General features: G+C 37.9%; 3 protein-coding genes across 3 annotated transcripts in view; all 3 read right to left on the bottom strand.

Moving 5' to 3' along the window:
* LOC144664842 (uncharacterized) overlaps window positions 1–17,437 on the bottom strand; it is a 20,114-nt gene extending 2,677 nt beyond the window's left edge. Inside the window, exons 1-16 of the mRNA XM_078526061.1 lie at window positions 17,351–17,437; window positions 8,940–9,079; window positions 8,316–8,567; window positions 8,057–8,221; window positions 7,418–7,531; window positions 6,935–7,060; window positions 6,750–6,846; window positions 6,369–6,587; window positions 5,170–5,546; window positions 4,880–5,047; window positions 4,258–4,368; window positions 3,039–3,158; window positions 2,583–2,673; window positions 1,763–2,137; window positions 478–603; window positions 1–147 (exon numbers count right to left, since the gene is read on the bottom strand). The exon at window positions 1–147 is cut by the window's left edge and continues 93 nt beyond it. Coding sequence (XP_078382187.1) covers window positions 1–147; window positions 478–603; window positions 1,763–2,137; window positions 2,583–2,673; window positions 3,039–3,158; window positions 4,258–4,368; window positions 4,880–5,047; window positions 5,170–5,546; window positions 6,369–6,587; window positions 6,750–6,846; window positions 6,935–7,060; window positions 7,418–7,531; window positions 8,057–8,221; window positions 8,316–8,567; window positions 8,940–9,079; window positions 17,351–17,426 — 2,704 coding nt within the window. The 5' untranslated portion in view covers window positions 17,427–17,437. The remainder of the gene's footprint in view (window positions 148–477; window positions 604–1,762; window positions 2,138–2,582; window positions 2,674–3,038; window positions 3,159–4,257; window positions 4,369–4,879; window positions 5,048–5,169; window positions 5,547–6,368; window positions 6,588–6,749; window positions 6,847–6,934; window positions 7,061–7,417; window positions 7,532–8,056; window positions 8,222–8,315; window positions 8,568–8,939; window positions 9,080–17,350) is intronic.
* A 4,031-nt stretch (window positions 17,438–21,468) lies between these two features.
* Window positions 21,469–35,546, bottom strand: LOC144665096 (uncharacterized). Its single transcript, XM_078526272.1, has 17 exons — window positions 35,474–35,546; window positions 34,669–34,814; window positions 33,981–34,232; window positions 32,166–32,330; window positions 31,677–31,790; window positions 30,504–30,629; window positions 29,713–29,809; window positions 29,013–29,231; window positions 28,173–28,549; window positions 27,632–27,799; window positions 27,178–27,288; window positions 26,668–26,787; window positions 25,957–26,047; window positions 25,226–25,600; window positions 24,290–24,421; window positions 22,948–23,181; window positions 21,469–22,267 (listed from the first exon to the last, which is right to left on the bottom strand). Exons 1-17 carry the CDS (start codon window positions 35,544–35,546, stop codon window positions 21,936–21,938), a joined length of 3,132 nt encoding a protein of 1,043 aa, XP_078382398.1. The 3' UTR covers window positions 21,469–21,935.
* Window positions 35,547–41,860: 6,314 nt separating this feature from the next.
* Window positions 41,861–50,854, bottom strand: LOC144664812 (uncharacterized). Its single transcript, XM_078526035.1, has 3 exons — window positions 50,784–50,854; window positions 47,123–47,380; window positions 41,861–42,207 (listed from the first exon to the last, which is right to left on the bottom strand). Exons 1-3 carry the CDS (start codon window positions 50,839–50,841, stop codon window positions 41,861–41,863), a joined length of 663 nt encoding a protein of 220 aa, XP_078382161.1. The 5' UTR covers window positions 50,842–50,854.
* Between the last annotated feature and the right edge of the window lie 21,235 nt (window positions 50,855–72,089).

Here is a 72,089-nt window from a genome sequence, read left to right as displayed (position 1 = left end):
AAGTTGTTAAAGCCCAGCCATCCACCGACGCTCGCCAACACCTCTCCCACTGAGACGATATGCTTTGGGCGACAGGTTTTAACCAGTCGCTTAACAAAGTCAGATATCTGTTGCTATTTCCTACAATGGCTGAGTCTGATAATCTCCCTGAAGAAGAATTTTTAAAAAGGTCATTGACAAATACTAAAATAATGACTATTTTCTGTTAATCTAGACTGGACGTTTTACATTGCAAAAAATACATAACTGCAATTTTTTCCCCTTGGATAGTTTTTAAAATAGAAACGATAATATGAAATCATACCTACTATTTAAAAGTCAATGTATTAAGAACTATTATGCTACTTGCAGACACTGTATAATTATAGACAAACAAATCTAATTTGTGAACCTGTTAAAAATACCTTTGTTAGAGACGTTTATAAACATAACCAATTTACATGTTATGTAATGTTGCATAGATGAAATCTGACTGACCTGAATAACACTCAAATCCATTTCCAAGGTATCCATGGTTACAGATGCACGCGAATGAACCACGCGAATTCACACATGTGGCAAACTGATGACAGGAATACATCTCTCTGTCGCACTCATTTAGGTCTGTTGAGTAAACAAAATAACGACAAAAATAGAAACACCGTTTTGTGGTAGATATACACAATTTTTTAATCAATTCTCAATGAAAGTTTGTACACAAAAAAAACTTTAACCCTATCCCGACCGGGGGGCGGTAAGTGCCCGCGCCGATTTTGAACGCTAATAACTTTGTCAATATTCAACTAAACGCTACCAAACTTTGCAACTTTATCTAAAACTTATCTGAGAATAATTTGTTAGGATAGGTTGCTGTGTCAGGAACTTGACGTCACGATGGCAACAGCATTTTGACAGGCATGTTTTCCCAAATTTCTAATTTTCGTGTTTCTATTTATGAAAAATAACTTTAATGCAATTATTTTCACTTTTTTTATGGATTTTAAGCACAGTTTAATTGATCTTGACTTCTTTCCCGTAATTTTGGGCGGTTTTCTGGCGTTTTGGAAAAATCTAGAAATTCAAGATGGTGGCTATTTTGACATTATGATGTAATTGTCACGTGATGTGACGTCATCATTCCACGTGACATATACCAAAAGTTAGATTTTCGGACATACTATATATCCTGTAAGTTTCATTTTGATTGCTTATAATATATTCTGGAAGTAAAGTACGAGGGGGGAATCCGTCCCCCACCCCCCCCCCCCCCGTCTGAAAAGATCCAAAAAAGCCCGGTCTGAATAGGGTTAAGCAAAGGAAAAACATTAAAACACATATGGATCGGTAAAAACTCTTTATCCCTGATCATTTATTTTGAATCGATCGCAGACTGAGCCTTAATAAATAAGCAGAGTAAGAAGCGATGTTGTAAAAAGAAGATTGAGTCCCTTGCTTGTTCGCTTATCACTGTTCACTCGTTCAACTATTCTGACTCTCTCTTTCTTTCATTCCAACTTTTGCTTTATCACTTTTTCTTTTTCATCTCTGATTAGAAGTTTATTTATTTATCTTTTACCTTATGTTTTTTGCTGTTCGAACAAATTAAAAAAAAAAAAAACAGAAAGGCTGACCGTACGGTGGAGGGATTAAACTTGTATAATTTCTTCCAATATTTCGTCACCCCGTGCCTGATCCGGTCCTTTGTGTTGTCCGTTGGCCCTTTCTGACTTTCTCAAGTAAAAAGTGTTTATGTTTTTTGTTCATTTATTTGTTTATTCCTTACCTTTCTTACAAGTATACTGATGGCAGTCGCTACACTTCACGTCATTCCACTCGTAGTTCAACTTCAAACCAAGGGCGTGAACACAATCTTCTTCTCTAAAATTATTAGGCTGATTTCTGGCCCAAGTTGTAAAGTTCGCCTGTCCAAGGTCCGCCCAAGTAAAGTCGCCCTCTGTTGATCTGTCGTTCAATCCCAGCCATGATTTCTCGCCATTATGTCTGTGTTGGATGAACACATTTTCTTCATTGCTGTTCACATCAACAAGAACGGAGTTTTCTTGTCGACATTTTGATAGTGCATTTGTCCAGTTTGTACAGGTTTCACTCGTGAAATAACAGTAGCCGCTAAAATAACTCCATCCAGGTTTACAAATATCTGCGCAAATAGCAAATGTATGTTAGTACTCAGTTTGTTCCGAATGAGAGTACTTAAGTAGGGCTGCCTAAATTCTTTCGTTGTATTACGAAAGTTGATATTTGCACTTTTGGGCTATCAGTATATTAACAGACGGCACGAAAAATTCTTAAAGGCTTATTTTTATTATTATTTGAGTTATTTCCTTATAACAGTTCGCAACGGTAAAGTGCGCAACAAACTATTAATACAATCTGAGCATATTTCAGGTTTTTCCATTTTGTGTTTTTTGTATCTCACTTGAAATACACTCATCCTATATAAATCACTGATCTTCATTTACGTCTGCTAGAATGAATTTTCCACCCTACATGTACTTTGATTTCTTTTGATTTGGTCTTGAAAAACATGTCCCCGAAAGTAACCAATATTTAAAATCACCACGTGTTATGTAGTGTTTACTAACCTGTAAGGACCGCATAACTCACTGACACAGGGTCATATCTGGTCTCGTACAACTCTTTAATGCAGGCTCTAAATCCAGAGGCGTTCATGTTCTACAAATCAAATGCCATACTATATTAACAATAAAATCATTATTTCCGCACCTGCGGAAATAGCAATAAACAAATTAGTTCTAAGCCTACAAAGCGTAGTTTCCAAAATCCAGACACTATTTGGGAGTTTGGAAAAGTAGTTCTTACATTGTAATTCTCTAAGATCTGATCGCTTATGTTTCCATATATTCCACTAAAACATGACTTTTTATGGATAACTTAAAGACAATGTTATTCTCTTAATTTATATTGTCGATATTAAACGGCCGTTTTTCTAAGCCAGGTATATAACAGAAAAGTTACATTACGTTTCCCAGTAGAATATTTTAGAGTGATGTCGATTATCTTCAATGTGACAAACTTACCTCGATCCACGTAGCAATACCGTTGTGAACTGGTGCCGAGTTTCCGCTGGCCGTTGTGCTGTGATTGGCTGATATCAGGACTGATGGTGTTATGTTATAACTTCTTGTAAACGGGACAAACTGTAGATAAGAACAAAATTCCATTAATACTCTTTGTCTTCACCCACTTCTTTTACCCCCCCCCCCCCCAATCCCCCACCCATCCTCTCTTTAGCCCAACCCCCTCTACGCACCACCTTCTCTTATAACCCCTTCCCTATTCCATCTAAACTCTCAGAGCCCCCCCCCCCCCCCCCCCCCCTCCTGGAAAGGTAAGCCCAAACAGCCTATTCAACAAAAAAAGAATTGTTTTGAGGCCCCGGAGAAAAACTGTTTGGCAGAAATAATTCCGGAGAAGTTTGAGAATTTTCGATTCAGCGTTTAGTTATAGTTCAGTCGTCTGAACCGTTATCCTCATTGTACCAAATCGTTTTTAAAACGATTGTACAAAGTTAATCAATTTTTAAGGTAATAATTCGAATATAGATGTTTGTGTATCTAAAAGTCTCTTGAAATTATGAATACAGTCAACTCTCTCTTAGACGGGCACCTTCGGGACCGGCCGCAACTGTCCGTCTTAGGGAGGTGTTCTTCTCGTAGTGAGTCGAGGAAACATGACACCAGTAATTTTGAGATAATAAAGCTAAACCTATGCACAATGAATACACGTCTGTTTTGAGTCTGTTAAAAAACCCTTTTTTAACAAAATCTACAAACTGGGACAACAATAATATCACAAAATTGACTCGTTCGTTCATTACAATCGATAATTCTCCACTTCACGTGAGCAGAGAAGCTTCATTGTTTTTGGTTAGTAAGATTGGTATACGCGTATCACTTGGGTGCTGACTAACTTTGCTTTAGCGATATGAAGTTTGGAAGTATTTTCACTAATAAAACATGATAAAAACACTTCTTAAGTGTCCGTTGATGTTTTCAAAGTGTCTGTTGTCCGTCTTAGAGAGGTGTCCGTCTTATAGGGAGTTTGGTTACAGTAAAATGACTGAAAAACGGCAAGGACCATCGCCAGAGAGAGTTGACTGTATATGAAATCATATATTTGAGCTGCAGATGAAAATGAAAATAAAGAGATGACCCCGCAGTTATAAACACAACTTTTAAGTAAAAGCAGTTGCGAAAAGGAAGTCTCTTCTAACTTATAGAACATTTGTTATTTTACCTCACAGTAAGCGTTGTTGTTTTCATCTGTTGGTGGGTTTGTGTTTGGAAAATTGACAGAGCCATGTTCAGTGAAGAGTGGCTTGTGTAGTTTGGAAAACGCCAACCAGTTCTGCAGATGAAATGTGGAAATTGTACGGATAGAGCACATTTCACTTGATTGAAATTCCCGCGTCACTTTCTCAACCAATTAGCAGTAAACCAAACCTGATTGCGACTTCATAACACTCTTTTCCCGCGCTTCGTGCTGGCTACACGTATTTGCTTTGAGTTCACATTGGCTCACTGGATTATTCTGCCCTTTGTGATTGTCTAGGCTATAAGACACTCGAATGAAAAGAACTTTATGATTTAATTACTTTATAACCTTCAACCTTCATAAATTAACTGATTTAAATTAACGATAAATAGAAAGAGGAGAAAGCTTCACAACGTTTATCCTCTCCTGGCTGAATATAATTAATGTCACCACAGGATACCCAGACTTCTAAAAGTACTGCGCAACTGAAATATAATAGGGCTAACAAGCCAAAGCAAGTGTTTTATTAATTTTCAAGGAGAGGCTATTTGTTTATTTCATGCGTTCCAAAACGTTTCGAAAAATAAATGATTTGGTCACATACCACATTAATATCCTCATGTTTTCCATCGAAGTTTTGCAATTCGCGGAGACAGACTTTAAATGAGTCCTTGGTTACATCCTCTGTCCAGATCAGCGAGGCATCATACTCTTTACCAGTTCTAAGGTGCTCTGACGTCACCAGAACTACAGGCACCTCCTTAAACTTGTCCTGCAATGAAAAACAGAGAAATTAATCATAAGAGTACTGCTGATAAGATAATAAAACCACATTGCATGCAGTTAACTGTAAAAGTGTGTTGCGATTCTAAAAAAGATGTATTTCAAGCAAACCTTTGGAAACGTCATATCTTCGCAATTTGTTCCAGACCACCATTTTTTAATGCTGATTATTCCCGTCATTACTTCTTGCGTTGCTCCTTGATACGCCATCCAATCCAGAGTCGCCAATGGATTAAAGTTGTTTCCATTCCTCCCAGATTGCATGGCGCAGACTGTAAAATTTCGTGTATTCACATTTTCCGTCCACGAGGTGATAGCGTGGTGAACTGTTACCGAGTCATTCAAGTTCATGTGATTCAGTGTTATTTGTACGTGAACTTGTTTATCCGGGTAGAACCGGTATGGAGGGAATGCCACTGTCTTGCAGCTTGAGTCAGACCATTTGGGAATTCGAAGAAGCTTTACACGGCCATGGGCAATTGGAAAGCCTGTTGTTAAATGAAAAAAAAATTAATTAAGCTACAAACCTTATCACATCCGCCCACTACACCATTTTAGCAGCTGAATTGTATTGCATTTATGCCTCGGTCCTACAACAATCATAAATAAGAAGATAAGAGAATTTGATCACTGACAAGACTTTTAATGCAATTGACACTCACGTGAAAATTCTACCGTTGATATAAGTTTAAAGTATTCTTCTTTAACCTTATTCAAACCGGGCTTTTTTGGATTGTTTCATACAGCGAACTTCCAGAATATTTAAGCAATCACAACGAAACTTAGATGATACATAGTATGTACAAAAATCTATCTTTTGGTACACGTCACGAGGGATGATGACATCACAACACGTAACAATGACATCATAATGTCATAAGAGCCGCGATCTGGGATCCACCATCTTGGATTTCAAAATTTTTCCAAAACGTCAAAACCAGCCCAAAATTACTGCAAAGTACTCAAAATCAATAAAACTGTGCTTAAAATCCCTAAAAAGGTGAAAATAATTGCATCAAAGCTATTTTTCATGAAACGAAAGACGAAAATTACAATTTTGGGGGAATATGCCTGTCAAAATGCCGTTGCCATGGTGACGTCAAGTTCCTGAGCCAACAGCCTATTCTACCAAATTAATCCTACATTAATATTAGATAAAGTCGCAAAGTTTGGCAGCGTTTGGTTAAATATTGAAAAGGTTATAAGCGTTAAAAGTCGGCGCGGGCACTTTCCGCCGTCCTCCCCCCCCGGTCTGGATAGGGTTAAGAGTTTAGACCTCGTAAGCTTTATCAGGATAACTGTTCACTTACCCTCACAGCTTCCTGGGTGATAAATGGTATTATTGTCATGTCCCTTACAGAAGCTAAGCTCGTAAAGACATTTGTTGTCGTATGTTGTACCATTCGCGGTACACACTGGATCCTGATAGGAAGGGCAGTCTTCGTTACACACACAGCGAGCTTCATGTGCACTGTAGGTTTTACAGACACCAAACGATTCACAGACTACGCCCAAACATGGATTCAAGTCTGTAAATAGAAAATTAAGGGATATTCATTTAGACTTTGCTTAAAATCAATAAATGGAAATTCAAATAGTCACCTTTTCCATACAACGGAAACTCCATCTCTCCTTATTCGACATTGGAAACATTTCAAATGAAAGATATCATAATTTAATTTATTGCCAACCTCCAATCACAACATAGCTGACAGTCAGGGGGTCGTGTTGACTTCCTGAACCGGTCAGGTCCTTCACACAAATTCTCATGGATGTCCGATGAACTTCCTATAAAATAAAGGACAACTTTACTCAATAAAGTATTTTCTATCAAGCGTCATGTAAGCTGTTGAACTTAAAACCTCGGAAACCTTACCTCAACCCAGGCTGTTATCATGTTATTCTCCGGCGGAACATGACTTTTCACTTGTCGATCATATTGATGACCAACAGAGACTAGCACAGCCGGTGACTTATAAAAAGTTGTGTTATACTGAACTTCCTGAAAAAAAAAAGGAAAAACCGTTGAATTCCTGAAATAACTCCTTCCCGAAAATCCCCTACTCCTCCCCATGCCCCACTCCCCATCTTCCAAATCTCGTCCCTTAAAACCATTTCTGAAATAAGCCCTTCCGAATATAAGCAGATTGGCTTACTTTTAGATTCAATTTTTTTTCAAATTTCACGTTGTTAGAGAATGTTGTGTTAGAATTTTACTGCGGTAAAAAAACACATGATTTGGGTGAATCTATTTTAACTTAGTTTGAAAAAAGGTTAAAGCGTCTTTAGTGGGTAATAACCTAATGGCCTCCATTTCAGTTTTGGGATGATGTTGTTGAAGATTATCAAAGCCACTTACATGACAGAAGCCATAATTATTGTCCGCTGTAGGACTGCCGCTGTTTGGGAAGTAGACTTCCCCTGTCCTTGTAAAATTTAACTCGGACCCATTGCCGGTGAATGCGAACCAGTCCTAGGAAGAAAGAAATAGTCAAGAAGAAATTAAAAAGTATACTTCAATTAGCCTAAGGTGCATTATTTCAATTTTCAACTGACTTTTACTGTTTTTTAAGTGTTCGCAAAATATGACAAGATTAAGAAACTGTTGCGAAGAAATATAAACTCATGTAGTGCCTGATGAACGTAGCTGTGCGCTATGGTATATTGCAATTCCTGAATGGTTCACAGGCCATGGTATACGGGCTCATATACCATGGACTGCAAATATGGTAGGAGTATACGAGTCAACGGAAGTAGCTGGGGTGCTCAAATACTGCCATTATTTGAGCGTTTTAAATAAGTCAATTATTTCACTCGCGCTTGTTGGATATGACATAGTTATAGCTATCTACCGCATTATATCCAACACGCGCTCATGGAATAGTTGTTAATTATTCGAAGCTATTATTCCGTATATAAAACATTCAACCAATATCTTTAAAAAAAGTTAAAACATTTTAACTTGAGTGATCGAATATTTTACAAGTCGTGTACCCACCACAACAGTATCTTGGTGTTTGCCGTCAAACGCCAAGAACTCTCGGAGGCACACTTCGAAACTTCCGGGTTTTACATTCTCCAGCCAGACGTACATTGCGTCATCAGGCTTTGTGTCACGTGTGTACTTAGCTGAGACAAACACAGAAGGTCTTCCACCAAAGCTCTGCAATAGTTTACGTTCATAGAAATAAAATGAGTGATAATTAGTTAAGAGGCATTTTCGTAATAAATATCTATAACAAATCAAGCCATCTTACCTGAGAGAATGTAACTTTCTCGCATTTAGTTTCTGTTGTCCAAATTCCATTAAAACTAACGCTTCCACGTGTCATTTGTGGTTGATCTTGGAAAGCCAGCCAGTTGAGGATTCCAGTTCCATTTGTTCCAATGCCTGACTCACGTGCACACACCTTGAATCCACGTGTACTGACTGATTCAACCCACACAGCAGCAGGTGAGTGAACACGTGAAAATTGCTCACCATGACTCAATGTTACATGTACTTGAACCTTGAAAGAGTAAGATAAAAAAATTATGAGTTCTCTCTCTCAATTAACATGTTGGAGTTTTTAACCCATTGGTTTGGATTTCATTCGGTTTCTGCATTGGAAGTGTTAGAGCTGGAGAAATCTACTCGATGTTTCCGAGAAGTTGGATGAAAGCTTTACAATGTGTTTCATTTCCCTGATCTAGAAAAACAAACCACCAGGCCTAGGGAGGAATAGAGACCTCAAAAGAACTGTTATTTTCACAAAATAAAACGACCAGGGAGGTCACATTTTCACCAGGGAAGCCACGCAAAATTCACAAACCAATCTGTGGGATTTCACAGCCGACTTTAAGGGCCCTTTTAATATATTCATTAAAATATATATACGTACCGTTCCTGATCCACTGAATGTAAATGGAAATACAACGTTTCCACAACGTGGCAGGCGACAATGGTGAGAGCAGCCACTGCTACAGCCCCCGTCCTGCAGGGACTGTGACATATTAAGTTTGCCAATCTGAAGGGAAGTGCCTTTAACGAGAATAACAACAAATCGCAATGATTGTGTTAGAAGTCCTAGCGGTTTTGTCGATATTTTCCATAAATCACTTTGGAAAAAATGGGAAATCGGGAACAAAAGCGCTTTTTACAGAACAGGGAACATCAAAATCGAAGAAATACTTTAAGGGAAGGCAGAAATACAAGAAGAACTTTGTTGGAAGCAAGGGAACATGGACCCTCCTGCTCCCCCGCCCCCCCCCCCCCTGTCGCTCCCTCTCCCGGAAGGCCCTCGGCATTATGTCCATGTTCTCATGTCGTTATGTCGTCAGTGTGAATCAGGCCTAAGTATAAATGAAGAAGAAGAAAGTATAACCGTATTTTCCTCATTAAAAAGGGTTAAATGGACTGAACTATTTTAAAGTACAAAACTTCATTCGCCAGCAAACTTAAGGCGACAAAGTTGAGTCATGACATTTTGCTTAATTTACTGTGAGAAACAAACGGATTGTACTTGACCTTAATCGTGACGTGCACGTAAAGATCTCGAAACAATTGCTAATCCAGCCAAAAAGAAACAATAAAAAAACCGGCGCAAGCTTAAATTTGGGTATTTTAGACATATTTCACTACACTTTCCGCAATCTGTAGCCAAGCATTTTTACCCACACATAAAATAAGATTCAAATGATTTTCTACTCGGTGGAAGCAATTCTGCGCAATAGGCGATATTATTTTTCTCTATCGACGTCATGTTAAAAGGGGGCGTGCACGTGTCGACAAGGTCAAGTGCAATAAATTAGGAGAATATATATATGATATGATATATGATATATATATATAATATATGGCTATAGCAGAAATATAAAAGTTGAGCTTCCATAAAATTGATCGAAGAGCAATCTTACATCCAGTATAAATTTGACCAGCATTACGATCGAAAAGCTGTAACCTTTATATTTTAGTACACACCCCCTTTGTATCTTTTGTGTGAGCTGTCGATCTATGTGATCGGGACGCCAATTTGCTGAGTTATTATATGGTGAGTGTGATAAGATGACTGAGTAGTTTTCCTCTTTAACTATATCAATCAATCAATCAATCAATCAACAGAAAACGTGTGCACTCAACAAATGCTGTAGATTTGCAGGTCAGGTGAAGTGTTTTGTACGTGTATCACAGAATGAATAAGGATTCTTATGCAAACGACATTCACCAACGAGCTTTAGTTAATCTCCGTTAAAAAAAAACCGCCTGAATGGGACGTCACAAGAAAGTTAAATTAGGCTACAGACATGAGTCACAACATTTTGCTTAATGTACCGTGACAAATTCAACTTATAGGACCTGGAATTTCTTTCTTTAACAGACATACTTGACCTTATAATTCGTGACGTGAAGATCACGACACAATTGCTAATCCAGCCAAAAAAAAAAACAATACCAAAACATGCGCAACCTCTAAAATGGGTATTTTAGGCATATTTCACGATATTTTCCGCAATCTGTAGCCAAGCATTTTCATTTACACAAAGAAGCTTGAAATGATTTACTACTTGACGTCATGACAAAAGGGGGCGTGCACGTGTCGACAAGATTCCGGTACGATAAATAAGGAGAATATATTAGTTGCGACGCAATACTTAATACATTTTCGGCTGTAGCAAAAATATCAAAAGTAAAGGCTCCATAAAATCAATCGAACAGCTATTTTACATTCAGAGTATAAATTTGCCAGCATCACACGATCGAAAAGCTGTAACCTTTAACATCTTAATACACACCCCTTAAAAAAGGGGGCGGGTGAATAGACTTATGTTCTTTGTGTGAGCTGTCCATCGATGTGATTGAAACCGCCAATTTGGTGAGTTATCATATCATGAGTGTGATAAGATGACTGAGTAGTTTTCATCTTTAACTGTGTCAGTCAATCAAACAATCAAACAGTCAATCGATCGATCGATTGATCGATCAACCATCAAATCAATCAATTAATCATAAGAAATCAACGTGCTCACATAACAAATGCTGTAAATTTTCAGATCAGGTGAAGACCTTTTGAAAACAATCAAGGGTTTCGTAACTGTACAGCAGAATGAAGATGGTTTCTTATGCAAACAATTCTTAATTCCTTTTCCGAGCTCAGAACTTAAGTTACTTGTGCAGATAGCAAGCCTGAACCTGTTGTCGAAGCTGAAAACTGTATTTTCCAGCGGATTTACAGTCAGGTTAAACTCATTTGTAAGACAAGTCAGTGCAGAAAACTTCAGCGTTTTTTATAAAGAAAACAAAACAAGGACTTAAAGATATAAATAGTGCCACCGTACCAAAAATATAAAATCGATACATATACTTTAGCTGTGCATCGAAAAAAATCGATGTATTTTTGACTCTGTATGTATACACGTATACAATGTTTTTAGGTCCAAACAATTATATGTTTGAGAGGCTTGTTTTACGAAGATGTGGTAATCAAAACTGTAACAAGGTCACTTCTGTAGAAGCGTGTTTCTAAACTAAACAACCTTTATCGCGAAAACAGCGGATTGTATCTTATACAAGCATACATTGCGCCAAATTTACCAAAGAATAGCAAACGAGCTTCGGCATGAAAGTGTAATGTATATTTCCTCTTGCTTCACGGTCACGGATATAGAAAAATTCAGTTATAAAAAACAATATTTCCGTCTCGGTACATATACTTGTCCAGCAGCGGTGTATTGCGCCAGTTTGATTTCAAGACATTCTTTCAGTGTTTTTAAAGACTTGAGTGCTGTGACTTAGATAATTTTACTTCGCGTTCGAATACTGTGTGCTTTGTTTTCTTTGATTTCCTCATGGCCGTTACACGGCCGAAAACGAGGTAAAAATTAACGACACAGATAGAAGGGGTTGCAGGTGCTATGAATAAGGAGTATATCTCAGTTGAAATAAAATTATGAACAATTTTCAGATGTATCTAGAGTGAAAACATTTACGCCGCCATACAACAACACGAAGACAAAGTTTTGAGTCCAGCAAAGAGTTTTAAAACTCTAGATCTTAAAAAAGGTTAACCTTACGTTTCTCATAGAAAGAGGGAGGATGGAATGTACTAACCAATCATTGTCCCTATAAAAACGTTAGGTGACTAACGTGAAAAACGACATTTTGCTTAATTTGCCGTGACAAAGTCAACTTATTGGACCTTGAATTCCTTTCTACAGCTTGACCTTAATTTTGATGTGAACGTAAGGATCAAGCAAACAATGCATATTCAGGCAAAGGAAACAACAAAACTAACCCAGGCTTAAAGCTGGATATTTCCGGCATGTTTCGTGAAACTTTTCTAAATATTTGGCCAATCATTCTCACTTACACGAGAAACCTTCAAGTGATTTACTTTTCGGTGAAAGGAATCCTACGCAAGAGGCGTTATTTTCTCTATCGACATCCATGACAAAGGGGGCGTTCACGCGTCGACAAGATCCGGGTGCAATAAATAAAAAATATTTATTAGTTGCAACAGAATCATTGAGAACTCATTGGCTGTAGAAAACACTGTATAAAAAACACTTAGTTTACATAAAATTGATCGAATAGTAATCTTACATCGAGTATACATTTAACGAGCATCACTATCAAAAAGCTGTAACCTTTAATTCTTGATACACTACCCGTGACTTGTGTCTTTGTGTGTGATCGCCAATTTGGTGAGTTATCATATGATGAGTGTGATTAGATGACTGAGTATTTTTTTCTCTTTTACTGTAATAATCAATCAATCGATCAATCAACCGACAGAAAACGTAGCTTGTGCACTCAACAAATGCCGTAGGTTTGCAGGACAGGTTAAGTCACTTTGAAGACAATCAAGCGTTTCGTTCGTATGTCAAAGAATGAATAAGGAATCTTACGAAAACGACTTTCACCAGCGAACTTAGTTTTTCACAAAAGTTAATCCCCGTTAAAAAAAAAAAACAGAATAGGACGTCACGAGAAAGTTAAGTGACAAAGTTGAGAAAGTCACGAAATTTTGCTTAATGTACCGTGACAAGTCCAACTTACAGGACCTTTTCTCTATCAATGTCATGACAAAAGCGGCGTGCACATGTCGACAAGGTTAGGTGCAATAAATACGGAGTATATATCAGTTGCAACGGAATGATTAAGTATTTTTAGCTGTAGCTGGAAAATAAAAGTTTAAAGTCCATAATATTAATCGATGAATACTCTTTGCAGTATAAAAATTTTTTCCAGCATCACGATCGAAAAGCTGTAACCTTTAATATCTTAATACACACCCCATGAAAAGGGGGTGGATGCATGGACTTGTGTCTTTTGTGTGAGCTATCTGTCAACGTGATTGGGACCACCAACTTGGTGAATTATCATATGATGAGTGTGATACGGTGACTGAGTAGTTTTCCTCTTTAACTGTGTCAGTCAATCAAACAATCGATCGATCGATCGATCAATCAACCAACAAATCAATCAAATAATCAAAAGAAATTAACGTGTTTACTCAAGAAATGCGTAGATTTTCAGGTCAAGGGAAGTCCCTTTGAAAACAATCATGGGTTTCGTAACTGCATCACAGAATGAATAAGCATTCTTATCCGAGCTCAAAACTTAAAGTTATTTGTGCAGAGGAATTCAGCGATTTTTTTATGATCAAAACAATGAAAAAAATTTCGCGATCATACGATTTACAAATGTAAATCGTGCCACCAAAAAAGATAAAATCGATGCAAATACCTGCGCGTAGAAAAAAAATAGATTTATTTGTGGCTGTGTATGACTTTGTGTATGCAATGTTTTTAGGCCTATATGTTTGAGACCGCTGTTTTACGGAGATATTGTGACAAGTCACTTTTTTAAAAGTGTGTTTCTAACCTAAACAACCTTTATCGCGTAAATAGAGGATTAGATCTTATATAAACATTGATCATATCAGCCCGATTAACCATCGAATAACAAACGAGCTATGACATGCGTCATTTTCGCGTCTGCTTCGCGGTCACGGAGATAGAAAATATTATACCGTAGAATTCCGGTTATAAGCCCTGGGCTTATACAACTTCGTAAGGGGTTTTGGGTGGGCTTATAAGCGGAGGGGCTTATATCCGGGAGGGCTTATAACCGGAATGAAAAAAACGTTTCAAAACGAGCCACGGGAGTGTTGATGGAAATACGTTTTTAAGTGAAAAACACATAATAAAGCAACATTTAGGTCTATTCAGTACTGTCATCTGGTAGAGGGGGGCTTATATCCGGGGGGGCTTATAACCGGATGTATTTTTTTGTTTCCAGGATGATGGGCTTATAACCGGGGGGGCTTATAAGCGGGGGGGCTTATAACCGGAATTCTACGGTATCTTATGTTTACGATCGTCGCGGTACAGCTGCTTGTCCAGCAACATGGTTCCAGTGATTTTAGAAGCTTGAGTATTGTGACGTAGATAACGGTACCTCACGTTCGAACGCTGTGTGTTTTGCCTTATCCGATTTCTTCATCGTCGTCACACAGCTGATCATGGTAGAAATGGCAATATAATTCATTCGCCATTGATGGCACAGTTATATGGGGGGGGGGGGGGGGGGCAAGTTTTTGGTGGTGGAAATAAGGAGTACATTTCAATTAAAATAAAATGATGAATAACTTCTCCTTTCTATCTGGAGAGTATATATTTAGGCCCCATATATTTTAACGAAGATTCATCTTAGATTTCAGTAAAGAAAACTCTCTCAAAAAGTTTAACATCACATTTCTTATTGAAAGGAGGAGGATAGACTAACCAAGCATTGTTTATTTTGTTTGACGACAAACTTCTCAAGACATATTCAGCTTAATTTACCGTGACAATTTCAACTAGTTGGACCTTAAATTGCTTTTTACAACTTGATCTTAATCGTGACGTGAACGTAAAGATCACGCAAAAAATGTTAATTCAGGCACAAATAACCACAAAACAAACCCAAGCTCAAAGTTGGGCACCTCAAGAATATTTCGCCACATTTTCCTAATTCTGTAGTCAAGAATTTTCACTCACACAAAAAAGATTTGAAATGATTAACTTCTCGGTGGAACAATCCTACTCAACAGGCGTTATTTTCTTTATCGACGTCATGAAAAAAGGGGGCGTACACGTGTCGAGAAGATCAGGTGCGATAAATAAGAAACATTTATCAGTTGCAACGGGATCATCGAATGATTTTTAGCTATAGCTTAGATGTAAGCGTTTAGGCTTCATAAAATTTAATTTATCCAAGAATAATCGTACACACCCAACAAAAGGGGGTGTGTGCATGGACTAGTGCCTTTTTGTGTGAGCTGTCGATCAATGTGACAGGGACCGCCAATTTGGTGCGTTATCCCGTTATCATGCGATCGGTGTGATTTGACGACTAAGTAGTTTCCCTCCTCAACTGTGCCAATCAATCAATCAATCAATTAATCAACAGAACAATTGTGCACTCAACAAATACTTAAGATTTGCAGGTTAGGGGAAGTCCCTTCCCGGGACTCCCTTTGAAAACATCACGTGTTTCGTAACTGCATCACAGAATGGATTCTTACACAAATGGTTTCTTACGCAAATGGATTCTTACGCAAACGGTTCTTAATTTCTAATCTGTGCTCAAACCATAAGTGGTTTGTGGAGATAGCAAGCCTTAACTTGTTGTGCAAGTTTTCCTCACTTAGCAAGGTAAAACTAAGAAAACAAAGAGCTATATCTGGCGGACGATTTGCTGCCAGGTTAAACTCATTAGTAAGACAAGTCAAAGCAGACAACTTTAGCGATTTTTTAATAATCGGTGCGGTTTTTTAATAATCAGTTGACTTACAAATGAAAATCGCCGGTATCACCGAAAATATAAAATCGATGGATATAGCTGCAATTAATTTTATAATTAAATTTATTTGTGGCCGGCTGTGTGCATGTGTATACAATGCTTGTAGGCCCATATGTTTGAGACGGCCGTTTCAAGGGAATGTGGTAATCAAAGCAGTGACAAGGTCACCCTTGTAAAGGCGTGTTTCTAAACTAAACAACCTTTATCACGAAAAAGATTAAAGGTTTATTTTTTATAGAAGCATAATATTGATTCAAATCACAATAAAATAACAAACAAGCCATTGCATGAAAGCATTGTGAGGTCTATTTTTGCATTTTCTTTGTGGTCACGCGGATGGAAAATAAGGATAGCGAAATAATTGTAAAACAAGTTTTAATAAAAAAATTTGCGTGGAACTTAACACTCTTCGTTATAATATTAATCCAGGGGCCATGTTCCGACCTAAGGATTATTTCGACCTACACATCCTCATTTTGAAATGTATTTTTTACTGACCTGGGAATCTGCTTCGAAAGCACACCGGAGCTATTGAGGAGTTTTTGTTTTGACAGAATCGTATACACCATAGAAGATTAATGACAAACACCAAACTCGTCACTTTTTGTGTGCATTTTTTGGTGCTGACATGGCCCACAAATTAGGGGGCGTGTTTGCGTTTTTATACAACCCAGCTACGCAAACATAAAATAAAACCTTTCTAATTTATAACAGTCACCGAAATGCCCCAATATAATTTAGAGTTCTGCTTGCTTTAGACTGAGGACATTTTGAACCCTGAAGTCTGTAACGTTGTTATTACTAACTGCAAGCTGCTGGCGAGGTCATCAATGCAAGACATGGGAGCAATATTAATATACAACATAAACTGAGAAGAATTGAAAAGAGAATTTGATGCCAAACAACCTTTTTACAGCTAATAATTGTTAATGATTCTTGATATATTCTGGGTCGATAAGTAAAAATAATGTTTCCGCAAGGGGGCGTGTGATGGAAATCGAATTTTCATAAGTATCTTGATTTAATAAAACGTTGCCTCTGTGAATGCGTTAGATAAGTAACTGCTAGTATAATAACAGTGAATTTAACGAAAAGATGTTAAGCTTTCATTGAAAAGGACTCTATGCCGAAGACAAAGTTACGCATTACGAAATCTCGATCTTTGCCTTTACATGTTCTAAGCCAAATTTCTTTGAAAAATTTCAGACGTAAATTGCAAAAAGGAAAAACGGTGCCGAAAAAGCGAAGAAAGCAAATTTCAGACAATTATAATCGACTGTGAAATCAGGTGATAAAAAAATCTAATTAATTTCCTGATCACATTTTAGTCGAGGTAGCGTAGTACAAAATCTCAGCACAAATGTATCGCCTTAGTTTTCCAGTTTAGAGAATAATGCACAATCTAAAAATAGTTCTCGTGTCATAAAAAATACTCCTACACAATGACGATAATAATCACAGGCTTACCTTTCACGGCAAAAGAGAGATTTCCAAGGACGACCAAAATCAGCAAAGCTGACAGTGAAGAAGATGCAAGATTCATTTTGAAGCGCGTCTTTGTCCACTGTATCGCTATGTGATGGGCTTTCCGAGAATACCAGGTTCTTGAATCAGCACAACGGATTTTGATTGGTTGAAATTTGTTAGCTACGTCAACAATACATCATGTCATCAACGACCAGGAATTAATTGAAATTATTTCGCAAGCAAAATCAACTTCCTGTGGGTGTGAACAATAAGCATGTGATATTTTTAGAGCAACATGTTTTAGCCTGCTACCTGGTTATCAGAGTGCAAACAAATGTGATAACATCAAACGTATTTACTGAGGAATCGCTCAATGAGAAAAAAAATATTCAAAGTGAACTTCGTTGAAAATTTTCTTGTTTTAACTTCTTTAGTTCATTTTCTAGTTAGGAATCGAAGTATGGCTTTTTGTACCAAATTAATGTACGCGCGCAGAATCAGCAAAGAGCTAGAAATTACATTGTCAAGTGGCAGGTTTATCCTGTTTACTCGGAAATAATAGTTTTCGGGAAAAAAAAACCGGGAACGCGGAGCATTTTTCTTAATGGGGGTGGGGGGGGAGGTGACTAGTGACTTGAAGTGGGGGCTTTAGAGACTCTTCTCTTAGAAAGTCTTAAATTTTCTCCAAAATATTGGGGGTGCTAAGCCCCCCCCCCCCCCCCCGTCCGGCCTGCCCGCGGTCCCCGTAAAAGGAAGCTTTTTGCAAGAAAGTTAACCAGATCGTTGCCTTCTTGTTTGGAAAACCTACTGGTTCATTTTGTTTTAGAACATACCAAGAATATCTCAAGGATAAGATCCTGGGGGGGGAACTCCCCTATATGGCCAAAGGTTAGCCGGTGTGACATTTTAGCTACACTGTGCATGTAGCACTAAACGAAGTAACGCAAGCATCCACTAGCTTTAATAGTCGTTATTTAAAAGTAGAGTGGATATAAGAAGTGACTGACTGACTGACCGACTGACTGACTGTCTGACTGACTGACTGACTGACTGACTGACTGACTGACTGACTGACTGACTGACTGACTGACTGACTGACTGACTGATTAACTGACTGACTGACTGGCTGACTGACTGATTGATTGATTGATTGAGCTGAGCTTTACAATCATAACAATCCTTGTTCGTTGTCCTAATATCGCCTCTTTAGTGTCTTTTCTACGTTTTCCTCTTAGATTTAAAAGTGTCCACAATATTAATAATTAACCTATGTAAATGAGTATAGTGTTAAGCCCCGTTAGGCCTGGTTCACACTGGCGACATAACGGCAAGGTCACGCAAATGCAAAAACACCTCACGTTGATGTTTTTTGTCACCAGTGTGAATAACATAACACAACGTTATAGTTGGAGCATAATGGCATAAGCACAACGACATAAGGAAAGAACTGATCTTTTCTTTATGTCGTTATGTCGCTAGTGGAGCACTGTCCAAACGTTTTGGTGGTGCTGTGCGCGGAGCGATACCTGGAACACTGAACCCTTATTCAGCCCAAACTATACGATTTTCCTTACTTTGTTTTAGACCTGACCGCAAAATCGATAGCAAAGTTTAGACCACACCCTACCCAGGGTTACAAATTACCGACGCTATGAAATGGCACCTCTCAAGGGATGAATTATAACATTCACAAAAATATTTCCTTCTAAAAGTTATAACTAATTATTGATCAGGGTACACAACATGCCTTATTTCAGGCAAAAATGGCCAAAATCTGTGCGTGTTAACATATTTTTGTACAATTCCTAATTATAAAAGCAGCTTCTCCACAACTTAAAAAAAAAATTGACCGTCGTTCGTAAAGCTGAATTACCCACGTTGTAATTAAAAACTTTTATCAACCCAGCGGTAGATTGCTAAACAATCTTGCAGGAAAAATTAATTAGTGTCGAAAGGAAGGGCCGGAACTTAATTGCCAATGGTTTCCCTAGAATCATTTAGTGGGACACTCCTGCGGGGTTTTTGCCCCAGGGGGGTACTCCGGCTTGTAAATGACGGGGATGATCGAATGGAGGCAAAACTCAGGACCCAAAAAAATCCCTAAGTCTTTCGACATTACCCAAAAAAATCCCTGGACCAAAAATAACCCCCCCAAAAAATCCCTTGTCAAATTACCCCTAAATTGCCAGGAGGGGCAATAACATAACACAAAGAACGCTCGCTTTGTTTATTTATCATACCATAAAAACGCCAAGGCCGCGCCAAGGCACTTTAGTTCGTTTTAAGGTAATACCCAAAAAAATCCCCTATCTAAATCAAGTCACCCAAAAAAATACTTGCCAAATTTTCCAACCCAAAAAATCCCGGAATTGAAAATTTCAAACCCAAAAAAATCCTTCGATCATCCCCGTCATTAACAAGGCGGAGTACCCCCCCTGGGGTTTTTGCGCGGATAAAGAATGAGAAATACGAACTGAACAACTCGGAAAGGGAACACACAAGAATAAGATTCTATTGGACTTTTCGAGGTTCGGAATAAAAGAATAAAACTCTTGCTGGTTTAACAGCACCCGCCGAGGTTTCAAAGATTTGAAATAGAACCGATCAATTTCCCGTAACATGAATCACAAGCGGCGTGTTCTAAGCAATTACACAAAATAAAGTTAAGCGCTCTAGATCTTCAGTGGGTCCAGTTTAACGAATCAAACACATTTTAGTGAAGAGACAAGCAACTTTTTATACGATCAAAGTCTTGGACATTTTTACGTTGCTTAAAGTTTACTTGCCCAGACGTTATGAAAATCTAACTTCTCACACATTGGCAGCAGAAAGTTAACAAATTTTCGGAACAAACAATAAAAGAAATGCAGGGCAAATAGTAAGAGAAATTAACATTTTGATTTTAGTAGTAAAAAGGTTAAATGGAGATTTCACACTTTTGCCGCCAAATCTAGAATTTCTACACTTCTTTGAAAAAAAAAAAGGTTCCCATCCTCTTTTATGTAGCTTTATCTCTAGACTCCAAATCACTGATTTTTTGTGTATGTGTATCAATAATGTTATTTGACGAATTCATCGCTTACAAAATTTCTATTTCTATTCTATTTCCCCCTCCAAGAAAATAATGGTCCGTCCCTAATTGGCTCGTTCCACGATCAACCGCCTTTTTATATTAAATCCCCCAGGTACCATCCATTTCTAACGGTCCCCTACGAATAAAACGAATCGAACGACTAGGAGCAAGACTACTCAACCCCTAACCAAAAGGTACAACTATCTTGGTGGCTGGATTGAGGACATCAAAACTAAAGCAGTAAAACTACTCCTTTCGCTTTCTAGTGATAAAACAGTTGGCGAGTTGGGGAGTAGCAGAGAGAAGTTTGATGTAAATGGGAAAAGCCTTCAGACACAATGTTGTTGTTTTCTAGGACTTTCTGAACTTTAGAAAGTAGCAGTTAGTGTGTTTTTAGCCTTTATTTGTTATTTCTCACTTATACAAATTGTGTCTTACGACGACAGGTAATTATTTTATGGCATTAAATAATGCATTACAAAGTAATAAACATACCAAATTAAAAAAAAAATCACTAAGCTGCTAGATCGACAATAAATCCTGCCAAAAGACTGTTTTTATGGCAATACCATCCTGGTCATCCTATTGCACCTAATCATTAGATTTGAAAGTTGTACATGTTGTATAAGCCCAGGGAAGTCACATGGAAAAAGCTTTTCAGTGCGAAAATTGCGCGAACAAAACATTGATTTAAAAAAAAATTTTCTTCATTAATTAGTCGTTACAAACGTTGAAAAAAAAACTGTCCTTCCCATAAAAATTGATCCAGTTTCTCTTTTCAATAAAAGCAGAAACCATATGTTTATGTTCTACTTTTTTGTTGAACTGTCTCTGGTCTAATTTTAACATTTTACAACCTGTGTGGCATTTTAGACAAACAATATTTGAAGTGAGAGATCAATCCTATCGTTACATTATAAAATACTAGCCAGACGAACCATCCCTTTTATCATTTGATTTTCTTTGTAGCCTTAATGTACCGAGAAATTCTTCATATATTCGTCACGACAAAATCATTTATTCCAGTTTACTTTTCGACAATGTTTGTATTTTATGTGTATCCCCTGGGTTGCCAATTCGCCTAACTGAGCATCTTTTATATAATTGTCACTAATTATTCTTTTTATCAAATGATATACATCAAATAAACAAACTATACAATAGATGTATTTGCTGGGATAGATAGGCCCTCCTCTGCCCTTTTAATGTTGGCCAAAACTTTCGATGAATAGATTTGCGATATACAACTCTGGACAGAAGGATAGGAAGGACAGAAAAGAGAAACTGAGCGTTGTTGCAACTAATTGTGACTCTGCTTGTAGACAGCTAGATTTCGTCACACAGATTATTTTCAACAATGAAATTAGACAAACATATTGAGATATTACATTTTTGTGATATAATTATTGTACTACTTTAGTTTTAAAGGGGTTATATTCCACTAATAAATTCAAAGTTTAATTTTTATTGTGCAGAGCATGTGAAGCTAAGACTTTGATCTTCACGGTTTCTTCATGTTGTTTCGTAGAAAACTTCCACTTCGTCAGGTTGAAAGTTGTAAGTACCCGCCAGGAATGACATGGCTTCGGAGCTTCCATAACTATAACCAGGTGGCGGGCTGTAGGTGTGCCCAAGGTATGTGTAGGAGTCGTAATTCGATGAGGCGTAGCTTTCAATGTAAAAATCGTGTCCTCCTCCGAATGTTGGCCCATAGGAAGAGCAACTGTAAATGGAATGGCTGTAAGAATTACCGTTTTGATCTAGTTTTAGTGGTTTCCAACCAGGCTTGTTAACAAGTGAGAACAGAAAAGCTGCTGAATCGTAGCGATACCCACAACTGTAGCCTAAATGGAAATAAACAAGAGTGAATGATACTTTTTAATTTCTTTGAACGCTTTTTTCATTTATTACAGTTAATTTCGTTTCGTGCGCGCAATTTTATCGATATCCGTACCAATCTACGCACAAATTTGATCAAAAGTACCGTAAAAACAAGGAGTGGTAAACAGGTAATCTACTATTTGTTAGCAAAGCCCCTTCGATCTTTCCTGGATAAGAACATCTAGGAAAAAATCGACTATGCTGGCAGGGAAATACGCTCCTGGCGTTTAGCTAAATAAATTAGACCCCCCCCCCCCCCCCCTCTCCCCTTTTTGAAACGTACTTAACATCGTACTCCGGTAGCTTCCCCTTCCCTCTCCGGGCCTTAATAGAATGTTTACGGTGATTGCTACATTTTTTATGGAACGTATTGCCCAGAGATAACTTGCACGCTGACTGACTGTCGACTCCAGGTATTTAGCGGGACAACCGTCACGGAGTTCCGACTTAAAAGCTACGGATTTTGTACGGTACATTGCCCTGTGTTGTTTTTGTAAATTCAGTAAAACTTCATCATTTATGGAAGAAACATCAGACAATTGATTTATTCACAAAGAGTGCATACGTAAAGTAAAGTCTTACGTTTTCTTAGCAGAACTAAAAGAAAAAGATCAAGAAATGTTAAGTGTGATATGATACTCACTCCATGAGAGACTCGTATATCCTCCAAAGATATATTTCCCCACACGAATGATTGTGACAGTTGGACCCAGGCCGTCGCAGCATGAATGGAAAGTGTAAGAAGACCAGCCATTTACAGTTGCCTGGTAGCAACGATTCCATGAAGAAGATTGCTGAGTCACTGGCTCCAGCCATTTGCTAAGCCATGTCAGAGAATCCTGGTAATTCCCTAAGATGTTGGAAGATTCTAGGCCCCCTGCAAAAATATAGGAAACACCGTCGTTTGGAGCGCAGATTTTGTGACTGGCAAGTTTTAAATTTGTGGCGGGTACCTTTATTTTGTCGCTACTTTCTGGAAGATCGTTACAATTCCTGTATAATAATGCATTTGATATCGTGTAAAAAAGGGGGATGATGATGATGATGATGATGATGATGATGATGATGATGATGATGATGATGACCAGGGTTTTGACTAGGATGATATTTAAAGTTGCCTTTGCTAAGAAAAATGAAGCCCTCGTCCTTTCCAGTCAAAGCGGGCCCATTCACCGGTAAAATAAATATTACCTTCAAGTGTATCCTTTACTGTTAATGTAATATTGCTTAATCCTAGGCTTGTTGTTTTCCGTATAGGATGGGAAATTCCAACGGCAAATAAGTACGCATAACGCTGTGAAGCTTGTGTTTCGGATACGAATGTGTTACTGCACTCAAACTAGCAATATCAATCATGATCACAGGAAAATGAGAACTACCATATTTACTCGAATAAGCGCCGCCCCCCGAAGAAGCACCGCCCTTGACTAAGCGCCGCATTTTGGACAAAAATGTCAATGAGCGACGCCCCGAATGAGCGCCGCAGTCCAGGTGCGGCACTTAATCGAGAAATTCCGTTAAACTAAAAAAAAAGCACTACAAAGCAACTATGAAACAAAGTTGAACATTTCTTTTAGATCAAAAGCGATGTTTTGCAGTTCAAAGTGATTGTTTTACCATTCGCTCATAAGTTTTTCTATCCAACATTCTTACAATACGTAGTTCTGTAAATGTTGTGAAGGCCGCGAACTTTGCCAGGGTAGCTAGCACCACTACTCTAATCATCAAGAGACGAATACTGACAATCAAAAGACGCTATTTTAAATTACTGTAAAATAAAATTTTAAATAAGCGCCGACCTCAAATAAGCGCCGCACTAGAAGCGTGAAAAATTTAATACGCGCCGCGGCGCTTTTTTGAGTAAATACGGTAGTTCTTTGGTTCATTGCTAAGTGGCTTTGCCTCCCTTCTGGGATGAATGGAACGCTCCACGAAAGCAGCCAAACAGAGATGGCTAACGAAAAATTTATTATAACAACACTTACTTGCGTATCTATAACAAGCAAAACCGTCTCCAACCTGTCCTTGGCTACAAGTACAATTGTAAGAACCTCGTGTGTTTGTACAGGAAGCACTCTGATGACAGTAAGACGTCCCCGTGGTGCATTCATTTAGATCTGATGAGAAAATAGAAATCAAACTTAAATTTTATCGTTTGTAACACTCAGATTTAAGTGGAATAAAAACAGTCTTCTCGGACGTGGATCTATTTCCTTTCTATATCTATTTATGTGGGACAATATCGATCTGTTCGCTAACGTAGGCTGTCTCAGGGTTCTTTTCTACTCGGCGTAGGAAAGCGTTTTAAATTCTCCAAATTTAATTCTCTATGATCATAATTTAAAAGGAAATTATTATAATCGATTTCTATAGAATTCATCTGTTCTTTGCCTTTTTAATGCGGCGTTTTTATGTTGCAATCTCCTGGGTCCTGGGTTTAAGGTTTTTGGTACAGAAAGTTAATACATAGATTAAGCTAAGCCCAAAGCCGTAGTCTCACAGTTATTAATATGTTAAGTGGGGTTTGATTTGTAAATGACGTCACCAACTGAATACAGGGATACGATTGAACTTTGAGATCTTGAACTATCTCGTATCGCAAACAAGAAAATAATGGTAGTGAATTTAATTTCTCTTTTATTTCATGCGATCACTTGCATATTTCCTTACTTTACATAACTTTACTCTGCCCTCTTCTTTAACTCTTTTAAGGTAATTGGGCTCGGCTCGTGCAGTGCATAAGTGGTGCATGAACGTACCGATAAACAATCACGCTACAGCTAAACATTTCTCAGCTCCATGTGTTAACCAATTGTTCTTGGCTATGGGTCCCGGGCACGACTTAGCAGCGCGAGGGAGCGCTACTACAAATGCACGCCGGGCTGGCGCGCAACTTTCACATTCTAACATTTGCATCTTACCTTTCTTACAAGTATACTGATGACAGTCGCTGCACTTCACGTCATTCCACTCGTAGCTAAATTCTACTCCAAGTGCATGCACACAATCTTCTTCTCCAAAATTATTAGGCTGGTTCCTCGCCCAAGCTGTATAATTCGCCCGTCCAACATCCGCCCAAGTAAAGTCACCTTCTGTTGATCTGTCGTTCAAACCCAGCCATGATTTTTCTCCATTGTGGCGATGCTGCAAATAAACATTCTCCTCATTGTTGTTAACATCAGCAAGGACAGATTTTTCTTCATGACATTTGCTTCTTGCTTTTGTCCAGTTTGTACAGGTTTCACTCGTGAAGAAACAGAAACCATCAAAGTAACTCCATCCAGGATCACAAATATCTGTTAAAAAAACAATTATCTTTTATTGGGTTTTCCCTTTTCATTGACACACATACTTTTCCCGAGCAGTTGGGCTTTGTTAGGCCCCTTTGATAAACGGCTTTTGAGTCGAGTTGTAGTCAACAAAAATCCTGACGGACTTGATAGAAATAAATACGATTAATGAAGATATTCGTTCAAATCGGTGGTGCGGAGTCAAATTTGAAACATGGAAATGCAGTTAGATTAAGGTAAGTAGTCAAGTAAACACCTCAGTACTGTAAAAGCGTATGTGTTTACACCTCGGAGCAGTGACTTCCCCCCTCCCTCCCATCCCCTCCTACGGATATAGGTTAAAACAAGTAATTTCCACTGACCTATCACGACTGCATAACTGACAGAAAGAGGATCATATCTGGTCTCGTATATTTCCTTGACGCAAACTCTGAAGCCCGTTGTATTCATATTCTGAAAATGCAAGGATAAATGTTAGTCAGGGTAAAGGGTGAGGATGAGATTTACTCATAGCTAAGAATTGGTCAAAAATGGGAGCCTATTCAAAAATTAAGATCACCGTAAGAATTTAATTGATAACTGAGATTTCAGCAGCCCCACATAGACTATCAGGGTGAAGGAAGTGTGGAATAGCACTTGATGTAAGCGACATTAATTGTCGTGACTATCAGAAGCAATTCTACCAAGGAGCCGAGGAAAAAATAATTATTACCAAAGCCTTTTAGTTTCTGAAGTAGTACTGGTTGACTAGGTGAGGACAAGAATTGTTGGGAGAAGGGTTCGGAAGTGTTTACACCAATACCTAAACTACAGGTAGAAGTTATAATCTCCATTTTAAAACTAGATTCTAGTTGGCAGATTCTTAGGAATGAAGGTCGGCCTTTATCGAGCTGATATCTGCTGTGCATGCCAGTTTCCCATTGAGCAACCAGGCTCTTTTCTAAATGACTTGCTGTAAGCCCTCTAGACGTTGTTTCGTCGTCGCCAATTATATTTAGGAGAATTTTATCGTTAACCTAGATGAAAACTGTATATTCAATAATTTCGTATACGCTGCATACAAGGATGTTTACCTCAATCCATGTTGCTATACTGTTGTGAACTGGTGCCGAGTTCCCACTTTCCGATGTACTGTGGTTAGCAGTTAACAGAACTGATGGTGTTGCGTTGTAGCTTTTTGCAAAGTCTACAAACTATTAATAAAATAAAATAAAAACGTTAGAAGAAAACAAAAAAGATGATTTTTATTCTGGTTTAACTGAGCTTCGGTTCAAGAGTACTCAGATTTCGCATAAGGAAATATAACGGCACCAAATCTTCTGAATTACCAAAACCTTGGTCTATGAACATTTTGTTGAGAAAACACTTTGCCAAAATATCTTGGCATTTCCATGAAAACTATGTTTTCAAGTTCATGCATAAGATTCAATACAACTAGCGTCTCTCGTTTAACCTTTTGTAGCTTTTTATAACGATTTGCTGATGTCTTAAAAAGGTCTCAAAATCCAAGACTGGAATGTATGACGTCATACCCTTACATCAAGTGACATCATAATTGGCACGTTACCACACAATTATCTTACCTCACAGTAAGCGTTATTGTTTTCATCTGTTGGTGGGTTTGTGTTTGGAAACTTCACAGAGCCATGTTCAGTGAAGAGCGGCTTGTGTAATTTAGAAAACGCCAACCAATTCTAAAAAAATAAATTCAAATATGGTGGGCAGAGTTTGTTGTTTGGGGCGTTTTTTCCATTTTGATTTGTGTTTTATAGCAAAAGTTTCAGAAGAATACTCATTTCTAAATGAGGAGTCATTTAAGACAATGCTCTGAGATCTGTACGCGACTTCTCTTCGCGTATCTTGTTTTTGTTCATTTTGCTTTTGTTGTTGTTGTTCCTGCTGTTCTTGCTGTTGTTGCTGTCGTTGTTGTTTTGTTGCGTTTTTCGCCTCATCAGTGATATCGTAGTTGAATGAGCACAACAATGCACTCTGTGTATCAATTACATTATTTTTTAAGGAGGTTATACGTGTACATACCACATAAATGTCTTCATGCTTTCCATCAAAGTTCTGCATTTCACGTAAACAGACTTTAAATGAGTCCTTGGTTACATCCTCTGTCCAGATCAGCGCGGCATCATACTCCTTGCCAGTTCTAAGGTGCTCTGACGTCACAAGAGTAACAGGATGTTCCGTAAAAGTGTCCTGCAGTTAAGGAATATGACATTAAAGCATCATCCTCCTTCCTAAAAGCCTTATTCTCCATTTTATACAATATTTCTTGCTGGTAAGTACAAATGCCCCTAACCCAAGTTTTCTTGTTTGTGAAAGATCTTAAAATACACTTTGTTGTGACTGAAAGCACTTGCTTATTGTAGGAGACCTCATATAATCACATACATTTAATGACAGCCTTCGCTATCTAAAACACCCATCACTCATATCACATATATTTAACGAAGTCAACCATGCACTTTACTTAGGAAATAAATAAATGGCTACAGTAAGTCCTAGTTCAACTAAAGTTATCAATACATAAGTGAAGTTAGCAATGAAATCAAAGTTATTTTAATCCTACCGTTGGAAACGTCACATCTGTACACTTGGTCCCAGACCACCAATTTTGAACCTTAACTCTACCGGCCAATCCTTCAATCGGAGCTCCTTGATAAGCCATGTAGTCCACAGTGGCAAACCTATTAACATTCTTCCCATTCCTCCCAGATTGCATGGCGCAGACCGTAAAATTTTGCGTATTCACATTTTCCGTCCACAAAGAGATTGCGTGATGCACCGTGACCGAGTCATTCTGGTTGATGTGGTTTACAGCGACTTGTACGTGAACTTGTTTGTCCGGATAGAACCGGTATGGCGGGAAAATGATTGTCTTGCATCCTGAATCAGACCATTTGGGGACGTGTAGGAGGTCAACACGGCCGCGGATGAATGGGAAACCTAATAACAACAGCGAAAGAAAATAATGAGATTTCAAAATTGTCACGATTTTTTCTCTAAAAACCCTGAAAATTTCTTTCCATTTGAAGATTTAAAGGATGCACAGTAATGCTCCAGTATTTAAAACGGCTCCTAAAGCAAGAGTTTATCAATCCAATGTAAATTAAAGTTTTGAAATTAAACTTAATTCCACTTTTGTTGTTTCGAGGAACGCTGTGACTAGGTGTGACTTTGGAGTCACTTGAAATTATTTCATCGATGTTTTTAATTTAGACGTTCTTGCGTAATTGTGCGTATACATAGATTTTCGTCTTCTGTTTTAAAGACTGTTTTCTTGTTGTTTTAAGCGGCATAAATTGAAGTCGCTCCTTGGCTCGTAATTTCTTATTTGATTTTTTTGGTTTCGAGCAACATGAAAAGTAACAGAGCAATTCACTGAAAGCCTTGTTGCCATGACACTAACCTTCACAGCTTCCTGGGTGATAGAAAGTGTTGTTGTCATGTCCCCTGCAGAAGCTAAGCTCGTAAAGGCATTTGTTGTCGTATGTTGTTCCATTTGCGGTACACACTGGATCCTGATAGGAACGACAATCTTCGTTACACACACAGCGAGCTTCATGTGCACTGTAGGTTTTACAGACACCAAACGATTCGCAGACTACGCCCAAACATGGATTCAGGTCTTAAAAAGTGAAGAAAAATATATAATTGAAGTGAGACACACAGAAAATTGTATAAGAATCTTGAAAATATTCATATGTGACAATATATATGTGATAATGACTTTATAGACTTTCCTAGTAGTGTGTTTTTCTTCTGATTTTTCTTTCTGTTTATGTGTGAATCTGTTCTCTTGCCGACCTCAATTGAGTTTCATTTTATGCTAATAACAGGCAGCCAGTACTCTTACTTTATTTAATTTTCCTTTCTATTGTAACATTCATATAAGTGCAAGAATTCTTCAAAGGTTGTTGTTATTTTTGAAATAAATGAACAGAAAAAATTAAGACAAACAAACTCCAAAGTTTGCAACCATTTCTGGTATAAAAGCTATCAACAACATCAACTTGTTTTATTTGCATAATTATAGGTTTTAAGGTAAAATAAAATCATTTGCGGACTAGTGAGTTATGCGATAACTTATATGTCGCTAAAACACCAACCTCCAATCGCAAGAAAGCTCACAGAGACTGGGTCGTGATAACTTCCTGCTCCGCTCAAATCCTTTACGCAAACTGTCATTGAAGTTAGACCTGCCTCCTGTAGAGATATACGGTTTGTTGTTAGCATTGGTTACTAGGTGGTATTTTGTCTGATCTCTTATAATAGCTACAATTAAGATTTTAATAAAGCGATTTTCACATAAATGTCGAAAGTAATTCGCGTTTGCATTATTGTTTTGCATAAATACGCTCAGTGATTGGTTTAAAACTCTCGCGCTACTTTCTCAGTCAATCAGAAGTAAAACCAAAACCAATCGTGACCCGCTTGTGCACGTTTTTCAACGCTTCTTGCCGACAAGATGTTTTTGCCTCGAATTTTGATTGGTTTACTGGATTGTCAATGTATTTTGTGACTGGCCAGACACTCAATTGAAAACTGCTGTAGCAGGTCCTACGTTAGCAGCGTTATCGCTTGTGGTCCCTGTCTGTTTTAAGTTTTTCTTCTAAACAATATTTCGGATATTTTCCGAAGATTTACAACCGAGTGGCATTTCGTCTGAGAAAAAAAAAGGTATAATTGAAGATCTCGAATTTTCCTAAGATTTACAATCACTTTATAAAAAATTTACGAGCCTTTTCCAAAGATTGAAACTATTTGCTAAAGATTTCGGTAATGTGTAAGGTCGTTGGATTATTTTATTATTAAGAGATAGACCAAATATCTACAATGGCACACAACAGTACTACGTAAACAATTGAAGGACCCTGAGAAAAAAAAATCAGTATCCTACCTCTACCCAGGCTGTAACAATGTTGTTTTCCGGGGGAACGTTTGTTTTGCCAACACGGTCATAATTATGATGTACAGAAACAAGTACAACAGGCGGATCATAAAATGTCGTGTTGTACGGAACTTTCTGCAAACAGAAGAAATTTGAAATAGTCACAATTCTGTGTTTAATTATTTTTTGGCTAATTTCGACGGTACCCATTTATACACTTGATATGAGTGTAGTGAGGCACAGTCGGAGTTACGAAAGAATACAATGCAATGGCCAGTGTCACGCCATATACATTTGTCGGAGTCACGCCATACAATGGTCATGGCCACTGTCACGCCATAAAAAAATAAATTTGAAACTGTTCAATGAAAAAGCCAAAAAAAATGAAATGTTATAAACGACTAACACAGGAAAAACTAATCCAAATCTCGGGTCTCTGTGGTACGCCTTTCTGAGCTAGTTGCCGAAGAACTATTAGGAGTCAAGAATGGTCCCTCAAATTGTCGCAGTGCTCGCAATGCTCGCAAAACTTTAGTGTTTGCTCGTGCTCGCACATTTTTACAAGTGCTCGCATGCTGAGTTTTTAGTAGAGGTAGGTTCTTGAAAAGTGCTCGCTGCCCGCAAGGCTAATTTTTTTCAATGCTCGTGCTCGCAAAGAAAAACACTGTGCTCGCATGCTCGCAAATGCTCGCAAAGACCATTTGATACCCCTACTATTTGCTATATTTCTGAGCTATTTGCTATTTGTAGCTATAGAGCTTTGTATCGGACCGCCATATTGGGAACAACATTAGTTCACCATCTGAGGAGCTTCCGTTTTGCTCACAAACACATCACCTAAGATTTCAAATGTTTAAATTGCTGCAAACAATAATAGGAGACTTTTTTCAAACTGGGCAACTTTGTCGCGACCACTTCCTTCGTGTCACGCAATGTTAAAATTTGGAAATTCAAAATGCTGTATTTTCAAAGTAAAAGAACCCACAAGACTGAAAACCTTCTTAAAGATTTTTTTCAAGGACATCTTTAACCTAGTGTACATAGGGAAAAAGTCAGACGACATCCCTATTTTGAGTTTAGAATTTTAGGATGTCACTTGCAAACCAATTTTTTAATTTGAACCCAGCCGCAATAACGCTTAATGACCGCGGTTCAACAATTACAACTGTAAAAAAAACTTACCTGACAGAAGCCATAGTTATTGTCCGCTGAGGGAGAACCAGTGTTCGGGAAATAAACTTCACCAGTTCGAGTAAAGTTGAAATCAGACCCATTGCCAGTGAATGCAAACCAGTCCTGTTAAAAGAGATTGAAAATCAACATCGAACAAAACGAATTTTGGCGTTCAACCTGGCTTCTATGTCTTAAATATGGGGTAAGAGTGTAAGGATAAAAGGTAAAGCCTGCTGTCGAGCCAAGTGGCTGATCAGGCCGGAGCTTATCCAGTATTTCTACTCTTCTCTGGTGGAAATGCTATTCCATCGCAGGGTTACCCCCAGCAGTAAATTCGCCGGTACCCATTTATTCACCTGGGTGGAGAGAGGCGCTATGAGTGTAAAGTGTCTTGCCCAAGAACACAACACAGAGAACCCCCCCCCCCCCCCCCCACATCGTTTTTGTCTAAGATTGATATTTAACAGTCAAAGAGATCTATTGATAATAAATTCTTACCACAATGGTATCTTCGTGTTTTCCTTCAAACGCCAAGAACTCTCGGAGGCACACTTCGAAACTCCCGGATTTTACATTCTCCAGCCAGACGTACATAGCGTCATCAGGCTTTGTGTCACGTGTGTACTTAGCTGAGACAAACACAGAAGGTCTTCCACCAAAGCTCTGCAATGTGTTCACACCATTGTTTTTATTAAAGTTATTGATCAAAATGCACGTTTATGGCTCTGCTTGATTTGAAACGACAAGACATAATGAATACAGTATAAACTGGTATAAATTGCTTAAAGAGGTAATGTCACGCAATTTTAGGCAATTTCAGCACTGACCAAATGGTCATACAATTAATTAAGAATTAAAAATTAAAGATCAAAAGAAACACAGGAAGGCCAAAAAGGGGCGTGGATGAGCAAAATTCTGGAAGATTAAAATGGATTACGTTCAGGTAAACATGAAAAACGGCCCGACTTTTTTCTCGAGTTTATCTCAATTTGTATGAAAGTGTCATTTACAATGCTCGAAAATTACCCTTGTTTGTTATGTGGTCGCGATTTTGCCGAAAAAAGACTTTTGCTCTGCCAATTTGAAGTTTAGTGCTCTTAATAAACAAAAATAAAAAGAATTACCTAAAATACCGTGACCTAGTCCCTTTAACTTCTTAATGATTACTGTACGTTTCGTTTGATGTTTGTTCTGAGAATTTCGCGTTACATCAAGACGTTATCCTCTAGTCGATGATTTTCTCAGTTATTCTCATTCCCTGTCTGTTTGACATTGTACGGATATTGTAAGAGGAAATTACGTGTTGATCACTTGTTGTGCTTTTGGCGTGACAGCAACTAGCTATTTCGTTTCTCTTCCTTTGACCCGTCACGTTCTTCAGTTCTGTTTGAAAGTTTTTGTTTTGCAGCTTAACCCTTCTCAGAAAGGGTCGAGCAATCAAAAAATATAACATGGCTTACCAAAACAAATAAACTTAACTTGTATCAACGGCGACGACTCATTGTATTAATAACCCAGACAGAACTAAATTCTGCATAAAGGTCAATTTCCTGCTACAAGTTTTCAAGACAGAATTGTTGAAAACAAAAGCTACTTAATTGCACTACCTGAAAGCAAGTTGAAAGTACTTTTTTTTACGTTTTCCCTGCAGCCGATGATTTTCTCAGTTATTTTCATTACCTGTTTGTTTGCCATTGTACGGATATTGTAAGAGGAAATTTCATGTTGATCACTTGTTGTGTTTTTGACGTGACATCAACTGGATATTTCGTTTATATTCATTTTCGGTCACGTTTTTCAGTTCTGTTTGAATTTTGAAAGCATTTGTTCAACAGCTTAACCTTTCACAGAAAGGGTCGAGCAAAAACATGGCTTACCAAAACAAATCACTTAACTAAACATTTAAGCTTCACATTTTTCAACGGCGTATCAATGTATCAACGGCGACAACTCATTGTATTAATAACCCAGACAGAACTTAATTCCACCTAAAAGGTCAATTTGCTGTTACAAGTTTGTAAGTACAACGTTATTGAAAACAAAAGCAACTTAATTGCGCAACTTGAAAGCAGGTTTAAAGTACTTTAAAAAGACATGTCAATCTTGTGATTTAATGTTTGTTTTATAAAGATTGATATCACGATTACGTTTTAACGTTGTAAAATGTAAGTAAACATTTATTATAGCTCGTGAAGTTATATAAAAATTATGATCTGACTTGCATTGTTTTGATAAATTTGGCTGAAAAAAACTTGTTGAATCGGAGCGGATTAAAAAAGTAATCTTTTTTTTTTGTCTGACTGTTTTTCTAACCTGTGAGAAGGTCACCGTCTCGCATTTAGTTTCTGTTGTCCATATTCCATCAAAATTTACACTGCCATGTGTCAATTGTGGTTTATCTTGGAAAGCCAGCCAGTTGATGATTCCAGTTCCATTTGTTCCAATGCCTGACTCACGTGCACACACCATAAACCCACGTGTACTTACTGATTCAACCCACACGGCAGCAGGCGGGTGAACACGTGAATTTTCCTCGTCATGGCTCAGCGACACGTGGACTTGAACCTGCCAAAGTGATTAAATTATTTGAAAAAAAAAACATACAAAACAAGGTTAACTACAGAATTTTTAAAACAAAACTCTGCATGACGGACACTTCATTACTTTTTTACTTTTTTCCGCGTTTTATGAACTAAACTTTATTTTGCTGGCCGGATTTACTCCATATTAAATGCGATTACAAATTAAGATGTTCCTTATCCTTGGCCAGATTTCAGAGTATATTTGTAATCATCGAAAAAAGACTTCTATCTTATCTTAAACAAAAATATTCTACCCAAAATTTTACGCTGAAGCTTTGAAAAACAAACAATCAATTGATAAAGATGACACGTGACCTCTGGGCTCACGGTCCACGAGAGTTCTCTCTCCTCTTAACCTTCCCCCTCCCCCCCCGCACCCCTAAAATCCCGAGAAGCCGGGGGGAAGGCTTTGTACTAACCTTTCCTGATCCACCAAACATAAAAGGAAACACAACGTTTGAACACCGTGGTAGTCGACAATGTGGTGATGGGTCACATCCGCTGCTACAGCTCCAATCCTGCAGAGTGTTTGACATGTTCAGATTCCCGCGCTGCAGAGCAACTCCTAAAGGACGAAAATAGAACCTTGTTGAAAGTGGATACAGGGGAGGGTTGAGTGAGGAGGGATTATTATATTTCCTTTTTAGGCGGATTTATAGGGATGGCCTACCTCCCCCCTCAATGCCCTGATTTTCGTTGTATAATTTTTTAATTTCCTTAATTAATTTTTAATTTCCTTAAGCTGGCGAGCGCTCACGCCGCAATTACTTCGCCGCCCGGGGCGAAGGATTGAATCGCTGACCGAAAATTTTTAAGCACATCGTCATCAGCTAAATTTGAATCTTTTTTTACTGCTCCATGTTTTCGGAAATCCTGACTAAGTTAAAATTGCATGAACATGAAAACGTTGTAGACAGCTTAATCTAAGAGGTAATTACGATTCGGCGACGTACCTTTAAAAAAAATTGATAGTGGTGTAGCGGAAGTTAGCCGTACATAACGTTAGAAAACAAACAACATTATCCTTGAATCCCGACCACAGATAAAGTGAATTCTGACCAATTAGTTGATTGCAGTTTAATTTCTTTGTCGATCTTGAGGTTATGACACAAACGGGTTACCTGAAGGCGAGTAATGAAATTTAAAGTAGCTGGGGAGTCCCAAATGAGATACGCGTAACAAAAAAATAGTGACCATTTATGCTGCAAACTACCACAAACCTACCTTGCACTGGAGAAGTCAAATATCCCAGGACAGCTAAAAACATCAAAGCTGCAATCGAAGGAGAAAGATTCATTTTGAGAGGCATCTCGCTGCAGTCGTGTTTGAAGACCTCTTGATGCTCTGTTCTGGAACGAGTTCGTCTTGCAACTGAGTATCACTGTTCTGGGTTGGTGTTAAAATAGGATCGATAAACGCATGCGCAATGCAAAGCACCTGTAAGCGACACAAACTTTTAATCCGCTAAATCAGTTTTTAAGCATTGTTCTGTTAAATTTCCTCATTTGTTGTGTCATATTCGAGATGATGCTAGTTTCATGTTTATTATTTTAGGTGCTGAAACTAATTTTAACCCCTAAAAATATCATATTTGAGATGTTAACTGCGTTAATGTTTATTATTTTAAGAGCTGAAACATTGAACATTTAATCCGCTAAATCAGCTTTTCAACATTGTTATGTTTCATTTCCTCATTTTTGTGTCATATTTGAGATCATGCCGGGTTTATATTTATTATTGTAAGTGCTGAAATAAACTTTAACCCCTAAAAATATCATATTCTAGATGTTGCCTGCGTTAGTGTTTATTGATTTAAAAGCTGAAACACTGAAAAATTTAATCTGCTAAAACAGCTTTTCCACATTGCCCTGTTTCATTTCCTCATTTTTTAAGTCATATTCGGGATCATGCCGGGTTCATATTTATTATTTTAAGTGCTGAAACAAATTTTAACCCCTAAATATATAATATTACAGATCCTGCATGCGTTTATGTTTATTGTTTCAAGACTGAGCTGGAACAACTTTAAACCCCTCTAACAGCTTTTAAATAATTTTCTCACTTTTCTGTGTCACATTTGAGACACGCGGGGTTCGTGTTTATTATTTTAGGAGCTGAAACAAATTTTAGTCCTTAAAAGTTTTATATTCGAGATCATGCCTGGGTTTATGTTTATGCTGAAACAATATTTAACCTGCCTGTGAAATGAAAGTTTTCCGTAATTTCAAGTTTTTAAAGTTTAGCTCTGGACAATTGTTCGAAATCATTTTTTATCTCACTTCGACGTTGGCCTATTCGAGACAAAAACAGCTATAAATTTCCTGATTGTTCTGTTTGATTTCATCATCTTTCTGTGTCATTTTAGAGATCAGCGATGTTCGCGTTTATTATTTTAGGAGCTGAAACAAATTCCAGTCCTTAAATATATCATATATTTGAGATCATGCCTAAATTTATGTTTATTGTTTCACGAGCTTAAACAACTTTAATCCGCTAAAAGCTAAACTCTTCCTCATTGTTGTGTATCATTTCCAATTTTTTTTTGTGTCATATCTGAAAGCATACGAGGTAATATTATTTTAAGAGTTGAAACAACTCTTAACCAGCTGGCAACTTTAATTTTTTTGAAGTACCTTCAAATCATTATGGAAACATTTACTATGTGGAATACATAATTCCAAAGTTTTTAAAAGAATTCTACTATAAAAATGTCCAATTTACAACAGTTGTGCTATTTTGCCTTCAAAAATGTCCAGGGCACTGAGTCCGAATTAATGACGAATTTCCCGCCTGTGTCATGTCAGTTGTGTGCAAAGTTTGTTTACGCTTGATTTTAAGCGAAGTCGAAATTCTGAGAAAGGAAATTTGTTTCGTGAATCTTAATCGAGTAGTTTGACAGAATTATCGAATAGCTCTGAAGTAAAAGATATTTTGCAGAATATTAGGACTATGAAACGAACCAACAATACACACAGAGTTTTGTCAAGGGGTTTTAAAGGTGTTTTTGCTCATAACCATGTATCATGTAATCATGACCTGAATGTGCTTTTTTGAAGAATTTTTCATTTAAATTACCGGGCCTTTCACACTGAACGTCCGGTTTTCAAACTCAATCGAACTAAAACGAACGATAAAAATTCGATTTTGTTCGATCAAAGAACGAAATCGAACTCACAAAATGGCAAAGCGAATCGAACCAAATCGAACGTTCGCTTAAGCTCAAGTAGGTTCGATGAGGTTCGGTCCCCGAACGAAATCTGACCGAACTAAATATATTCTGAATCGACCAATATCGAACACTAGGTTATTTGAGACTTTTTAATAATACGTAAATTAATAAACCAAGTCACGGTTTTCGACGCCATCTTTGACGGGTAGCTAGGCAACGCGGTTAGAAATTACAGTGTTTGTATGGGAATCTAGTCTCCCTCGCAGCCGTTTTAGTGTCGTCACGCAACATTCCTCCCCACAAACGGCCGTTTGTGGGGAGGAATTGTTGTTGCGTGACGACACTAAAAACGGCTGCGAGGGAGACTAATGGGAATCCGACGGCAAATATTTTTTTTCAAAAATTGAATTCTGGACAAATTATGAATCGCAAAGTAAAGATACTAGGCAAAATGATGTAGCTGGGCTAGAAAGCATTCAGCTCCCCGATCTTCGTCGCGTACCGTCGCTTTCAGTAGAAGTATAACCGCCTCATTGACCCTATTAAATCAAGTCATTTACACGAATGACTCGTGAGACTTGAATATATATTTCTAAACTGCATTGTTGGTTAGCGGCATCATTGTTCTTCAGAGACTGTACCCTGCAAGTTGTCGCCAATTTGACTCAAAAACAATAATTCACGTACAAGCACGAACTACTTGTGGACTGACATTGTGCGAACTGCTCTGTTTTTACTATTGACATTCGTCACGCAGTAAATTCCTTTTCTGTTAATTGTGACGTTAGGCCAGATAAAAAAATGTCTCTCGTCTCCACCCGCTTCATTTCTTGGGGGCCGCTTCTCTTATTTTTAATATTTGTTATTGGGAAAGTTGGAACGAACAAAAACCAACAGGCGTTACTCCTCAAAATCTTGTAAGACATGGCTTTTGTCTGCGTTTTAATACGAAATAAAGCCAAAATTTTAAAGCCTCGGCACGCTAGGTTAAACAACATTGCCAAAGAAATGTTAATTTTGTTCTACTCAAAAACACGAAATTAAAGTTTCACAAAATCGCGAAATTTAAGTGTCACGAAATATGCGCACTCGAGCTCAATCGTGAAATTGACGTGTCGCGATTAATTTCATGTGTAAGGTAATACTAAAAGCTTGGGGGGAAGTCGCCACGCAGACATAGCTGAACAGAGTCGGCCAGGTGATTCTGGTATACGGTATACAGGGGGATTTTAAACTGAATATACGTTTTCTTACGCTAAACTTGGGCCTTCTGTAGGTCAATACTGTGTTTTTCCAAATTTTGGTATTTTACATGATTTCGAGGGCAAATTTTAGGTATACTGAGTACTTATTTTGGTATACCACTTACCCCCCTGGCTAGCCTGTAAAAAGGCTCTCAACTCAGCACGCGTCGCTCACCGATCTCACCTGCTCTACTTATGAGCCTGTTCGCAGCCTACCCCCTTAACGACCTTGACCAAATCACAAAATCTGACCAAGATTTATTCAATCTCAAAGCCCTTCTCCATACGGAGGGAGGTCGGAAAAAAATTTGAATACAACACTAGACAAAAAATAGTGTTCGTGCAAAGACTGCCATAGTAATGAACTGGGATAGTTATCTGCTGTTTTTAGGGCAAGACAGTGTCTGTAAACACGACCAATAGGTGAGCTTGTACCATTAACTACACAGACATTGCGTGCTGAACTGCAGGCCGTGAATGAGAGCTTTAACGGCCTGTTTAAAATCAATCCCAAAAATGCTTTCATTGCCACTATGGACACTATGATTGTATCTTCTACATATACTCTTTTATGAGAACGTTGAGGCTAAGATTTGTCCCAAAATTAAAGAAAATGTTTGGGCTAAAATAAGAACATCCTCAGGTTCAGCCAAATTTTACGCGTTCTTATATAAAAAAAGAGTGTATAGATAAAGTCCAGATATAATAGACGTCTGTTCCGAGTTCTATGACAAGAAAGCATTCACAATTCATTGTTACAGGACAACGACACTTGCACGCAAGCACCCCTGTGGCGTCAAATTAAACTAACTGCATTTTACGTTTGTTTTTAAATGCTTGCTTTACTTTCCTGTTTTTATACATGTACATTTGCAGCGACGTTTAGCTTTCCCACGCCTTTTGTTTATCTTTATCAATCAAATAATAATATGAAATTTTAAAAAAAGCCATATTCGATAGCATTAACTCATATCTTACCAGAAGCCGATATATCGGCTCCTGAGACACGTGAAGAGTATTTTGGCAATAAATGACGCAATTGTTTGCCAGAGGGGGTGAAAATCAATTGACAACTAGTAAATAAGGAAAACCCACGATCACTGAGGAAAGAAACGTGGATGAGAGGATTTAGCGAGATTCTTAGCGAGAAAATTATCGTGCTTGTGTTATTTGATCGCCAGTAAGTTTAAATGCCGCTTTGTTTATGCGTAAAGAAGAGTTGGAGAGGATTTTCACTGAAGAAAGTGGTTCTGAGAGTGAATTAAGCCGTTCGGATTTCAAATCAAACTATTCCGATACATTCAAGCACTATTTTCACCACGATCGAGAAGAATATTCCGAAAATAACAATCCACGTGGCGAAAGATCAAGTTTCAGTGCTGAAGTGGAAAATTCAAGCCGAAATGAGCCGAAATCAGGCAGGAATAACTCCTGGAATAATGGAATCCGTGTACGAGCATAATTAGTGAACTACTGAAGCGATAAAATCGTCTATGCAAATTTATGCCTGTCGCGCGTTCTGTCACGCAATTGCCGTGACACAATTATATGTGATTTCAACGAATTTTGTCTTTTTCGTGTACTTTTGTATCTTTTATCAAAGGCAAGGAACAACTCTAAAAAAATACGACTATATTTGTATACACGCACGCCTTCACAAATAATCAACTAGCTGTCACGCAAACTCGGCTTCTCTAATTCGACGGGGATTTTTTTATGGGAGCTATTTTAAAAACGACACTACGAAAATCAAAGGGTTTTGGTTTTATAGGTGTCACCGCATTCAACCATGTTAAAATGACCTGCCTCGTGTAACCATGGCCATTTTCTGTATGAGAACGGGATGAGAACAAGAACTAAGATAGATAACACGTTATTTTCACCCTGCTTTACTTTATTATTTCACACTTTTACAACGCTGCGTGGTACAACTGCAAGTAATTATTTTGTGGAATAGCACCATGTAATGAAAAATGCTGATCAGTACCCAACTACACAAGAACTATTATAATCTCTCTAGCCCTATTTTCCTTAAAAATATAAAACTGAAAAATCAGCTTGAAACCTACACATTACATTCTTGGCATGATAAATTATGATCTGGCTTTCCAGGAATTTAAGAGATCTGCCCCCTAAAAACGGGCAGTCTTATAAGAAAGTTATATTTAAAAAAACGTTGGTTTAGCGTATTAAATGTGTTTTCTTTTTGTTATTTTGCTTGTCACTCTGAGTACTCAGGGCATGCACTTTTCGACAAGGAATTCTGAATTGAAAAAGAAAATTCAGTTACGCCCCTTAAAACCATACGTCATCCATTCCAAGCTTAAGGTCTTTTTTTTTGTCGTTCTTATTACTGGATAGATCAGTTCACAATTTTCCTTAGTTTGGATACTAAGTCAGGCTGACACCATAAAATTATCCGCGCCGGTTTCTTCTGATAATATAACATGTTCCAAGAACGCTGTCGTCACGACACAATTATTTATTATAAATTTAATTTCCGATTATAACTTTGCGGCAAACACCTTTTAGAATAACTACCAATTACTATAATTATTGTAATTAATAATGGTAATAGGACTTGAGTGGCGTCCACTTCGGTCTGTAATCATACGAGTGATTGACAACATTGGACGACCGCGTAGCGGGAGTCCGATTTGTTTAATCACGAGTATGATTACAGACAGAGTTGGACGACACAAAGTCCTGTTACCAACTAATCAAAACTATAACAAATTTTGAGAAAAAAACAAACTTTACCGTTGGAATTGCTAAAAGTTTTTGTGAATACCTAGCCTGCAAAACATGACAGTTTACTTAACAAAATGCACAACAACAGCGTGCGCAAAATGACGCGTACTGTCCAATTACATAGGCATGACGCGTAAACTGTCCTATTACACTGTCCAATTACAAGCATGACGCGTACACCGTCCTATTTGTGCTTAAATCGGGCTGCTGATAACCAATCACGTTCGGGAATTTTGTTATAGTTTTGATTAATGTAATAATTTGATTCGTTTTTTTCATATTATGAGTAAATGATACGAATATGTGAACTTATATATTGATATACTCAATATTTCTTATATCCCGCTTCTATAGTTTTAAAGGTTTTTTATTACAGTATTCTACTAATACATTTTCAAAGTTTAATTTTTATTCTGCAGAGCGTGTAAAACTTAGAATCAGGTTCCTTTAGGTAGTTTCATAAAAGACTTCCACTTCGTCAGGTTGAAAGGAGAAAGTACCCGCCAGGAATGACCGGGCGAAGGAGGATATATAGCTGTAACCAGATGGCGCGCTGTAGGTGTATCCAAGGTTTGAGTAGGAACTTGTACTAGTTGAGGCGTAGCTGGCAATATAAATATCGTGTCCTCCTCCAAATGTTGGTCCATAGGAAGAGCAACTGTAGATGGAATATTCCCTGTAAGATTGGTAGTTCACGTTTTCTGTTTGATCTAGTTTTAGTGATTGCCAACCAGGCTTGTTAACCAACGAGAACAGGAAGGCTGCTGAATCGTACGAATACTGACAATCGTTGCCTAGTAGGAAATGAACAATAGAAAAATGTAAAACATTCATGATGCTATTTTAAAAATGGTCCTGTAACTAGGTGGTTGATTCATGATTAAAAATAAAAACGTTACTCTGGTTTAAAAATTTTGAAATGTTCGTAAAATTTCGTAAAAGTTCCAACGTTTCAGCTAAAACTTCAGCCTTCATCAGTGACATCAGCGACAAGGAATTTGTAAAAAGCACGTTCGTATACTATGCAAATCGGAGCTAATTATGTTCTGTCCTTCGAGGCTATGGGCGTATTTATTTGAAGCATATTCGTATATCGGAAGACGAGACGACGTATTTATTTGCGTCGCATTTCTCGTTATGCGTATGGGGTATGCGATTAAGCAATGGCGAAGCGTGGCGAACTAATTAGGCAATATTGCTCTCGGCATTATTGCATAGGGCAGAATGCGTGGACATCATTAATTATTCATAATCCACGAAGCGGCAAATTTGAATGCGAGAGCGCACACAATAAGAGAAGAAAGGACTCAAATTGGTCAAGTAGCGTTGATAAAACTTGCTTCGGCGCTTTAAAGAAGTAAAAATCTTATAACCTACGCACGGCTTTTTGAAGAAGAATGATGTACCTACAATTTTTAGCCTAAAATGAAGAGCATTAAGCAAGTGGAAGGACTATTGTTTTGAACTTGAAAATACAGCAAAAACATGGTATTTTAGTATAGAGACCATTTTTGAAAGTGATTTTAAGAACATTTTACACTGTTTCGAGGAAACCTACGCACGCAAATGCAAGATACCACTTTCCTTTAACAAAATCCGTTTAAATTTTGAAAATTTACGAACTATAACCACTGTTGTTTTGAGTTTGAAAACTGCTGGTTGGAGTTGGGTTTGAAAATGGCGCGTTTCGAGGAGTGAGGCCCAGTATTGCAGAATAGACAGTTTATATCTCTGAGGTATAAAGTGTATAATTATACAACAATATATGTCTATTGCTGTATATTTATACACTCTTGACACGAGCTATCTATTCTGTATATTCTGCACAAGTTTTTTTTACACTTTAGACATCTGATTAGACGTCTAATGTCAAACCTGTATAAAGTGTATACTCTCAATCTTAACCCAATATCTCCATGTCTATTCTGTATACAGTGTATAAAGTGTATAATTATACACTTTAGACGTCTATTAGATGTCTAATGTCAAACCTGTATAAAGTGTATATTCTCAATCTTAACCTTACATCTCCATGTCTATTCTGTATAAAGTGTATAATTATACACTTTAGATGTCTATTAGATGTCTAATGTCAAACCTGTATAAAGTGTATATTCTCAATCTTAACCTTACATCTCCATGTCTATTCTGTCAATTCTGTATAAAGTGTATAATTATACACTTTAGATGTCTACTAGACGTCTAAAGTCAAAAGTGTATTGTGTTATTTTTCAAAGAACGAAGTATATCAGTATACACTTTATACACTTTTGACATTAGACGTATAATAGACGTCTAAAGTGTATAATTATACACTTTATACACAATTGACAGAATAGACACGAGGATATTGAGTCAAGTCCGAAAATAATATACACTTTAGACATCTACTATGTTTCTAAAGTCAAAAGTGTATATTCTCGGACTTGACTCAATATCCTTGTGTCTATTCTGTCTATTGTGTATAAAGTGTATAATTATACACTTTAGACGTCTATTATACGTCTAAAGTCAAAAGTGTATAAAGTGTATATTCTCAGCCTTGACTCTATATCCTCGTGTCTATTCTGTCTATTGTGTATAAAGTGTATAATTATACACTTTAGACGTCTATTAACGTCTAAAGTCAAAAGTGTATACAGAGTGTATGTAATGGTAATTTCGAGAATAGACACCAACGTAAATTTATACACAATATACATTGTAAATTGACATTTGTCTAATCTGTATATTCTGCAATACCGCGGCTTAGTGGTTTCGAGCAAGTGGGCTATTGTTTCAAGCCTACGGCTAAATAACAATGGTGACCAAGACCAAAACAATACCCATTCAAAAACGCCACTCGTGTGTAAAATGGTTTACAATTGCCGCGAAATTTAAAACTGAGCTTACTGTGCCAGCTGACTTATTGGAATAGCCGACCAGATCGCGCAATGAATAACATCGAAAACTTCAGTGATCGGAAGCTATGAACTTGAAACCTCGATCAACTTTTTTTCAAACTAGTGAACCCACGCTTTGTACATCAAGTTTAATTCAGACTTGTGAATATGCGAAGCGACGCTATGAACATGAAACCTCGATTAAGTTTTGTTCAAACTTCTAAACCACGCTTTGAACATCAAGTTTAATTCAGACTTGTAAGAATGCAAAGCGACGCTATGAACAGTCTCGATTAAGTTTTGCTCAAACTAGTGAACGCACGCTTTGTACATCAAGTTTAATTCAGACTTGTGAATATTCGAAGCGACGCTATGAACATGTGAAACTTCAATCAACTATTGTCGCGCGTTCATAGCAACTAATGAAAACAGATCGTTTGGACCCGGGTTTGGAGTATCTCTGAATATTAACAAGCGTCTTGACAGACCTATACACTTTTTGCAACTGTAAGTAAATGTCCCGAGAACAATATTAATAGGCATTATGCGCTATGGTTTCCTTTGTATGTCCTTGATTAAAAACCCCAAAGGAGAGACTGATTGTTGACCTTTTGTATTCTCTTGGCATATAAACCACAGTTGTGCTGACGAAGTTTGTTTGAGAAAAAAATGACCGTACAATTTGATTATAGTGATCTCTGAAGCAAACTTGACCCTAAGAAATATTACTAAGTATTGCACAGGATACGAAGACGCAAGTTTTGACTACGGTTGTGTGTGAATTTGCAACCACAAAGTTGAAATGTACGACTTGAATTACGTTGTTTTTGTTTTTCGGGAAATCTTATACTGAAAAGCTAAACATACAAAGAAATTTTTCCAGCACTATCAATTATCATTACCCTTTGATTTCCTATTTTGGTTTATATCATACTGATCTAAAGGGAGGCGCGGTGGCCTAATGGTTAGTGCGCCGTACTACGGATCGAGCGGTCCGAGTTCGAGCCCTGGCCGGGGTCACTTGTGTTGTGTTCTTGGGCAAGACACTTTACTCTCATAATGCCTCTCTCCACCCAGGTGTATAAATGGGTACTGGCGACATAATGCCGGGGGGAACCCTGCAATGGACAAGCATCCCATTCAGGGGGGAGTAGAAACATTCCTAGCCGCTTAATGCTACGGAAACCGGGATAAGCTCCGGCAGTGTGGGCCGCTTGGCCTTTGGCTTCCCATACTGATCTAAGGAATTTTAGGAACCACCAGCGTGAAATTGATCCTTTTTCAGCCTCGTGCCCCTCCTCATCTATTTTCGTGTTGAAATCACTGGTCATATCAGCTTTGTTATTTTCTTACTAGCTACATTCCTTTTACCACTCGATAAAACTTGTCCTGTGGTATTTCGTTCGCGATCATCATTTGCCTTAAGTTCACAGCCTAATTCAAGCTCTTCATCCAAAGGGAATTCATCCTGTGATGTTTAAAAAACTCCTTTTGGGTTCATTTTTATTCTAAGAGTAAAATTTTGCGTATTCTCCCAGGTAGTTAGGTTGAACTTCACAGCTTTTGTTTCTCCAGTCCGGTCAAATAGGCCCGATATACAAAATGGAATTTTGGAATTTTAACATAAGTTGTCGCTCTTTTCGTCCCGCAAAATCCGCACTCACTTGCCTCTTTCCCTGTAATCTAACTCACTTCTACCGGTCCTGCTAATAAAACACAACATCACATGGAGTGTGAAATTTACCATCTTTATTATTTACTATCACATGGAGTGTTTCGTTTTCCTTCAAATTATACGCAAAAAACGACACCGAAAAAGCCAAGAGAATGAGGTATAAAGTGTATAATTTTAAGGATACCCATTTTCAAAGGCGTAGGAGGAAGAGGGGGGGGGGGGGAATGTGGCGGGAGGGGAGCAACAACCAGTATTGGAAATTTACCGATCTTTGTGGTTCAAAAGTCTTAATTTCTCATTTCTCAGCTTTCGTTTCGTTTCGCATATTACTGTTTGTTTTTTTTTTCCCATGTTCTGAAAGAGACCTCAGTTCTTTTCGGTTGTAATCAACGTGAAGTGAGTAGGAAATTCAGGAGGGTTTCAAAAAGTTGGGCGTTGCGTTTGACAGCAGTGGATTCAGTGTAAGACCTTGAAACAAAGCTATTACTGACAAATCTGATGAAGCTAATGCTTTTGACCAAAATGTTAAGTTCTAAGCGCCAGCTCAAAACTTTTAGCAAAATGTTTTAACCCATTTATTTCTGAAGGTTTCACGCACGTTTGTATAACTTTCAAGTAGGGCAAAAACAATGTAAATGAATTTCAACGGATGTCATTTTTTTTTCGGGCAATAAGCTCTCCGCCCCTCCAGGTCCGAAGGTCCCCGTCGCCTATGGCCATTTTATGAATCGGGACTACTGCCCGATTAATAATTAAAATGTATTAATAAATGATAAGTGACACTGGTCGGACATAATGTTCGCGTCTACCCCTAGGCCATGCTAAGTGTCATTAAGAGTCCCCTCCATCCCCCGACTCTGCCTTGTCAGGATTGAGTCGAATGGTGACTGACGAGAATAATATAACTTTCAGAACATCACAGAAAACATAGCAAACAGGCTGAAGAAATTTTTATCGTGTTTAAATAAATTTATCTACCAAACCAAAGGGTATTATCTATCTCTCTGAAGGACGATGCATATATTACTCTACACCAATCTTGCCCTTTAAATACCTTTTGATGAAGCATGCTTAAGATTGGGGCCAATTTGTGTGACCATATTTATTTTACTTTTGAGTATGCGCATGTATTAAAAAAAATACTTCACTTACTAGACGCCCATGAGATGCCAGTGTACCCCCCAAAGATGTACTTGCCAACACGTATGATCGTAACAGTGGGACCTCTACCGTCGCAGTAGTCATGAAAAGTTTCTGCAGCCCAGCCATCCTGCGACGCTCGCCAGCAGAGCCTCCACTGAGAGTTGCTCCGCACGGCAGGCTTTAAGAATTCACCTAAATCCTTTAGATAACCGTCGTGCTTGTTCAAGATTTCTGAATCCTCTAAACCAGATGCTGCAGAAGCTAAAACTGAAAGAGAATTTGGAGCGTTGAGCTGAATTTAGAGATCCGTTATACTGAAGTTTTCTAACAACGTAAATAGCGTTTCAACCAAGGTGGTGATAGTAGGAAGTAACCATTCCAGCTTCATGTTAATTAAAGCTGTTCATTGTACAGAGAGTAGAGGAGCCACATTCAAACTTTGTATATATTAAAATGTTGCAACTATTTCGTGACGCTTGTCATACGGTATCCGATCTTTTTGTTCACGCGACAGTTAAGCCAGCAGGAATCTTGCTGCGCTTGGCGTAGCCGCAGGCTCAATGACCGTGGGCGTCACAATAAGAAAAGAAACAAGGGATGAAACAAATTTCAGCCCAATTTTCGCTCGCTGATAACCCCAGGGGGGTATTCCGGCTTGTAAATGACGGGGATGATCGAATGGAGGCAAAGCTCAGGACCCAAAAAAATCCCAAAGTCTTCCGACGTTACCCCGAAAAAAATCCCTGGACCACAAATAACCCCCCAAAAAATCCCTTGTTAAATTACCCCTAAATTTCCAGGAGGGGCAATAATATAACACAAAGAAAACCATAAAAATTAACGCTCGTGTTTGTTTCTTCATCATACCATGAATACGCCAAGGCTGCGCCAAGGCACTTTAGTTCTTTTTTAATACCAACGGAATACCCCCCCCCCCCCCCCCTCGATGGACTGATAACTCGCTACAAGTACAATCAATAAGCCTGATTTTCGGTATACGCCCTTGTATTACCGAAAATTTCGTCTTTTTGCTTTTTTTAATTTGCTGTAAAATCTTTGTAAAAAAAAAAGCAACAATTAAAAACGAAATTAAAAAAAATCAAACTAAAATAAAGACCAATAAAAGCAAAAATTGTCCATGGCCTATCGCTGCCATAGGGAAAAATTATGTAAAATGAAGACAAAAATGGGCACGGCCTATCATTGCCATGGCAAAAAAAGGCCTATTGTCGCCATAGACCAGAATGCCGTTCGGTTCAAATTTTGCTCCTATTCAAGATGGCGACTATTCCCATCAGAAGCAACGATTGGCAAGAAGACGAGAAGTTAAAAGACGCGTTACGTCGTTATGTGAAGCAAAACCTCCGTCGAATTAGCTAGAGTCTTAGGTTTTGTTACAAGGGATTTCAGTCAATATGCGTGGAGTTTAAGGACGCTAGACAGAAGGCTGGAGTACTTTGCCATCAAATACACAGATCAAACCGCTCAGGTCGACGGGGTCGAAGCAACTACAGGCGTTACGTAAAGACCGAACAATTTAATATTTACAAAGGTCGAATTTGGCTCCTCTGCTCCCTGTGATCATCGCTCCTAGTAAACATCTCAAATAACAAGTTAAAGTCAGTCTCCTCTAAACCAGTAACCAGAAGTACATTTTTATAATTCCATTTTCGAGCATTAAAATGAAGATAACTAAAACTACTTCATTAACAGAAACCTTAGCTGAACTGGTTCAAAAACTAATTCTACTTGCGATCATTTTAACATCAAATTAAACAAGAATACAGATTTCAAAATTAGCAGAACAAAGGAATAATATGGAATGTCACACGATTGACAATAAATGCGGCTAGCAACATCAACAAGGGTAACCTGCGTTGTAGACGAACTTAAACCGGGTGTATCAACGCACGCACCAACAAGGGAAGTGGAATACAAATTCCAAAAGCATGGGTGCCCACGATAAAGAAACAACCACAGCATAATTGTACAACAGTGAACCACCAAGCTAAGGAAACAACCAACTGGAGCAGCAAGAATCGCAATGGACCAATATCAGCAGCTGAAAACCAACCAATCACAGCGAAGCATTGTGCTTTATACACCGAATGCAAATATGGCGGATCACTCGGTTGGTGCCTGGGACGAGCTGCATAAAAGCGAGGCTAGTCAGGCTTCGGTGTTTTGTTTTGACAATGCTTTCGTACAGAAGTATTGCTTATTCGTCGATCTGGTGTGTTTCTTTTCGCTACTCCCATGAGTTGCTGTGTTTCTGAATGCCAAGAGAAGTGATAGAAGTGTTCACTGTTTGCCTCTTGGGGAAAAATTGGATCAATGCAATTCGCTGAGACGAAAGAAAGGAGTACAAAGGAGTTCACGATTGCCGCGGGAACTGTTAATTTGTTCGCTATGTTTCAGGTTAGAAGATCTTAGAAAAATGTGTAAGCAATCACATTTAGCTCTTAGTCGTTCTTATTTGGCTCAATGTTTTCACTAGCTTTAACTATCGGGGCAGTTGAATTTCATTCGCTTTGTTAGAATTTGATCGTGCTATTCCGTGCGAGTGGATCGTACGCGAACAAAGCCGGACATGAACATCTTCTTTTGAGACAGAGGATTTCTTGGAAGTGGAGCTTTCCTTTACCTTGGGAAAGGTCCTGGCCATGTAACTCTTGCTGCAACACCACCAGACACCACATAAGCTCGTCATTTAAACGAAATTTTCTAAGATCTTCGAACTGTAGCGAACAAACCTCAATACCGGTTGTTCCCGCGGCGATCGCGAACTCCTTTGTTTCGTCTCAACGAATTGCATTGATCCACTTTTTCCCTAAGAGGCAAACAGTGAACACTTCTATCACTTCTCGTGGCATTCAGAAACACAGCAACTCGTAGCAGCAGCGAAAAGAAACACACCAGATCGATGAATAAGCAAGACTTCTGTACGAAAGCATTGTCAAAACACAACACCGAAGCCTGACTAGCCTCGCATTCATGCAGCTCGTCCCAGGCAACAGCCGAGTGGTCCGCCATATTTGCATTCGGTGTATAAGTTGCGCGTTTAATTAGTAAACCTTAACGCCTGATAAAGAGACTAGTATGATGATGATAATGATGATAGAACCTAAATTTTATCTAAAGGACCGGTCAGCGAGAACAAAGACGCTGGTATAAAGGATATATTTCCCGCAGCTCGTTTTTACTGCTTAATTTGGATAACTAAATACATTACTCAATTCCATGAAATATATATATATTTTATCATATGCTAAATATTCTGAACTAATAACGGTCGTCATCATTATCATCATCATCGTTAAAGCGTAAATGTTATATGACACGTCAAAGGTTAAGCCACAAGTAGCAAATATTCTGGCTGTAAGTAAAAGTTTGGCTCTTAACTGCATATGAAAAGTTAAACGATACTAGAGGAGATTAAAAACTGTTGCTATTTTTTCTAAGGGACTTTTTATATAATAACGGAATGTCTTTCATCCCGGAACGAGTTTTGTCAAGAATAAAGTTCCTTCTGTATTCACATGACCAAAACGACCGGCTCAGTTTAAGGCGCAAGAAGACATCTTCAAGAAAATGACTTCTTATATAATATAAAACTTATTCGGATCAGTGTGTACGAGTCTTAAAACACGAGCTGGGTGTGTATATTTACATTTGCATTCTTCCAGTGTATTTATCTTTTCTTTCAGTACTGCCAGGCTCCTTTCCATTCTGTTTAGTTCTTCCAAGATCGTTTCTTTTGTTGTTGTTCTTTGTTGCAGCCGTTCTCCTGTTTTTGCCAGGACAGGTTTGAGTTCTTGCATCAGAATAAACGACGACAGAAATGTCGCAAAAGCAATTTTCAGCAGAAGATTGGCCATCTGTGAAAAGAAGATAGAAAAAACATTACTTACAAGTAAACAGGCAAGCTAAAAGCTGTTTTAAACTGCACGAGAAACTATCACATGACATTTCTTCAGACAAAAAATTGAACTTTACTGAGTTGGTCTGGCACGCGATGTTATATTGTGTTTTCAATAAAAAATATTCTGCAGTTAGATATCCCGTAGATATACTATGGAAAAAGTTGCCAGCGAAAAAATAAGTGTAAGCCATTAACGATACGACCACAACGAATTGCGATAAGGTTAATTTAATGTCCGTATAAGTTATGTTTAATAACAAGTTTTTTCTCATCGCATAGAATAGTCATTTATGGTTTATGCTACCTTTTCTTAATTGAAGGAAATGCAAAGGCAGTGAATCAATTCTAAACAGAAACATTAATTCGAAAATTCAGTTACTGCAGATCACGGCTGAGAAATGTGCAAACGGGACCGCACAGTCCCAAAAAGTATACGCACAGAATTCAAATTCTGGAGTGTCGAATATTTTCGTGTCCCTTGCATTCCACGCTTATTCATTTTAATAATAATAATAATAATAATAATAATAATAATAATAATAATAACAATAATAATAATAATAATAATAATAATAACAACAATAATAATAATAATAATGATGATGATGATGATCATGATTATAATAAAGCATTTACACCTTTGGTCTTCACCACAACTGAAAATGTAGAAGGTGCCATTTAAGAGATAGAAGGTTTTATTATATAAACATTATTCAAATACCAGGAAATCTTTCGCGCGAAAAATCATATCTTCACACGTGAAAATATCGATTTCGAAACATTTTCTGACAAGTTTGCCTTGTTTCAATACTGAATGAGCCAAAGTTAAGACGAAACATCTTCGGATCTTCCTCGGCAATCGTCGGCAATCTTCGGATATCTTTGGAAATTTTCGGAAAAAAAAGTTCGTGTTCAAATCGGTTTGAACACTCGAAGATAAATTTCATATATCCGCGCAACCATGTAATATCCTCTATTTATTTTTTTTGGCCAACCTCAATAACTGTCTTTGTGTAAACCGGAGGAAAAATCTCTCCGCTCTATATTCTAGTCATATGTTAGAAGTAATTTCAAGAAACCATTCTCCCTAACGAAAAGATATGAAACTTGAAAACAATAGCCGTGAATAATGAGGACACTCACTTGTAAACACGAAATCTGCAAGAAAAGATCAGTAAATTGATGGCCCAATTATTTACTGCCTATGTTTATAGCCCCGAAAACTTCATCTTCAAAAATTTTGAAAACGCTCTTATAGAATTTGTTAAAACTTTGCCAACATCGAAGCAGCTATGTGTGGTACAAGCTGCTTTGAGCGATTTTCGAAAAAAACTCCTGGTGCCGAGGAATACGAGCGAAAAGAAAAAACGTAATGACGTTATTTCGACGCTATGGCAACTCCGATATCATTAAAATACTGATCATGAAAAAAATTCATCTTTTTCTAATGCAGCTGTGGTGATCGTTTTTCGATAGCCATGTTACTGGCGACGTAGTTAATTCTCAAACTTGAACGGTGTTACCCCTTGAAAATCGAGTTGAGCGACCTTAACACCACGAAAGATAAAAATCGTCGTCAATAATATATTATCCTTAGAACCTTTGAATAAGGGGGCATTCCGGTGTTGCACAGACAACTGGGGCGAGTTGCAAATCTTAAGCAACGATAAACTGACACCACAAAATAAAGGATCACAGCGAGATAAGTCATTTGATCAAGTTTTATGTTTTTAATTAGGATGAACAAATAGAGACGAAGTGATGGACTTTGAAACATGGTTCAAATACTACTACCAAACTTGAAACATAATTGAACATAATATTCGTATAAAAGCAGATACTGTGCGACTTTTACAAAGCATAAGCTGGCTAATTGTTGTGCCAAAAACCTGGCAAACTGTGGCTTCTGTACCAAGGGTTTACATCTCGTACGATCACATTTGAAATGCAAAAAAAAAACTCTCACCCAAGCTTTCAACAATTCCAAACTTTTCAAATTCTTCATAATTTCACCAAATTAAGGGAAAGAAGTTCATTAACCCTATTCAGGTGAGGCCTTATCACTGGCTAAGCACTTAGCCAGTGGGAGGCGCGGTGGCCTAATGGTTAGCGCGCTAGACTCCGAGTCGAACGGCCCGGGTTCGAGGCCTGGCCGGGGCGCTGCGTTGTGTTCTTGGGCAAGACACTTTACTCTCAAAGTGCCTCTCTCCACCCAGGTGTATAAATGGGTACCGGCGAATTTACTGCTGGGGGGTAACCCTGCGATGGACTAGCATCCCATCCAGGGGGGAGTAGCAATACTCCTAGTCGCTTAATGCTACGGAAACCGGGATAAGCTCCGGCTGTATGGGCCTCATGGCTCGGAGACAGACTTTACTTTTTTACTTTAAGCACTTAGCCAGTGATAAGGCCTCACACATTTTCAAACACCTTCATAATTCTGAACGTTGTCGCTCCTTGTGTTCAATAGATTGCTTTCATATTTTAAATCACGCCTCTACCAGCTTTCAACTTAAGATAAAGGAGGCTATCCATATTCGAAAAAGGAACTACCTTGCCTTAATCAGCAATTACACCATGTAAATGTAAAATTATCCTTCTAATTCACACATTTTCACGTTCTGTTGTTACTACTTGACTTAATTAGCATTTTTTGTCTACTTATTATTCAATTCTCTGTGCTTTGTAAACCATTCAACTGAAGATGGCAGCTGTTCTGTCGAAACATGTCTTTAAAACTTAAAGAACATTTAAACAGTTTTTAAGTACAGTTTAATTGATTTTGAGTACTTTGCAGTGATTTTGGGTGGATTTCTGGCGTTTTGGAAAAATTTTGAAATCTAATATGGCAGATCCAAGATGGCGGCTGTTTGACATTATGATGTAAATTTCACATGATATCTCTTCATCATCCCACGTGACGTATACCAAAAGATAGATGTTCGGTCATTCTATACATCCTATACGTTTCACTGTAATTGCTTGAATATTCTAAGCCCGGTCTGAATAGGGTTAAAGATAGGATAATAAGAAGTCTAACCGAAAATCAACCACCAAACATTTATGAAACCACATCGAGATCGAAGACATGATAACAACATAAATATTTTGATTGCGTATCAAAGAAAACGCAGTTCTTCGCCATCAATTGTAAATTACCAAATGATACTTTTTTCGGCCGATAAGGTCGAAATGCGACCTTATCGCATTTCAACTGAACATTTTTAATCATGTTCTCTTTCATATTGTTTGTTTCTGATTGAAAATTTGATTTTTTTTTTTGCAAACCGACCATCACAGGATATGAAACCTTTCCCGCAAAAGTGTATCGCGGTAAATGCCAACACTTGTCTTAGCCGCAGGGTTCCTGACTCGTACTTGTGCTTTAGTTGCTTTATATCGTCGTCACATTTAATTATTTTGTTTGCGCCAGGGAAAATACATCTTGAATTTCACAAGGCCATGTTAGGGTAAACCCGATTTTTTTAACTTAAAGGACCCTAGTCAGCCACGCCTTTGTTTTTGTTTACATACGAGAATTTCGGTATGATATTTTTCGCGGAGTGTGTCTAAAGGAAAGAGATCAATGTGAAACTGCTAAAAGTAAATAAATCGACTTCAAGAGCAATAAGATTTCGCTTCGCCATAGTTTTTTTTCATAATTTCGATGGCATCCAAAATGGCGGAGGATGACTAGGATCTTTTAAGTTCAACTCAAAAATTTCACTCCAAATAAACAAATGAATTATAAAATAACTAGTCAAAAATAAGCACCGATAATTTAAAAATCATTTGCGGCAGTTTAAGACCTCAGTAAAGCAAACGCACAAGGATGGACGAGGATTTCTTTTTAACATGCGAAATGTCCGAATTTAGATGGCATAGAAAATGGCGGAGGCTGACTAAGATCCTTTAACAGCGACGCAGAACAAATAAAAGGCGAGGAACGACAAGATCTTTCGTTGAAATCGCGACAGTGAAGGAAAGAACTAAATGAGACAACTACAGCGAATCCTTTGGTTTCTTAAATGTTCGATGCCGCATTGATGAAGTCACAAGTACCCTATATCATCAACATGCAGGGCTTTTGTTAGGTCCCGCAGATTTAGCATGCAAAAAGCTATCAAATCAAAATGGCAATAAATGAAATCAGTCAAATGCTTCCGCTACTTGACCTACCTATACTGGTGATTCGCTACAAAGAGTGCAAGAATACGAAACTTTATTCGTTATGGCTGTGGCTGATCACAAGTTATACCTTCAATAAAAGCATAATTCAGAGAAAACATAACAACATAACCCACTGCAAGATTCCATTCTTGCCAAGCTAGACAAAACCTCATGTTCACCTTTGACAGAATCGTCGATGAATGCTTGACAGCGGGAAGCAGTCCAAAAACATTGGCGCGCCCGTCGAGGTGGACAAATCGGTAAGAAAAAGTTTGAGCAATAGAGAATTTTTGAACAGCTTAATCGTTTTGTCAGTCGAGAAATTTCCATCGGTCAAAAATTAAAACAGTTTTAATTTGAAATGACCGATGATCTCTTACTTTCGTCTACTAAAGTTAGCCATGTCGTTTTAAAAGCTGCCAAAGAATTAATAATTTATTTTAACGGCTCTTTCAAAATGCAGGAGAAACTCCTGCTCTGTGTACTTAGCTGGGGGTCACATTATTTTTAATTGGACAATTTAAAAAGCAAAACAAAACAAAATACCAAAAGGAACTCCTGCTCCGTGGTCCTAGTTTAGTCTCACCGATTTTAATTGGTTGAGAAATTAAATTACCTGAAAATCTTCTGCTCTGTTACTCGCGTCCGGCCTAAGACGAAATGAAGAAGTTTCGGCAGCGAAATGCGGGCCATTTTGGGCCATTTTGCGAGATGAAAAAAAATGAAATTCGGAATAGAGACATGCACTTACTCTGACAAAGTGACCGAGAAACTCTTGCTCATGTGTACTAAAGTTAGCCACGTCGTTTTTTAAGCTGCCAAAAAAACTTAGAAAGTAATTTTACCGGCTCATTAAAAATGCACGAGGAACTCCTGCTCTGTGTACCTAAGTATAAGCCACATTGGTTTTAATTTATTAGCTCTGTGCATTAAGATATTCGCGTCCGCCTTTAGACGAGATAACGAAATTCCGGCAGCTCCATGTGGACCATTTTTAGTTTCAACATGACATGCAAGCTTTGAAATTTAAACGGGAGACATGACTACCTACCCTAACGGGGTCTCCTTAAATCCTTTCTCCCGTACCAAGCGGTTTACGTTTCATACTCTCTAGAAATCGTCTTCAGACAATTTGAAAGCGATATATTGGACGTCACTTCCAGCAAATTCACACAAGGATAAGAGACGGAGAAGACTAGGATTTTCTGCGCGGGTAATGTCTCGTGCTCGAGCAGGGGATTGTCCTATCGTTTTATTTGTTTATACAAGTAAAACATGCCTCTTCGCAATTTAAAATTATCCTCTTCGTGCTACGAACGCCGCTTAAGGCAAATGTTTGGATTTACAAGAGACCGCAAAACAGCGGACAGTGAAAAAAAGGTGTTAAAGCAGTTTTGTTCAGATCTTTAACTTGTGAGCTGCGCCACATTATTAATTACCACGCATTTCAAAATAAACGTTTTCGGGGTGTACTTTGCTTTCAGTGCGACATATTGTTTTGAAAAAAGTTCCTATAGCATGCCAGGCTCATCAAGTATTGAAAGCATGAAAGTTAAACCACGATTGGCGCTTTGTACGACTTTCTTCAATGATGCTGGGTTAGTACCTACCTTGGATGGTTGCTGAGTACACACTGAGATCTCAGTTGATCTCTCTCGTATCTCGATTCTTGTATATTTGAATGCACTCGAGAAGTGTTTGCTTTAAACACTGTTACTTCTAATTGAATATTTATTAATAGCCAAACTGTCACTCGTAAGTGCTCATTTGTCATTGTAATTTGTGACACGGATTTATAATTATTCACAACTCGCCCCTCAAATTAAATCTCTGGGTTTCAAGACACGAACATTTTGTAACTGACAATTTTAAACCACCTGCTCATGAGAAATTGCTGTGTAGGAAAACGCATTATACTCGTAAATTTTATAACGTATTTTATCGAAATAAAATCGATATTTTTTATAGCGCATAAGACAGGTTGGTAGACCGTTAGTTCGATAACATTAATATCATTAGGTTTTATAAAATAATTAAGATAGTACGCGCGCTCTCATTGGTCGATAGGTGAGTTTAGATGAGAGTATGTAAACACGGTTGTGATGTCACGCTTTCTGTGTTTCCCGGCAGAATTTAAAAACATTATAAAACTGCCAAAAAGACTTGTGAAGTTATTTCAAATACTAAAGAAATAGAAAACAATACCAAATTTGATATGTGTTCCGGCTTTCTCTTCCCATACAGTGAATGAGCCCGAGGAAAAAAAAAAAAAAAACAAAAGAAAGAAGAACCGCAGCGCTTTTCCTGGAGGGAGCTCAAGCGAACGACAAAATATGCAACAAAATACGCAGTAAACATTTTTCAAGTAATTTTTTTTCATTTAATTACTACAATAAAATTCCCTATAAGACATTCTTTATTAGAAAAAAATTATAGGCCAACGCAAACGAAACTATATGCTACAAAATGTAAAGCTTTAAGCTTAACTGATTCAAACTTTGCACGGCCGATCGGTTGCCATCTTTTTGCCGGCAATCTGCTTAAAACGCAATTAAAATGACGAGTAAAATGGTCTTTCTCTGAGGCTTCCTCGGCGTAAAAATTCTACTGTTACATTGGCAATAATAGTCGTGAATTTTTTTCATTCAAAATGGGCTTGGGGAAGAGGAAAGAATGGAAATATTTGTCAACAAACCAAAGCAGAATTTGATGTCAATTTGAGGTTTATTCTAAGCTTGAAGCACATTACAAAGACGGCGGAAACGACAGTAGAAGAAACTGGACTCGTTTAGATCGCTATCTGAACAATTTACCGTACAATAAATGCATAACATTGCTACCGACCTCGCTAGATCCGCTGCTTGTGCTATAATTCCTAATTATCCTGCAAAACTTCACAAGACACGATGAGACATTTCAACCGTGTTACCGGGCTGCCAAATCATTCAGGCAAGTTAACTTCACTTGCAAGAGCGTTTAAGCACAGTGACATTCATTTCCAGCTTAAGGAGGCTCGATGTTGTTTTTTTTTTAGCCGAAAGGTGGTTGTTTAGAAAATTAAAATTATCTAGGAAGCCAATGTTCGATCTTTGCCAAAACACACCATAATGATCAAATATGACCAAAGTTTTAGTTTTTACACTTCACTTTGGGACAAAAGTAACCATAGCAACCATTGATGTTTTTTTTTGTTCTCAAACAAGCTTGATTTTCTTGAAATCTAGATTGACTCTTGGTATTCATTTTTTGATATGCTCAAGTATAGTAGATTGACTACCTGTACACAAAATTTTAGGAAAATCTGTAAGAGCTTTTAAGAGTAAATGATCAAGAATGAAGTTTTTGGTATTTTCTTATAATTTCCTACAATCGGCAGTCGATATATTTTAACAAATTAAAGCAAAAAGTCTTTCAATTTTAGTTAATGGTCTCTGATGGTGTGAGTATTTGTTTTTTAGTGAAAGTAACTGTACTCAAATAATACGAAACTATTTTAAAGCGCCCATTTTGTATTAATACGGTGTTTTTCTGAAAATTTCATTCTTAATTTACTTGAAACGCTCTTACAGATTTTTTAAAATTTCGTCAACAGTTAGTCAATCTATTAAACTTCAACATATTAAAAAAATAAACACAAAGAATCAATCTAGATTTCGAGAAAATCAAGCTTGTTTGAGAACAAAAGAAAACGTCAATGGTTGCTATGGTTACTTTTGTCACAAAGTGAAGTGTAAAAAATAAAAATTTGGTCATATTTGATCATTATGGTGTGTTTTGGCAAAAATCGAACATTGGCTTCCTAGATAATTTAAATTTTTAAAACAACCACCCTTTGGCTAAAAAAACTACATCGAGCCTCCTTAAATAAACTCCTCATCTTCAAGTTCGTTCCTTACAGAGCCGTATTTTTAGCATTTCTTTTAGTTTTTGCCAAACTTTCCGTATTTTTCTATACGTTCGCGACCGCCTTACTCCTTACACTCCACCTCGTCAGCTACGCTCATCTTCAAAAGACCTTCTTTCTATTCCGCATTTCAATTTGAAAACATATGGCGCAAGATCTTTCTCCGTGGCAGCTCCTACACACTGGAATACTCTACCTTCTGACATTAAGAACAGCTCCTCAGTGTCCCTTTTTAAACATAAACTTAAAACTTTCCTTTTTAAAAAAGCATTTTTATAACTTTTTAGCAACATTTTTTATTAGTCTAAGATTTTAAGCATTTTTTGTAACATTTTAACTATTTTTATATTTATTTTTTTTAATACTGTTTTTACACGTTACTACTGAAAAGCGCTTTTGAACTTTCAGGATACTGGCGCTATATAAATATTTTATTATTATTATTATTATTATTATTATTATTATTATTATTATTATTATTATTATTATTATTATTATTATTATTATCGCAAATACTTTCCGAACAAATATGAAGACGCTGATTCAATGCAACTGAGCGTTAGGAATATGCCGAAAGTTCGGCCTGTCTATTGTTTGTTGATGGCGTTTCGGGTTTGGTGATTGGTTGTATTGAAATTGCATGCGACTTCTGATTTTTTTGACAGGGAAAATGGGAAAACACTTTCAACTCCTTAACAACGACTATTGCTTTCACAAGAATGCCAAGGTGTGAAATGGCCATATATCTTACTATTAATATTTATTTTGTTGAAATCGAAAAAACATAAATAAATTAGTTGATTTTACTTCCATTCTACGAATTAGAAACTTATTTTATGTTCCTTGCAATTCAAGCTTTTTAAAATTTATCTTATGTCCTCTCATACTTCTGATATATTACATCATCACTCATCGAGAGACTTCGAGAATAAAGGGCAAACTCTGCACATTACTGCTGGGTTTTTTTTTTTTCGAGCAGAACGTAGCCAAAATACTACTAACTTGAAACAAGAACATAGTATTCAAATAAAAGCAGATTTTGTGCATCTTTTACAAAGCATAAGCAAGCTAATTGTTGCACCAAAAACCTAGCTACTGTACCACGCGGTTCATGTCTTTTACGATTACTTTGGAAATAAAAAAAATTATTTTTACCCACGCTTTCAACAACTCCAAACTGATCAAATTCTACGATAATGTCACCAAATTAAGGGAGAGAGGGCATTTAAAAGATAAGATAATAAGAAGTCTAACCGAAAAAAAAATCACTCATCAAACATTGATGAAAATAGCGAGTATGAAATCACATCGATGACATGATAACAACATAAATATTTTGTTCGCGTATTCATGTTGTTTGTTACTGATTGAAAATTTGAAATTTTTGGCAAACTGACCCTCACGGGATATAATTTTGGCTCAAAAATTTTCTCCAAAAAAAACAAATAAATTTCGCAAAATTGTATCCGCTGTAAATGCAAAGATTTGTTTCGCTGTAAATTCGATTCGACGGTACTCGTGCTTGATCTACTTGATATCGTCGTCTCATTTAATTTGGTTGCACCAGAGAAAGTACACTTTAAAACTCACAAGCCCCTGTAAAACACGACGTTTAAAACAGCGACGCAGAAGAAATAAAATCGAGAGCGATGGATAGAATTAAATGAGAAACATACAACGAATTGATCGGTTTCTTAAATTTTCCACGCCGAACTGGTGTAGTCACAAATACCCTGTATCATCAGCATGCAGGGCTTGTTTTTTAGGTCCTGCATGTTTAACAGGCACAAAGTTCAATATCAAGTCGAAGAAGAGGATAAATGCAATCACTCATATGCTTTCGTTGCTTGAGCTACCCACCTATATTTCGCTATAACGCGCACAGGGTAACAGATCCTTATTAGTTATGGCTGTGGCCGATCAACAAGTCATAACTTCAATAAAAACATAATTCAAAGAAAACAACTTCCAGCTTAAGGGTTTGCATTAAATAGATATTCTATTTATTCAAGCTAAAGCGGTAAAGTGTAAGCAAAGTGTAAGCAAATTGGACAGAAAAGCCCACTGCAGGATATCATTCTAGCGGAGTGAGATGAAAACCCACACTCGAAAAAAAATCCACGAATGCTGGACAGCGAGCAGCAGTCCAAAAATAATGACCCGTCAAAGTCGAGAAATCGGTGGAAAAAATACTTTTAGCGGTAGAGAATTTTTGACCAACTGGACTAATTTTGCTGTCAGTCGAGAAATTTTTATCGGTCAAGAAATAAAACAGTTTTAATGAACTTCCTGCACGAAAAACCCGAGAAACTCCTGCTCTTGTGTGCTGAAGCTGGTCATGTCGTATTTAAATATGCAAAAACATTATATTAATTTTAACGGTTCTTTCAAAATGCACGAGAAACTTCTGCTCCGTGTTCTTAGTTCAGAAAATATAGGTAGTCAAGTCGAGTTTAATTGGTTAAGAAATTAAAATACCCGTGAAACTCCTGCTCGGTTACTCCCCGCCGTCTTTAGACGAAATAAAGAAATTCTGACATCGACTTAAGCTTGCGGGCCGTTCATTATAGCGAAATGAGCAGCTTTTAAATTCAGACGGGAGACATGCATGCCTACCCTGACAGGGCCTCTTTTAACTGCGAAATTAAAGTGTCCGAAAAAAACTCTTGCTCTTGTGTACTAAAGTTAGTCACGTCGTTTTTTAAGCTGCCAAAAACTTAGAAAGTAATTTTACCGGCTCTTTCAAAATGCAGGAGGAACTTTTGCTCTGCGAACTTATCGCAGAGTCACGACGATATTAAAAAAAGGACCTAAGAAACTCCTGCTCTTTGTAGCTAAGTATAAGCCACATTGTTTTTAACTTATTAACTCTGTGCATTAAGATATTCGAGTCCGCCTTTAGACGATGTAACAAAATTCCGGCAGCGACATGTGGACTATTCTTAGTTGCAACACGACGCGCAAGCTTTGAAATTTAAACGGGAGACATGACTAACTACCCTAAAAGACCGTCCTTAAATCCTGGCTCCCGTACCAAGCGGTTCACGTCTGATACGCCTTCGAAATCGTCCTTAAAAATTTAGAACCGATAAATTCAACGATCCATCCAGCAAATTCACACAACAATAACAGAAGGAAAACGATAGCTTTAATTAGCTGCGCGGGTACCGTATCGTATTTGAGCCGGAGATCCTCATGCTGTTTTATATATTTTTTTTCCGTGAGGAAACATGCACCTTTGCAATTTTAATTTATCCTCTTCGTGCTCCGGACAACGTGTAAGGCCATCGTCTGGATTTAAAAAAAGTATGTAACCGCAAAACAGCCGACAGTGCAAAGCAAACAGTACCAACACACAATCGTTATGTGTTTAGACTTGAAGGCTGCGCCCCATTCGCATTTCGAAATAAACCTTTTACGAATATACTTTGCACTCAGCGCGACAAATATTTTTTGAGAAAGCTCCTATGGTTTGCCAGGTTCATCGAGTGGATAGTGATAGGACAAAAGTTAAACGAAGATTGGCGCTTTCTACGATATGCTTTAATGATGCTGGGTCAGTACCTACCTTGGATGGTTGTTGAATACACACTGAGATGATTCCGCGTATCTTGATTCCTGCAAATTTGAATGCACTCGAGAAGTGTTTGCTGTAAACACTGTCACTTCTGATTGAATATTTATTAATAGCTAAACTGTCACTCGTAAGTGCTCATTTATCATTTTAATTTGTGTCACAACTCGCCTCTCAAATGAAATCTCTGGGGTTTCAAAACACGAACATTATGTTACTGACAATTTTATACCACCTGCGCATGAGAAATTGCAGTGTAAGAAAACGCATTTACTTGTAATTTCTATAACGTATTTAATCAAAATAAAATCAATATTTTTATAGCGCATAATTAGTTCAATAACATCCTATTTTAATTTAAACTTTCTGCAATAAGCTGCGTTGTAAATTTCTTGCAAGTGTAATTTTGATAAATATATTACCGCAATTTTAAGAAAAAAAAATATCGACAATACAGCCATCGCAAATACTTTCCGAAAAAAAAAAATTAAGACGGTGATTCAATGCAACTAAGCGTTTGGAATATGCCGAAAGTTCGGCCTGTCTATTGTTTGTTGATGGCGTTTCGGGTTTGGTGATTGGTTGTATTTAAATTGCATGCGACTTCTGCTTTTTGGTTGCACCGGAGAAAATACACTTTAAAACTTACAAGGCCCTGTAAAACACAACGTTTAAAACAGCGACGCAGAATAAATAAAAGCGACAGCGATGGATAGAATTAAATGAGATCGGTTTCTTAAAATTTCGACGCCGAACTAGTGTAGTTACAAATACACTGTGTTATCAGCATGCAGGGCTTGGTCTTGCAGGTTTAACAGGCAGAAAGTTCAGTATCAAGTCGAAAGAGAGGATAAATGCAATCAGTCAAATGCTTTCGTTGCTTGACCTACCCACTTATATTTCGCTACAACACGCACAAGGTAACAGATCCATATTCGTTATGGCTGTGCATAGCTGATCAACAAGTCATAACTTCAATAAAAGCATAATTCAAAGAAAACAACTTACAGCTTAAGGGTTTGCATTAAATAGATATTCTATTTATTCCAGCTAAAGCGGAAATATTGCTGCTTTAATCTGGCAACCAACTAGTGTACTTCATTTTGATTAAGAATAGCCATGTGTAAGTAATTTGGACAGAAAAGCCCACTGCAGGATGTAATTCTAGCCGAGTGAGAAGAAAACCCACACTCGAAAAAAATCCACGAATGCTGGACAGCGAGCAGCAGCCAAAAATAATGACCCGTCGAGGTCGAGAAATCGGTGGAAAAAATACTTTTAGCGATTGAGAATTTTTGACCAACTGGACTAATTTTGCCTGTCAAAAATGTTTGTATCGGTCAAGAAAAAAACAGTTTTTATTAACCTCCTGTGTGAAAAGCCCGAGAAACTCCTGCTCTGTGTATACCTATGTTCAGAGTCACATCGTTTTTAATTGGACGAGGCATTTAAAAAAAAACGAAAACAAAACATTAACTGCCTTTTTAAAATGCCAAAGAAACTCCTGCTCCGTGTTGCTAGGTTAGTCACGACGAGTTTAATTGGTTGAGAAATAAAAATACCCGTGAAACTCCTGCTCTGTTACTCCCGTCCGTTTTTAGACAAAATGAAGAAATTTCAACATTGACTTGCGGACCGTTCATTATGGCGACATGACGAGCTTTTAAATTCAGACGGGAGACACGCATGCCTACCCTTACATGGCCTCTTTTAACTACAAAATTAAAATGCCCGAAAACAAGTCTTGCTCTTGTGTACTAAAGTTAGTCACGTCGTTTTTTAAGCTGCCAAAAACTTAGAAAGTAATTTTACCTGCTCTTTCAAAATGCACGAGGAACTCCTGCTCTGCGAACTTATCGCAGAGTCACGACGATATTAAAAAAGGACCTGAGAAACTCCTGCTCTGTGTACCTAAGTATAAGCCACATTGTTTTTAACTTATTGACTCTGTGCTTTAAGATATTCGCGTTCGCCTTTAGACGAGATAACGAAATTCCGGCAGCGACATGTGGACTATTCTTAGTTGCAACATAACACGCAAACTTTGAAATTTAAACAGGAGACATGAACACCTACCCTTACAGGGCCTCCTTAAATCCTGGCTCCCGTACCAAGCGGTTCACGTCTCATACCCTCTCGAAATCGTCCTTAAAAATTTAGAACCGATAAATTCAGCAAATTCACACAACAATAACAGAAGGAGAAGAATAGCTTTAGCTGCGCGGGCACCGTCTCGTATTTGAGCCAGAGATCCTCATGCCGTTTTATATTTTTTTTTTCGTGAGGAAACATGCACCTATGCAATTTTAACTTATCCTCTTCGTGCTCCGGACAGCGTTTAAGGCCATTGTCTGGATTTAAAAAACTATGTAACCGCAAAACAGCCGACAGTGAAAAGCAAACAGTACCAACACACAATCGTTATGTGTTTAGACTTGAAGGCTGCGCCCCATTCGCATTTCGAAATAAACCTTTTACGAATATACTTTGCACTCAGCGCGACAAATATTTTTTGAGAAAGCTCCTATGGCATGCCAGGTTCATCGAGTGGATAGTGATAGGACAAAAGTTAAACCAAGATTGGCGCTTTCTACGATATGCTTCAATGATGCTGGGTCAGTACCTACCTTGGATGGTTGTTGAATACACACTGAGATGATTCTCGTATCTTGATTCCTGCACATTTGAATGCACTCGTGAAGTGTTTGCTGTAAACACTGTCACTTCTGATTGAATATTTATTAATAGCTAAACTGTCACTCGTAAGTGCTCATTTATCATTTTAATTTGTGTCACTGATTTATTATTATTCACAACTCGCCTCTCAAATGAAATCTCTGGGGTTTCAAAACACGAACATTATGTTACTGACAATTTTATACCACCTGCTCATGAGAAATTGCCGTCTAGGAAAACGCATTTACTTGTAATTTTTATAACGTATTTAATCAAAATAAAATCAATATTTTTATAGCGCATAAGACAGGTTGGTAGACCATTAGTTCGATATAATTTTATTTTAATTTTAACGTTCTGCAAGAAACTGCGTTGTAAATTTCTTGCAAGTGTAATTTTGATAAATTTATTACCGCAATTTTAAGAAAAAAGATTATCGCCAATACAGCCATCGCAAATACTTTCCGAAAAAAAAAATTAAGACGCTGATTCAATGCAACTGACCGAAAGTTCGGCCTGTTTATTGTTTGGTGATGGCGTTTCGGGTTTGGCGATTGGTTGTATTGAAATTGCATGCGACTTCTGCTTTTTTAGCCAGGGGATATGGGAAAACACTTTCAACTTCTTCACAACGACGATTGCTTTCGCAAGAATGCCAAGGTGTGAAATGGCCGAATATAATACTATTAATATTTATTTCGTTGAAATCGGAAAAACAGGCATGAATCAGTTGATTTTACTTCCATTCTACGAAGAAACTTTGTAACTTATTTTCTTTTCTTTGCAATTCAAACTTGTTTCTAATGTCCTTCGTACATCATTATCACGAAGTCTCTGGCCTGATACCTTGCGTCATCCCTCATCCTCATCGACAAGACTTCAAAAATAAAGGACAAGCTCTGTGTTTTTTTTTTAGCAGAATGTAGCCAAAATACCACACACTTGTAACAAGAACATAATTTTCGAATTAAAGCAGATTGTGTGCGACTTTTACAAAGCATAAGCAAGCTAATTGTTGCGCCAAAAACCTAGCTACTGTACCACGCGATTAACGTCTGGTACGATTACTTTCGAAATTAAAAAATGCCTTTTATCCAGGCTTTCAAAACCTCCAAACTGATCAAATTCCTCGATAATTTCACCAAATTAAGGGAAAGAGGACATTAAAAAGATAACATAATAAGTAGTCTAACCGAAAAAATTCACTCATCAAACATTAAAAATAGCGAGTATGAAATCACATCGATGTCTTGATAACAACATAAATATTTTGTTCGCGTACTGAAAGAATACGCAGTTCCTCGCCATCAATATTGTAAAGTTTCAAGTGATATTTTTTCGGCTGATAAGGTCGAAACCTAGACCATTTTTTGGTAACATTGTATTTTTAATCACGTTCTCTTTCATGTTGTTTGTTACTGATTGAAAATTTGTATTTTTTTGGCAAACTGACCATTACGGGATATAATTTACGCCAAAAAATTGTCTCCAAAAAAAAATTAAATTTCGCAAAATTGTATCCGCTGTAAATGCAAAGACTTGTTCCACTGTAAATTCGAAAACACGGTTCCTGACTCGTACTCGTGCTTGATCTACTTGATATCGTCGTCTCATTTAATTTGGTTGCACCGGAGAAAATACACTTTAAAACTTACAAGGCTCTGTAAAACACAACGTTTAAAACAGCGACGCAGAATAAATAAAAGCGACAGCGATGGATATAATTAAATGAGATCGGTTCCTTAAAATTTCGACGCCGAACTAGTGTAGTTACAAATACACTGTGTCATCAGCATGCAGGGCTTGTTTTTTTAGGTCTTGCAGGTTTAACAGGCTGAAAGTTCAGTATCAAGTCGAAAAAGAGGATAAATGCAATCAGTCAAATGCTAATTAGTTCAATAACATCCTATTTTAATTTAAACTTTCTGCAACAAGCTGCGCTGTAAATTTCTTGCAAGTGTAATTTTGATAAATATATTACCGCAATTTTAAGAAAAAAAATTATCGACAATACAGCCATCGCAATTACTTTCCGAAAAAAAAAAAAATAAGACGCTGATTCAATGCAACTAAGCGTTTGGAATATGCCGAAAGTTCGGCCTGTCTATTGTTTGTTGATGGCGTTTCGGGTTTGGTGATTGGTTGTATTTAAATTGCATGCGACTTCTGCTTTTTTAGTCAGGGGATATGGGAAAACACTTTCTCAGCTCCCTATAACAACGACGATTGCTTTAACAATAATGCCAAGGGCTGAAATGGGTAAATATATTTAATACGTATTTCGTTTAAATTAGTAAAACAGACATTAATTGTTTTTACTTTTATTCTACGAAGAAACCTAGTTAATTATTTTAGGCTCTTGCAATTCAATCGTGTTTAAAATCTATCTATTGTCGTTCACGTTATACTTAAATATAATTATTACTGTTTATGGCTGTGGTCACATCACGACTACTAACTAAAGTTAAGACAGGGATAGCTTTATTTAGCTGTTTCAGTAATGTGACCGCTCCTCTGTTCACTCTAACTATAGCAAGAAACTTTACGCCTCCGTGATCTAAAACAATACAAACTGACGAAAAGTTATACCCAAGCAGGGTTCGTGGGTTAGGCTTTAGCTTACAAACGAACAACCGATCAGCATGTGGCATTTTTTTTTTTTCGCACGTGCGAGATAAAAATTAATATGCAAAATAAAAACCAAACGTGAAGCGAGGGAAAGAAAAACATGCAAAAATTTACATATAACAACGATACCGCGAGTGCCTATAGCTAAGGCGTAAGTTTTGGCGAGCGAAGATTTCGGGCACAGTATGGTTCTCTCTTCGAGCGGTAGCCTGAGTATCAGGCTTTTCTAAGGGGTAGGAGGAAAAGGAAGGAGCGCGGACGGAAAGAAAAGCCTGACACAGACGCTTTAATTCCAGTCTTCCACCCCTCACGGCGTGATAAGCGTCAACCAATCAAATTCATTTCCGGTTGTCACTTGCGAAGCCGGACCAAGATATAACTGATAAGACACAATACATCTTGCAACAATATTTATAATGCCGATCCCGGCATCAATAAAATGCAAGTAATCAACGTTTTAACGAAACATCTATCTTGTCCTTACACGGCGAAAATTTCGAGAGTTTAAAGCATATCTTACAAATAGAATTGAGCAAAAACAAACTAGCATAACATGTGGCAAAGAAGTGTGAAACAAACAGGAAACCACGCAGCGCAGACTATTATGCAATGACCTCTAGACATTTCCTTGGCCACAATCTTACGGCTCTATTTAATACATAATGCCTCTAAATAAAACAGTGCCCCTCAGAAAGAAGTGAGAAGCAAATTACGTCGAAAAACCGAATTTAACACAGAACGGCAAGGGTACAAATGTCACAAACGTAGGCCCGTCACCTTTATTTTGCTAAATCTCCGAGGACGTCTTTCCTTTTCACAAGCAGCTTTCGAGGCATAATTTCTGTCCTCTATTACGTCTAATTCCAGGAAAAACTGTAGAGCGCCTTCACGAACCGTTTTGAAGTCGTCGCCTTCCATAAATACACTATACATGAAATAACGCTGAATAACGTCGAGCGAAGTTTTCGTTCACTGTTCGTTCGCGTGGACATCAGTTCATAGAAGACGCCGTAATGAAATTTTTATTTCCGGTGGTGTGACGTCAGGGCCCATTGTGAATTACCCAATCAGCGCCACATCCAGAATCTGGATGTTCGACATGACTTAATCAAAGCGTTTGTGTCAGGCCTTCCTCTCCTCTTTCCTTCCCTACCCACCCCCACCCCCTCCCCTTAGGAAGGCCTGATACTCAGGTTATTCGAGCGACAAACGCTCGATCCCGCGAGGGCCAAAGGCGTAGTTTTGACACAAGAAAGAAAGGCAGCGCGGTAAGGTCATTTTATTGAATTTTACAAGTAAAATCCAAATCCTTATAAATTTCCAACGGGTCAAGACAAGAGAGGATGAGGGGACAGAAAGGAACTTAGAGGGCGTTGGAGCGGCCGCTGATCAAGAGTATTGTACTAGTAGTTACCCAGGATTACTCGCGAGCTACGATCGAAGCACGAGGTCGAAATATGTCTGTCGAAATGTTGAAGTTATGCTGTCGAAGGCGATATTAAATGTTGTTTTTACTGGTCTAACCATTTTGGTCTATTCGAGCCGGACAATGAGCTAAAGGGAACCGTGGCATTTGGTCGATGATCGTGTTTTATCACCGCTCCACGGCAGTTTGGACTTGAATCCTGAAGACTCGTTAAGCCAGGTCAATTTTGGTCGATCAGGTGCTTCCACTTCAACTTCTTCGTCAAAGAGAAGAAGAGACGCTAAAACTAAGGCCGCCATCACAAGCCGGCAAGCAAGACAGCTTGCCGAACGAGTTAAGAGAGACAATGAGGTGCGTGAACAGGAGTTTCAAGAAGAAATGGCTCAAAAGGAATTAGAGTGGAAACTGGAATGCCGAAAGCGAGAACTCGTACTGTTATGAAGGAACAGGGCAGACGAAATGGCTGTAAGTTCCGCCCAAAATCAAGCTGAGGTGGCACAGCTCGAGCATGAAATACTGGGTCACCAATTCACGTGAGGCACCAGTTGCCAAAGCAAGTAGATCTGATATGTTGACATTCAGTACTGCCGTGCAGTCACCTCAGCAAGGGTTTTACAGTCCTGAAAGTAAATCCTTTTGTCAAACCACAGCTACTCCTGTGAGTCTAAGTGTAAAGCCTCCATTTTACAGAGATGTGTCTTCACCTGGTTATGTACCTTTATTCCAGCACAAACCTGCATCATTTGATTATAGTATGACACCTTCTCCTGTAGCAACTTCTGTTACTTGGTCAACTTTCCCTGGGCCTGGTTGGGAAATTCCTCCTGCAGTTAGTTCCCAAGTGGGGGACAGTAGTGTTGTCCTGACATCGACACCTGGTAGTATTTGTCATGATAAGTTAGCTCAAACTCCTCACAAGTCAAACTTCGCTGCTCCATCAAACCATTCTCAGCCATCTTACGTAACACAGTGGGCCCCAGCTACCCGGAGCACCTCAACTCCTTACTTTGGTGGGCCAAGTAGAAATACCGGTAATTCATTACAAGTAGAAGAACCAGTAGATGCATTTATTGATAAACTGAACGATGGCCAAGAAACTGTCTTCCAGTTCACCTTTACTGGCTTACAAACAGATTCAAATCTAGCTCTTTTACGAGCCCAAGAACAGCAGCGATTGCCACCGCTTGAGCTCTTTAAATTCACGGGAAAACCTATTGAGTGGCCTAAATTCATTGAAAGATTTCGTGATCAGATTCACAACAAGACAACACTTATTGACTCTGATCGAATGGCTTATCTATTCCAAAATCTAAATGGGGAGGCTAAGAAAGCAGTAGAGAGTCTCAGTGTCACAGGTCATAGCTATGCAAGTGCCCTCAAGACATTGAAACGTCAGTTTGGGAATCCTAATAGTGTGTCCTAATAGTGTGTAATAGTGTGTGCTTATCTGAATGACATGCTAAACAGTACCTATGTACCCTCAAATGATAGGCAAGCAATGCGTGACTACTATTACCAAGTGAAGGCATGTACAACATGGTGTGTAAAGATGGGTCAGTCTGCTATTCTCCAAACCCCAGAGTACCTCAGTAGGGCTACTATGAGACTACCCATGAACCTTAGAGTGAGATGGTACGAACACATTGATGGACACAGCGAGAGATCTACCCTGGTAGAGTTTGAGAAGTGGCTATGCGAGCGAGTAGAGACACTATTCAATCCCCTTGAAGATTCTATTTGTGAAGAATGGAACAAGAAACAAAGGCCCCCCAAATTAAAGCCAGGTCTTAAGCTAAGTCCTCTCGCTACGTCGACAGAAATCTCTTGTGACACTCCCAGTAGTAACTGTGATATGGCTGATCCAAAGCAAGCTCAGACCAAATTTCTGAACAAGGAGCAGGACAGGAAAGCCCCTTCAACTGAAAAGAAATGTGTTATTTGTAAGCACAAGCACCCTGTTGCCTACTTCCCTGTATTCAAGTCCAAGCACTTGCAAGAAAGGCGAAAGATTGCATGGGACCATGAACAATAGAAAATCCTTTACTTTACTATATGAAATTATCGCTCCCTGAAATTAACGCAAATTTTCAAAATTCGCCTTATGTTTTGTGAGCGTTAATATCGGCGGCATAATTTAAGTGGAGCGTTAATTTACAAGAAGTACATTAAAATACTGGATACTGTTCGAACACATATAGAAATAGGAAACAAACCTCGTCTTTTGTGTGCACTATTTTCAGTCTCAGTCTTTTACAGTATGGAAGCTTTGAGATATGTCATCTGCCATATTTCCAGTTTATTGTTGCTTTCAAAAGAGCATTAATTTCCTATAATAAGGTATATCATTGTTGTAGTTAAAAAAGAAAAAAACCTCCCATGGGATCTAGCAAGTGTTGTAGATATGATCTCCGCGTTCCGTAGTTGTCTTCAAATATGCAATTAAAATCAATCATTTTTAAACCACATTCCTCGTATTTTTGGCACCTTATATCAGTGCCATTCCATAAAAAAATTAAATAACAGTTGATTCATTTTTTTACTTATTCTTTAGGTGTAAGCAGTACCGAGCATACGTAAACAAACTTTAGATTTGATGGTTGTGACCTTGCCATAAACGGATAATTTTCGTGACAACTTCAAGTGTCCAGCGCCTGGCTGAAAATTTGACGCGTGAAT

This window comes from Oculina patagonica, chromosome 9, assembly GCF_052425735.1.
Source record: "Oculina patagonica isolate OP01 chromosome 9, crgOcupat, whole genome shotgun sequence".
NCBI classification, from domain to species: Eukaryota; Metazoa; Cnidaria; class Anthozoa; order Scleractinia; family Oculinidae; genus Oculina; species Oculina patagonica.
The sequence above is the reverse complement of the archived record's forward strand: the minus strand, read 5'-3'. Positions and strand labels throughout refer to the sequence as shown.

Excerpts from the sequence above, each read along its gene's own strand:
- LOC144665096 (XM_078526272.1), bottom strand. The coding sequence starts at position 35,546 with ATGAATCTTTCTCCTTCGATTGCAGCTTTGATGTTTTTAGCTGTCCTG. Across the intron at positions 30,630-31,676 it reads ATAACTATGGCTTCTGTCAG|AAAGTTCCGTACAACACGAC; the intron begins GTAAGTTTTTTT and ends TTCTGTTTGCAG. Across the intron at positions 26,788-27,177 it reads ACAATAACGCTTACTGTGAG|TTTGTAGACTTTGCAAAAAG; the intron begins GTAAGATAATTG and ends TTTTATTAATAG.
- LOC144664812 (XM_078526035.1), bottom strand. The coding sequence starts at position 50,841 with ATGGAAAGGAGCCTGGCAGTACTGAAAGAAAAGATAAATACACTGGAA. Across the intron at positions 47,381-50,783 it reads TACACTGGAAGAATGCAAAT|TTTTAGCTTCTGCAGCATCT; the intron begins GTAAATATACAC and ends ATTCTCTTTCAG. Across the intron at positions 42,208-47,122 it reads TGGCATCTCATGGGCGTCTA|GCAACGATTGTCAGTATTCG; the intron begins GTAAGTGAAGTA and ends ATTTCCTACTAG.